Below are 70,685 nucleotides of genomic sequence, written 5' to 3' on the forward strand. Positions count from 1 at the left end.
GATCGTCATCCTGGCATTATAGCTGCTGTCAATGAAACATATTCGGGATGGACTCAGCCAGATGCTTGTCATAGATTTTGCATGCGTCATTTAGTGAGTAATTTCAACACAAAGTTCAAAGATAAGACTTTAAAGGATCTCATGTGTAGGGCTGCTATGGAGAGTAAAGTTAAAAAATTTATTTCTCACATGGATACAATTGGCCGGATAAATGCCGAGGCTAGAAATTGGTTGGAGCAAATTCCTCTTGAAAAATGGGCACTCTCATATGATGGTGGGCGGAGATATGGGATTATGACAACTAATATGCTGAAGTTTTTAATGGTGTCCTTAAGGGTGCTCGTAGCTTACCAATAACAGCTTTAGTCCAGTTAACTTTTTATCGGGTTAACAGTTACTTCACAGTCAGGCGGGAGCATGGTGCCAGTCGGCTCGCTTCAGGTGAAGAATTCACTCCACATATTGACGCCAAGATAAAGGCTAAAGTTGTTAAGGCGGGTGCACATGAGGTTCTTTTGTATGATCATGTGGCGGGACGTTTTCATGTTAAAACTAGACACTCTATTGGAAGCAGTAATAGGAAACCTCGCACATATCATGTTACCCTTCAAACGGGGTCTTGCACATGTAACAAAACACTTTTGTTAGGATTCCCATGTTCGCACATTCTTGCTGCTTGTCATTGTCGAGCAATTGATTTTCGACAATTTGTACAAGGTTATTACACCACACGTGCTTACCTATCAACATGGGCTCCCTTGTTTTATCCCATATTTGATGAGTTGGAGTGGCCTCAATATAATGGACCGATAATTGTGCCTTCAGACTCAATGAAACGGCTAACTTCTGGTCGACCAAAATCAAGTCGTTTGCATAATGAGATGGATGCAAGGGAAACTAGGACTCCACAAACATGTGGACTTTGCAAGCAATCGGGTCACAATCGGCGTTCTTGTCCTAATAGAGAAACCAATGATAGGAGGAGTTGATGTACTTCATGAACATCTTATTGTACTTTTTTTTTTTTTTGAATTTACTAGTATTGATCTTAATCGTTTTAAGATATATGTAGAAACTATCTTATTGAACATCTTATTGACGTTTGTTTGTTTGAAATTATTATTTTTTGTCAATTCATTCTTATTTTGCTTATATCAGGTTACATGAAAAAAATATTAATCTCTATTATTTAGGGGAGATGCTGTTCAAATTTTTAAAATTTTAATAATGAAATTAATGTTGTTAGAAATTTTTGTTTTTTTTCAATTCATTCATATTTTGCTTATATCAGGTTACATGAAAAAAATATTAATCTCTATTATTTAGGGGAGATGTTGTTCAAATTTTTAAAATTTTAATAATGAAATTAATGTTGTTAGAAATTTTTGTTTTTTTTCAATTCATTCATATTTTACTTATATCAGGTTACATTGAAAATTTTGAATCTCTACTGTTTAGGGGAAATGCTGTTCAAATTTTTACAATTTATTTGGGGTGAAATTCATGTTGTTAGATATTATTGTTTCTTGTCAATTCATTCATATTTTGTTTATATCATGTATTGATGTACATGCAGACATGGATACTCCGTTGTTTCGTGCTCGTCCTGACCCTGAGGATACATCTGTGCTTACTCTTCAGCATCGACATCGATCATCCACCATTCGTGTTGATCCAGATATGGGTAGTGTTTTGACTTGCCGACATAGGATGCTTCGAGAGTGGGTTTTGGATGATCGTGTTCGGCCATACATTATACAGTCAGGATTTTATGTCTTTCATCGAGTGGGTCATGTTAAGGTTGATTGGCCTTTGATTACTGCACTGGTAGAGAGATGGCGCCCAGAGACGCACACATTCCACATGCCAGTTGGTGAGATGACCATCACATTGCAGGACGTAGCCATCTTATTCGGATTACGTGTACATGGCCATCCTGTCACTGGTTCTACAGATATTGATTGGCATGCACTTTGTGAGGAGTTATTGGGTGTTCGACCGGCAGAGACTGATATTCGTGGAGCATCCCTTACAGTTCGTTTTATTACTACCCATTTCTCCCGCTTACCACCAGGGGTTGTAGATGAGGTTACGTTACAGCGCCATGCTAGAGCTTATCTTTTATTGTTAGTCAGTGGTTCATTATTTACAGATAAGAAGGGGGTTTACATCCAATTAGCAATTCTACCCATGTTAAGAGATTTTGGTGAGACTGCACAGTATAGTTGGGGGAGTGCGACACTAGCACATCTTTATCGGGAGTTATGTCGAGCTAGCTTAGATAGTGCAGAATCTATTGCAGGACCATTACATTTGTTGCAGGTATAACTACTAATCTTATTAATTATGTAATTTTGTCATAATTATGTGCACTTAAACATAATTTTATTTCATTTTTAGCTATGGTCATGGGAGCGATTACATGTGGGTCGTCCTAGTAGATCACTTCCCCATGCACCAGTGCCTATAGATGAGAGATTCCCACCAGATGCACTAGGGAGTAGGTGGAGAGTTCCCTTATCTCATACAGACACTCCTCATCATGTGTTGGTCACATACAGAGATGAGTTTGATAGACAGCGATCTGATCAGGTTTGGGCTAAATATTAGTATTCTTTAACATGAACATCTTAATATTAATAATATAATTTATACTTTATTAAATACATACTCATCTATGAATATATCAGGTATTATGGCAGCCTTACACAGATGATATACTAGCGTTGCTTCCAGACATTTGTTTAGCCGATCAGGATATTTGGCGGACGATGTCACCACTTATTTTTTTTTATATTGTTGAGTGGCATCGTCCTGAGCGTGTGTTGCGACAGTTTGGACTCATACAGGGTATTCCTTCGACACCCCCTATAGATTCTGACCTTCACTCCATAGATCGACGTGGTCGACCTCAGTTTGATTGGAGGTTGTATCATGAGCGCTACGTGGCATTATGGGAGGCTAGGGGGGACCACATTGTCACTGCGGCGCCTATAGGGCCTCATATGGACTACCATGCTCCGTACATGACATGGTATCGTCGTATTACACGTCGTTTTATTACACCTATGAGTGATTTTGGACCTATGCGGTACCAGGCTACTGCTTTATCTGCCCACTTATTGGTTCGTATCACTTTAATATTATGTACATATTCTGTATAATATTTATTCCAACAAATAATTATATATCATTTTATGTGACAGATTGAGACTATGACATCTATCATATCTCGAGGAGGTCATGCATTGGAGGACTCTGATACTGATGCTTGCCGCACTGGTATTGTTGATATTATTCGTATGGCCACTGATGTTATGTGCATTATTCGAGAGGATTATCGTCTCCCACATGTAGAGCATGGAGGAGATAGGTCACCAGCTCAGTCGACAGTTGCTCGACCACCACTTGTTCGAGGTCGGTCGACATCTCGAGGGAGAGGTAGATATAGTAGTTGTCAGCCCATCACATCGTCAGTATCAGCATCATTACAGCCCCCTACCTTTTTATCCTCACGATTAGTACAGTCATCCATCTCTTCAGACGTACCATCAGTGCAGCACCCTACTTCTTCAGACCCACCATCAGCCCAACCCCTTACCTCCTCAGACCCACCATCAGTACAACCCCCTACCTCTTTAGACCTACCTCCATCACAACCTCCTACCTCTTCAGACCCACCATTAGTGCAGATTGACACATCTACTCAGCTAGATTTACCGCCAGTCATTCCGAGGGGTAGGCGGGGCTTACGTCGACCTAGATTGCTACCTCCACCACCACCTCTATTTCCAGCTCTAGCCCCATCACAGACAGATGTTCTTCATGTGTCACATGCAGTACCTGCTACAGTTAGAGAGGGGCGTCCAAAAAGGAAGAGAGTACCAGTTACACATAGGTTCTCTCCTTGTGGAGGCATGTGAGATTATATATGTTTTTTATTTTCCACTATATTAATGTTTAGTGGATATTTTTTGTGACTTTAATTAAACTATTAAAAATTACATTTTGTAGTAGACTTTTTGTAATTAATTTCATTAACTAATTTTGTAAAAAAATCTATATATGACAACTACGGCTTAAGAGTATGTTATTATTTTGTTAAAGATAAATTTGTCATAATACAAATAAATTAATATCTTAAAAATTAACAAATTAAATATCTTAAATTAATAAATTATACAATTTATATATTATTTATATGTTATATAAATTTATTATTTTAAGATTATTAATTTATTAATAAATCAAATATTCATTTATAATATCTTCTATTTATCAATTTATGTTTGTTGAAATAATACTAGATTTTTAAGTTTAAATATAAATAATTTTTTAGTTAAGTATATTTTTAAAATTTCAATAATAAATTGTCATTTAATAGTTTTTAATTAAATTTGAAAGTAAAAAAAGTATTATAATTGAAATCTCAGTTATTAACTACTATACTATTATTTCGATAAAGATAAATTTATCATAATATAAATAAATTAATATCTTAAAAATTAACAAATTAAATATCTTAAATTAATAAATTATACAATTTATATATTATTTATATGTTATATAAATTTATTATTTTAAGATTATTAATTTATTAATAAATAAAACATTCATTTATAATATCTTCTATTTATTAATTTATGTTTGTTGAAGTAATACTAGATTTTTAAGTTTAAATATAAATAATTTTTTATTTAAGTATATTTTTTAAATTTCAATCATAAATTGTGATTTAATAGTTTTTAATTAAATTGGAAAGTAAAAAAAAATATTATAATTGAAATCTCAGTTATTAACTACTATACTATTATTTCGATAAAGATAAATTTATCATAATATAAATAAATTAATATCTTAAAAATTAACAAATTAAATATCTTAAATTAATAAATTATACAATTTATATATTATTTATATGTTATATAAATTTATTATTTTAAGATTATTAATTTATTAATAAATAAAACATTCATTTATAATATCTTCTATTTATTAATTTATGTTTGTTGAAGTAATACTAGATTTTTAAGTTTAAATATAAATAATTTTTTATTTAAGTATATTTTTTAAATTTCAATCATAAATTGTGATTTAATAGTTTTTAATTAAATTGGAAAGTAAAAAAAAATATTATAATTGAAATCTCAGTTATTAACTACTATACTATTATTTCGATAAAGATAAATTTATCATAATATAAATAAATTAATATCTTAAAAATTAACAAATTAAATATCTTAAATTAATAAATTATACAATTTATATATTATTTATATGTTATATAAATTTATTATTTTAAGATTATTAATTTATTAATAAATAAAACATTCATTTATAATATCTTCTATTTATTAATTTATGTTTGTTGAAGTAATACTAGATTTTTAAGTTTAAATATAAATAATTTTTTATTTAAGTATATTTTTAAATTTCAATCATAAATTGTGATTTAATAGTTTTTAATTAAATTGGAAAGTAAAAAAAAATATTATAATTGAAATCTCAGTTATTAACTACTATACTATTATTTCGATAAAGATAAATTTATCATAATATAAATAAATTAATATCTTAAAAATTAACAAATTAAATATCTTAAATTAATAAATTATACAATTTTATATATTATTTATATGTTATATAAATTTATTATTTTAAGATTATTAATTTATTAATAAATAAAACATTCATTTATAATATCTTCTATTTATCAATTTATGTTTGTTGAAGTAATACTAGAATTTTAAATTTAAATATAAATAATTTATTATTTAAGTATATTTTTAAATTTCATTCATAAATCATAATTTAATAATTTTTTAATTAAATTTTAAATTTAAATAAAAATGAACTAAAGCCGCAGTTGCCAACCGCGGCTTTAGTTAAAAAATGAAGCCGCGTTTGGCAAATGCGGCTTTAGTGCAAAAATGAAGCCGCATTTGGCAAATGCGGCTTTAGTGCAAAAACGAAGCCGCATTTGGCAAATGTGGCTTTAGTGCAAAAATGAAGCCGCATTTCCCAACTGCGGCTTTAGTGCAAAAATGAAGCCGCGTTTCCCAACTGCGGCTTTAATGCAAAAGACGAAAAAAAAAATATTTTTTAATGATGTGGCGCCTATGTGGCATCAAAGAGGCCATTTTGAACAATAGTTTCAAAATGTGCCCATTTTCAACATTAAGTTTCAAAAATGGGTCATTTTGACCCAAAACACATTTAAATAAAACATGCATGTTGTCTGTAACGATCTTTCACGTACAGGCTCAACCCAAATATTTGGGATTCGGCTTATGGCCCCTCCCGGATCGTCGTGGTTTATCAAAAACACATAGAAAATTTAGTATTTATACACATTATGATAATTAGCATTATAATTCAAACAAACTAATATAAATTCCCACAAAATTTGTACTCAATTCCAATCTTAACCCCAACCCACACATTTCAATAATAATAATAATATTTTTCCTAAATTTTATTTAACCAAGAAAGCTTCTATACTTCCTACAAGATCTCATTTTCCTATAAACGTGTTTATCTTACATCTTATAAGTGTGTTGCAACGTTAACCCAACCAAGACATTGTAGGTAAATAGCATTGATTAAAACTCAAGCTCTGATGGTTGCCCTAAAGTTGAGTTGAAGATGAATTGAAGAAAGAACATGTTGAAGGTCTATTTGAGTTTTTATTAACCCTAAATGGTTTAGGTACCATTGTAGCCTTACAAAGCAATCTAGATGTTTTATTAAATTTTTGGTTTCTAGTACACAACATTTTTCTATTTTAAAATAAAAATAGGCTTGTAGAATCTCCTACTTACCCCCTCGAAGCTTAACCCTACTTTCCTTTCTTCTCCCTCTTCTTTCCTGTACTCTTCTCCTCTCCCAATATTTTCTTCCCATCTTTCCTAATTCAAATAAATAAATAAATAAAAAGATCATACTTGGTCGCAAACATATAGGATTTACTCCATTTTTTTCAAGTAAATCATGTCATATTTTATTCCATTTTTTTTTCTAAAATTAAAAATATGATTTACTCCATCATGTTTGAGAAAAAGCATTACTCTCCATGGTTCTTTAAAATGCAAACAAAATGTTAGAAAATATGGGGCTTGGCTTATACTTCAGATTTTATCCAAACACCATAGGTTAGGTATATAAGCCACAACTAAAGGCTCTTGTCCTTCTCCTTTACAAAAAGGACATAATGGTATGGGGATACATTAGACAATATTTAGGAAAGAGATTAATGTAATATTCACAAAAGGTTAGTGTAATTTACCTAAAAAGAAAATGTAATTTAGGTGAAAATATATATACTTGATTTCCCTCATGTATCATTTTCTAATACATTAAAAGGAATGGAAGTGAAAAAAAAATGGGGGAAATTATGAAGTACCCCATTAGAGCTATCCCTAATGTAATGGTAGCATGTGCAACCCACCATTCCAAGGCCATCATTCATTTTGATTGATCAACCTCTCCTTGTATAGAAAGAAATTGTAGAGTAAAGAAATGGTAAATTGTAGTCTTAAATGGAAGAAACAAATTTGAAGTTGTTATAAGAGGTAATTGAATGCCAAAGTTACAAATAATTATAATGATATTTTTTTTAAATAAAAATCAAATCGATGTATGATCAAATTTTAAGGGTATTTAAAAAAAATTCTATTTTAAGATTGTCACATCAAAATGATTCTATTCAAGTACAAATCTATAACGGCCCGCTCTCAACCGTGTAAATATTGTCCGCTTTGAACTCAAAGGAATCCTCATGACTTTAAAACACGTCTATAGGGTTATGAAGAGTCCATACTTATATAACGTCAAGAATTTTCCCTTTATCGAATGTGGGAGTTACTCTTTTTCTCACATTCATTTGTACTTGAATAGAATCATTTTGATGTGACAATCTTAAAATAGAATTTTTTTAAAGTCAACAAATGATGTTGAAGTGAGTTTAGTGAAAAAAATAATCGTTTAAAAAAAATGTCACATCTAAGTTGTCTTTAAGAATATTCACTTATCAGGTCTTTCAACCATGTAAACTTTCATTTTCTTATTTTTTAAAATATTTTTTTTGTTTTAAAACCACAATTACTAACTATAGTTTTAGCTTTAAGTTTAAAACTATAATCACTAACAAGTAATTTTTAAAATCATAATTGATGATTGTAGTTTTAATCTTAAAGCTAAAACCACAATCATTGAGCTCGACTTTAAAACAAAAAAAATTAAAAAAAAAAAAAAACAAAATAGTACATATGTATTACTTAGACAAATATTTTCAACACAAATTTAGATTTAGAGTTTTTTTTTTTTCAAAAAACAAAGTGTTACTTCTACCGAAAACTCTGTTAAAGTGCTATTATTTAATAAATGTAAAATGTTAAAAGGTTTGGGTCTAAATTGTATTTAAGTAATAAAAATAAAAAACAAAAATAAAAAGGGGGAAAGGGCAAAAAAGAAAAAAAAAAGTTCATGGAGTATCCCATAAGAGTTAAAGCTATGAAGACTGAAATGAAATAGCATTTGAGTAGCATGAGAAAACCTCACCAGTCATTGTGACAGATACCCATCAATGTTATGTATGGAAAGAAATGGTGAAAATTAAAGCTAAGATTTTGGAAGGTAGCAAATGGAATCGGAATGCACGGAATGGAAGGACCAACAACATGCGTTTGCACTTCGCACCGGCCCAATTTCCTTTTAAAAAACGTTAAGCTACGAGGCAGTGGCGGACTATCTAACAGTGGGAATATATTCGCACCTGCACCTCTAGCGCCACCGGGAGACATGCAGCTCCACTACTCTCCACTGCCTATCTCCACCTCCCTCCCCTTCATTTTTCACTTTCTGCAACCCTACATGCTTTGATCAGCTTCTTTCACCAGTCATATGTAATTGGCTTTCTCTTCTTGTTCCTTTTTTTTCTTTTGTTTTCGATTTAGCATGCCTCTTCTCCAGGGAGAAACGCCGGATTTTTCTGCTTCCAAATCCATGGAGTATCGAATGGAGAAGTTGTTTCCTGTTTATGCCATGGGTCTCTCCAAGGCCAACGTGGGGGGAGATGTTTCGCTTGAAATTTTGGATTCTATTGTGGGTGACCCGATTTGGGACGCTGTGAGGGAGGAGGCCAAGTTGGAGGTACTCTTCTTCGTCTTTTGTCGATTCTTTGGAGTTGTTCAGGTGGTTCTGATGATGGGGTTTTGATATTTCAAGATTTTTTTTTTCGATTTTTCAGTTGTTTCGAAGGTTTGTTTATGTCAATTTCGTCTTCAGATTACATTTTTGGTTTAATTTAGTTTCGCTATTTGATAATCATATACTAGTCGAATAAATCACTGGCCGCCGTATTCCTCACCAAATATAGTGGAGACTCATTTCATGGTATCAGAGTAGGAGTGTGGAACCCATTTCCATCACCATCTGATTGCATTTGTGTCGCACAAAAAGGCTGAATTCTTGAATGGGTTCTATAGTACTGTAGAAATTTTGATTAGTATATAAAAGTAGCTGATTTGAATACAATCTTTTTCTTTCTTCTTCAGGGAGCTTAAAATTTTGTGTGCTTTCTGGTGTTCTGTATAAATTGCTTACAGTGTCTTTTGTTGTTTTGTGGTTCCATGAGCATGGGCACATTGGCTACAGGGGGCATTTTGTTGCTTATTTTATTGGTTTTGGGTACTTAGAACATCAGGTGGTGGTGTCGGGGTGTTGGGCTGGAGGAGAATTTCGTTTGGAAGAATAATTTGTTATCTGATCTTGACATATTTGTTGCTACCATGCAATGTTTCAGGCGGAGAAGGAGCCAATTCTAAGTAGCTTCTTGTATGCCAGTATTTTGTCCCATGACTGTTTAGAGCAAGCATTGGCGTTTGTTCTTGCAAATCGACTTCATAACCTGACACTCTTGGCAACACAATTGATGGATATAATTGGTAAGGTGATACTGAATGATAGGGATATTCAACGTGCAATACGCCTAGATATGCAGGTAATTTCATTGACATCCAAAACTATGAGCACCATCTTGGCAGTAGAATCTGTGCTTGGTATCATGGGAAGAATTTTAAATGTATGAAAATGTTCCTTTCACAGGCATTTAAAGATAGAGATCCTTCTTGTTTGTCACATTGCTCGGTTTTGTTGTATCTTAAGGTACTATTTATTTTATTTTTCTTTCTGTACTAATTAATTTATAGCATTATGATTGATCTTCTCGGAGAATATACTTTTTATTTTACTCAGTTTCTTATTGTTTAGGGCCAATGCTGTATTGCTATACCTGAAGGTAGTCAGTTACCCACCCAAAAGAAAAAGAACATTAAAACATCAATACAGTTTCTAAATTCATTGGTTGGGCAGATTTGGGCCATTAAGACTTTGGCCTATGCTATAATGCCTCCTGAATGTTGGAGTCAGGCATGTGGGAAATTACCATCATTATTAGTAACAATATTATCTGATTTATACAATTGGTTATTATGGTGTTTTGCTACAACAGGCTCGATATGTTTTTTTTTTTGATGAGTAACAGGCTCTATATGTTATTGTCTGCAACTTGTGTTTGGTCATGTGTATGCCTAAGCATTGATACAAATGATGCAGTGAAAAGAAGCACGATAGTTGCTCCTATTTATTCAATTTATCATTATCAGTAGCTATAAGTTGTTTGAATTTATCATCGTACTACTGGAGGTCTACCTTTTGTGGATCTAATACATGCAATTTATTTAATCTTTTTCAGGGTTATCATTCTCTGCAATCATATCGAGTAGCACATGCCTTATGGAACCATGGGCGTAAAGAGTTGGCATTAGCATTACAAAGTCGGATCAGTGAGGTAGTCTCTTATTTGAAAATCTTTGAATCTGGAGCAGCATTATGACCATATTATATGGATTTGTGCCTTTCCTATTTCTCCTTTTAATCTGGTAACCTTTATTTATTTATTTTTGTCTAGGTTTTTGGAGTTGACATCCATCCAGGTATGTATTTGCTCAAATTTGTTTTATTGCATAGATATCCCATTTACAATTTGTAGCATATTTTTCATTAAGTTTATTGTAGGAGCGAGAAGCAACATTCCTTGTAAAAGGGATGTAACTTTTGAGAAACCTATGGTGAAATCAACTTAAATGTGTTTACAGCTTACCTGGTACTTAGATATGATTCTTGTTTCAATGAACAGTTGCTGCCATTGCAAGTCTGGAACGATCTTTTTTAACTTGTTGGTTTGTAGCTATGCGAGATGACAATGGTTTCCTGGATGATATCCACTATGAGATGAAATTTTTCCTTTTTAATTAAATTTGGTGATTCTGTACAGCTGCACAAATTGGAGAGGAAATACTTCTGGATCATGCAACAGGCGTGGTTATAGGTGAAACTGCTGTTGTAGGAAATAGAGTTTCATTAATGCAGGTAATTTGGCTTCTATCTTCCTGCCCTTGGGGCCTGGCTCAAGTGGTAACAGTTAGGGAGGGTTTATAGGAGGTTCCATGTTCAAAATGTCAATGGGGACAAAAATTCACACATTCAAAAAAAGAAAAATGTGGCTTCTGTCTTCCTATCTTTCACCGTTATCTGATTGGTCTCATGTCAACTACCAAGTAGTTATCTGGAAACACATTAATAAACTTCCCCTGCACACCTCTCTCTTTTTCTAACAAATAAACTCTTTAAGTATCCTATAGAAGCCGTGGACAAAGAATCACTAATCAAAGTTCAAATTCTGGTTTTTAGGAACATCTTGATTCATGACTTCTGTATATACATACATGCCAACCATGGGGTTGATTACCAAACCATTTAGGTTATTATTCTGATTAAGTTATAAATTGTGGAGTTTTTTCCTATGAAACACAGGCTTTCAAACTTGGGATCTTATGGTCAGTCTTAGATATAGTCCTGGGTTGAGCACATTTTCATCAAAGAATTCATGTGGATGATCCTGGACATGTGGGATACAAGGCTTGATGTAGTTCAGTTGGTGCTAACAATTATGGACTCATTCTTTTGTCATTTTTTTTCCCATTATGTTTCTTATTCTTATTTTTATTTTTTCCTTTTGTTTTTATTAATTATAAATCCAAACTCAATTCTTCACCAAAAATTAAATATTTCTGAATGCATTTTGATGTGTTCTGGATGGCTATAGATAGGACTTTAGCCCAATAAAGCTTGATATACATTGTTTGGCTACTACTACTTAACAACTTGAGTTTTTTAATTAATTAGTAGCTTAACACCCATATACACTTCAAGTTTCCAATGCAATGAATTAATTGAAGCAGTTACACATGCTATGGAACATTTCCTATGAAGAATTGCATTTTGTTTGACAGGGAGTAACTTTAGGAGGAAGTGGAAAAGAAATCGGTGATCGTCATCCAAAAGTTGCTCAAGGAGCACTAATTGGAGCTAGTGCGACTATACTTGGGAATATAAAAATAGGTGAAGGTGCCATGATAGCTGCTGGTTCCCTTGTATTAAAAGATGTTCCACCTCATAGGTAAAAAAGGATATATTCTGAATTACTGATGGAATAATGTGTTTGCTATCATCAAATGTTTATGGAACCAATGGGCAAAATGATATAAGTGCGACATTTCTTTTTTTTGGTTCCCAAGCATGGTGGCAGGAATACCGGCAAGGTTGATTGGACATGTACATGAGCAAGATCCATCTCTAACTATGAAGCATGGTACGTCTAAATATCAACATGCACATCATGCATTTTTGCAAAATCATTTCATCCACATCTAAGTGGAAATTTTGCATTTGTTTCCTGCTGATTGAACAGTAAATATTTATTGTGTTTGCATCTGGGAATTAAGAAGTGTAAGAAGGCACTTGTCATTATATGACCCTAAACCATATGGACTAGTCAAAACCATCCAAGCATGTTGTGCCACTTATCTAGGGCAAGCATTCCAATGTGTAGAATCTGAAGAACCCATCCCTTGGGAATCAGTTGCCTTTATGCCAAGCACATCTAAGTGAATCATTTGTTGGATGATTATATTGGGCTTTTCTAGAATATCTCCTGAGCACAAAATCAAAACTTATTAAGTGAGCACTGTACTTGGGACATAAGAATTATGTTAGAATTCATAGTTGGCACAACAAAGTGGCTAGTGGGAAATAAATTTTCTAGGTGAACTAATATGGGTTTGATGTCCTGACACCCTACATTTACAGCATGGGTTTGTATCTTATGTTTTCTGAAGTGTTATTTCAAAGTTCTACAAGTGACCATTTTAGGATTGGGCTTACTTCTTGGAGTCTTCCATAGCATTCTGATGCTTGTTACTTGAATGTGCAGATGCCACCAAAGACTACTTTGAACATGCTATGGATGGACAATCTACTGGTAAGTTTTCTTAAGGACAAACCAGAATAACTTTATACTCTATAAAGACTTTTTTTTCCCCTCCTTAGACCTTATTTTTCTTATGCTGATATTTCTAGTTGTCAATTTTCTTTGCCTAAAAGCCTATTCAAAACATTAAAAAAGTGGGATTAGATGCATTCATTTTTCCCAATTTAACTGTGGTTTTAATTGATTCTTGCATCAGACAGGCAAGAACAGACATCGTTTCTAAGATTCAATATCTGTTGGTACTAGTTCTATCCTATACAATTGACCAAATAATGCCCACAACCAAACTCTTGCTTCTTGAGCAGCATATCCTGTCTCATACAGGATTCCGATATTACATCAAAATGTGTTTCATTTGTAAAAATTTCTTGGTTGGAAAGGGGAAAATTGCAGCAATGTGAAAATGGTATTTCTTTGGCAGCCCCCAACACCACCTTATTTGCTGTGTTTTGGTGATTAACTAGATATATATAACCAGACTTTCATTTCACAACACTCCTGCTGATTTTTTTTTCCCTACCAATATTTTTCCTCAATTAAACCAGTGTGGATTATTTGCAGGGGCTATGGATGCGACAAGAAATGACAAAGAAACTTAAAAGAGTCATGCAGCAGGGGAATCTGGTGTCTTGTGACCTGCATGTCAAATGCAATCACTCTCTTCAGTAGCTAGGAACCTGTTTTTTTCCCTTTTTTTTTGTGGTTGTTGGCTTTTTCATGTTCTTGTAATCTTCATATCAACTAAAAGAACCCGCAGAAAAATGTAGTGAATGTGGGAATGATCAATCGTGTAGTCGTTGCATACGGTTTATGTTGAACTAGCTGTATGAATTTCATTGTAATTTAGTTCTATGTTGAACTAGCTGTATGAATTTCATTGTAATTTAGTTCAATGTTTCACAAATGAATCAGTTTCAGCAAAAGAATATCAAATTAAACTTTGTATTTATTTTTAGTAGAAGCAAGAAAATTACGTAAAAGCAGGCAACCGAAAAGCAGCTAACTTATTAGCGATTAGTCTAGTAGTGATTTTAGAAAACACTTCTAACATTTTTAATACTTGAAAAATTTTATTATTCAAGTATCAAAAATATGAGAAACGCTTCCTAAAATTACTACCAAATGGACTCTTATTAGCTTCCCTAAAAATAATTGAAATAATCTCATTGGCAAAATAGATGGTTTAATATGCAATTGAGAATTTAACCATATGATGAAAGGCAAAACAGGATAATCTCCAGTAGAGAGAAACCAGACTTCCAAACAAAAAGCCAAACAAAAAAGCCAGAAAATTAAGGACAGTTCAGAGGAATTGGGCTCTTAACTAATGGGCTGGCTCCGGCCACACTAAAGGATTGGAGAATGAGCAAAGTTTAAAATATCCAAATGTATATATACCTATATACTTTCGATATATCCAATATGAAGATATACCCAATGTGGTGGACGAGAAGATATATCCAAAAGTCGATATTTCTAAATATTTTCCATATTTAATCAATTTTTGAATTTTTTTTGTATTTCAACTTATATTTCACCGATATTTTTCGATATTTATCAATATTTCACTGATTTTTTTTTAATTTTTTTATTATAAAATAAATTTATTCTAATTATTTTATTTTTATATTTGATTTAATTTATTAAAAAAATATAAAAACATAGATGATCATTTTTATATAATCCATATATTTATTAAAAATTATATATATTTATATATTATTTATGTGATATCATTAAATATATTTAAATTAAAATGTTTCATAATTTTAATATAAAATATATTTTAAAATTAGACATGTTATCATAATATTATTATAAAATAATATATGATTCAACTTAATAATAAATATATACTTATAAAATTTATATTTTTTATTTATATAGAGAATATTATTATTAAATATGATAAATTATTTATATAATTTTTTATGAAAAAAATAACTCTAAAATATATATTTTTACTTTTTATATAATTTTTAAAGTTTTTTATAATATTTTTATAATTTTCATTTATTTTTAAGTTACCAAAAAATTGAATTCACGATGTATTCGTGATTTTCATATAATAAAAAATGTTGTTCACATATCGAAACGACGTCGTGTTGGTGTTGGTTGATGAATATACTCTATGGGGAGCATGGAAGGCCTGAGGAATTGAGACCAGAGCTGGCATCTCCATAGCCTGCCATCTCAGGTCTAGAGTTTCAGTTTCTTCCCATAAGAATTCATTGTATTTTATTAGAAATTAGGGTTTTTCTTGGATCCATTAGATTTAGTGGGAGTTATTCATCTTCAGGTGCCGTGTATAATCTCCAATTTGAGAGAGGCATCCACTTTGTTGATCCGTTAATAAAAGGTCAGTCATTGCCAAACCCCAATTCTCTCTGTTCAGATTCGATTTCTTCGAAAATGTAGTCCTTCTTTTCGTCTCCCTCTACTATTTCCAAGAATTTTCAACATTGCGGCTGAATGAATTGTGATCTGATTGATTTTAATCACGTACACGGAGATCTATGGGGTTTCTTGTTTGTCCGGATTTGAATTCCAGTTTCGCATGGAACATTTGCATGAAAAATTGGGGAATCGAATATTTATAGAACTTACCGACTAAAATTATTGCTGAAGAATGAATTCTTCTGTGAGTGATACGCGATTTTGACTCGTCATTCAAGCCTTGGATTCATTGGGAAACTATAGTTGGCAGCACATTAATAATTAGGCTTTTGGAGGGTTACAATTGAATGATGACATTTTTGAAGTAAAATGATAAAACTAGCGAAACCTTATGTGCTGTTTATTTGCTTAAAACGTGGGAAAAGTATTGTAGACATATGCCAAATTCTCCCTTTTTTTTTTCCCTTGTGATCTCTCATCAGGAAAAAACAGCCCTACTATAGGGCAAGTTGGAAGTTCAATGCTTCTTGAAATTTTAGCTCACTTCTAACATGCAAAGACCAGGTTATGAAGCTCCTTATTTTTCTTTCATTGTCAGTTTTTTTTTTCTATTATTTTTATTTTCATATTGTTGGTCTGTTTCGGCTGCTTTATTTCATGACCACCTACAAATGTATCATCTTTGGCAACATGTGTTTTCGTACCATTATGTCTGAGTTTGCCCATCTTCAATGTTTGAGAATGTCAACAAATATCTTCTTTTCATGTGATGATCAGTTTTCAGGTGGTGATTCCAAATAGCACAATAATGTCTATGGACGAAGGCAATGTTAATGAAACGCCAGAAAGTCAAACAGCTGATGCTTTGAAGCCCGAGATACAGCTTGTTGATACAAGGCTTGAGAACGATGCCAACCATGCCAAGGAGAATGGGTTGTTTGACGGCAAGCCACATGTTGATGCTACTCATGACCAGCTTGTACTAATGGTTATGGAACTCAATCTTCAGAATGAATACTTAAAGTCTCAGTTTGAGGGCTTGCAGGCTTTTCATTCAGAATCTGATGGGTCTCACCAGCAAACAAGAGAAACAGTGCAGGAAGGTGAAGCATCTGTAGATGTGAAAGAGCTCCATGAAAAGATAGAATCTTTGAGTAGTGAACTTTTTGAAGAAAAACAAACTCGAGTTGCTGCAGAGGAGGCTCTTAAGCATCTTCGAGCAGCTCACTCAGCGGCAGATGCAAAAGCTCAAGAGCTTTCCACCAAGCTTGCTGAAGGTCAGATATTATCAACTTCCTTTTCTATCTTTTGTTATTTTGTTCAATGACCTATTTAATAGTGATTTCATGTGGACATGATGGAGTTCATGTTAAATTAATATCCTGGATCATGCTTAGAATTATGAATCCTTTCTGAAATATTCAGAATTAATGAAACTTATTTACACATCTATATAACCAAATTCTGCTTCTGACAGGTGGCCACCTCTAGTAGCCAACTAGAGGTTGAAAACTAGTTTCTGTAGAGGACATCTTCCCACAAAAAAAAAAAAGAAAAGACCACTAGAATTACATGTTCACTGTAGTGTTGTAGTGTTAGATGAAATGGACCTTTTTTAATTTCTTAGTCTGAATTTGTTGCATGGTTATTCACGTAGCTCAACAGAAGATGGAACAAGAAATAAAAGAGCGTGATGAGAAGTACTCTGAACTTGACTCCAAGTTTAGCAGGCTTCACAAACGAGCAAAACAACGAATCCAAGATGTTCAAAAGGTATGTTCTATCACTAGATTGCTTCCATCTTAGATTGCTTCTTTCGGGTAATGCTTCATGCCATCACATTTGTTAGTTCCTGGTTGAAATTTAGTCAGTTATGTGCCCTCTGTTCTTGTTTATGTTCTGAAGCATGTTAGCTTTGAGAGGCATGTTTACTGCATTATGTGCTCCCAATATGAAAATGCTGTTTGTCATGCACTTCATCATGGAACACATGGATCCTCTTTTTTCCTGTACACTTTTCCATGAATTATCACAATTATCCCACCTAAAATTAGGTTAAACCTGTAATTTTTTAATTTGAAGTTGAAGTAGTTCCATCAAGATGTTTATCTTTGAAATTTGACCCAGATGTATCCATTTGGAAACTATGGTTATTAAAATATCAAATTGAGATTAAGCCCTTACTATTTCCACACAAAGGTCAAAAAGGAGAATGAAACAAAGAGATTTTCTGATTGAGTCAAACCGATGAAAAAAAAAGGGGGAAGAACCATGCCCACATGTAAAAATAGAAACAAAGAATCCAAACCACCATATAATCTAATGTGAAAAGAAATCCAAAATTTATCTCAAATGTACCTAAGTTTTGGTTTAGTCGACTTTCTTTCTCCATGTTTGAATCAACTTTGGTGCTTGCGTAGTTCTACTTTTATGGCCACAATAGTGTGACAAAACACAATTTAGTGTTTACAACCTGAGTTATTCTTTCATATTCTTCCTATTAAACTCAAGAAGAGACAAAAACAGACATATTTATATGTAGATAAATTTTGTAGGATAGAATGTTATTTTGTTCAAAATCTCAACATAAGGTAGAATAGCTATAAGGTCTTGAAGTGTTCTATAGGCTTGTGCCTTTTTATGCTGTAGTTTTTATAAGATAATGTTTGTAATTCTCTCATATTAACTTGTAACCACATTTTTTTTCTTCATGTTGAACTTACATTTTTTTCAAATAAAAAGGAAAAATGAAACTCCAATGTGCACAAAAAATGAATTCATTCGTTGTTTGGAGATTGCCATTTTCAGGAAAAAGATGATCTTGAAGCCCGTCTTCGTGACATGAATGAAACAGCTGAACGAGCATCATCCCAACAGTCTTCTTTGCAGCAGGAGCTCGAGCGCACACGACAACAAGCAAATGAAGCATTGAGAGCCATAGATGCAGAGAGGCAACAATTACGAAGTGAAAACAATAAGTATAATCTCATTGTTCCTAAACTGAGAACTATATCCATTATTCCCTTGCATAATTAATATTTATAGATACTTTTACATACTAATTTTCACTTTTTGTTCATAAAGACCAAAAGCATGATATTGTAGAGTTGAACTCTGCTAGTTTTTGTATGTGTTTATGTGTATGAGTTCAGGGGGTGAGGGAGGTATGTGAGGTGCTTCTCTCAATTGTTTATTGATTTAGTCCATCAATGGAGCTCCAAGAGGTTTTCTCGATGAGGAACCTCTAGGACCTATGATAACCGAACTCTTCAACTTCACCCACATGCCTATGTTGATAGGGGATATAATTTGGGTACGGATGTGAGATCCTTGTTAGATACTCCTAATTTGCCTTAGATATTATTGTTTGATTTTATTTGAGTTCCCTTTTTAATTTTTATTTTTTTAACTTCCTTAGCATATAGAAAGAGATTTATATAAAAATATCCGGACATGATAAAAAATAAAGACAAGGATAAAAGCGAAAAGAGAAGAAATTTCTATGAAGAATATCTTTACTTTTGATTGATTTTCAATAAATTTTCTTTTTTCTCTCTTTTATTATGGCCTTGTTCAAGTGTGTGTCCCCATCATAGGGATCCTTTTTACCTAAGTCCTCATATCCTAAATTTGGAGGTGTGAAGGATCAAACACCTAGATACATGCTGGCAGTGATACTTGCACCCAAATCCATGCAACATATATTAGGATTTAAGTCCAGGTCATCTTGATGTACATTTTTAGCCATTACTAACAATTTAAACTTTTAAGTTAATTTGGTAGCTTAACATAGTTTTTTTTTTTTTTTTTTTTTTTGACGGGCAGTTTAACATGGTAGGTTTACAGAAGATCATAAGTTTAAACCTCCCAACTGTTTGTTTCCCTCATTTAATTAAACCCACAAGCAAACCAAAAGAGGAGTGGACGCTAGGGCTTTAGTTTAAGTTAGCTTGAAATACATTGTTGGTCAATTACCTAACACCTTAAGCTTCTGTTTTTATTTGGTAGCTTAACAGGAACCTTCTTCCTCACCTGCAACAATAACCAATAGATATTTCATTTTTATTTTTGTTCAAATATCTTCCAGCAGAATAATCTATGTTCTTCCTTGATAAGCAAATAGTAGCATTGTGAAGGTGATTAAACTGATTTCTTGGAAAATACACTTTAATTATGCTTTCCTTGAAGATCATGTTTGTTACTTGTTTTCACATTTTAAAGTTTCTAACAATGTCATTGACTTCCAGACTTCGAGACAAAATTGATGAATTGCGCCGTTCATTTGAACCCAAAGAGAATGCCATTGAGACCTTGCAACAGTCACTTATGGAGAAAGATCAGGTATTGAAACTCCTAAACCAGTTTTAAATAATCGTGTTCTCCTGAGGTTCAATTGCTCTACCATACTGCATAACTGAAAATTCAGCTTCTCAGTGCATCTTGTTATTTAATGCAACTAGAAAAACTTGCATACAAATAAACATGTGAATGAATTTGTGCAGAAACCTTAACATAGGTGTGCTCACACATACACTCAGTACATATATTCGTTTCTTAGTATTCCAAATGAAGAGAACTGAAGATCCCTTCCATATCTGTTTGTCAAATTGATTATTTTTCAGATGTTGGAAGACATGAAAGGGTTATTACAAGCTGCAGAAGAAAAAAGGCAAGCTTCAATAGCTGAGCTTTCTGCTAAGCACCAGAAGGTAAATTTGCATGCAGATGCCTAAAATATGGTTCTTTTGTTAACCATTAAGATTGTCCATGTTTCTTTCTCTCTGGTTACTTTTGGTGCTACCAAATGTATCTTAGCTTCCCTTCTCTATCTTATCTTCCATAGACAGTAGAGAGTTTGGAAGCTCAACTTGCTGATGCAGTATCTGAAAGAACCAAAGCAACTGAAACGATTTCTTCTCTACAGGTGAGTAAATGTTATAAGGTTTTGTTATGCTTGCTGCTTTTCAGGAATAGAAAAGAAGCAGCAGTATAAGGAATTATAATTCTGTGTTCATGATCTTCTTGCTCAAATCATCAAAATGCGACACAATGATTAATTAATATGTCATGGCTTTTCAGCACGGAAAGAGTGAATTATTATTAGTTATGTCAGGCACACTGATATTCAATAGGGTATAATGAAACAGTAGTGATGGACTTCTAGCCGTTGTCTTCATATTTTTTCTTCTTTTGGCTTGTCCATCTCATAGGTTTATAGCTAACTGTTGCTGGATACTCCAGAAATTGTTTAGTTGATGATGGAACTCAACATTTCACTGAATATGTTATTTCAGGTGCTAATTGCTGAGAAAGAGTCAAAGATTGCAGAGATGGATGCAGCTTCAAGCGGTGAAGCAGCACGACTTAGAGCTGCCATGGAAACCGTAAAAGGGGAGCTTGTTCACCTGAAGCATGAGCATGTATGAGTCAAACTTTTTAGTAAGAGTAAATGTCACTTTCTCATTTACATTAAGGGGCCTTATGTGAATTTTCTTTTCTAAATATTTTACAAATGATTTTGGTCATGAGCTTGTGGATGGGTGATTAATCATTGAGTATGGTCATAACTTTGATAAATTGGATTGGCAGAATGATGAAGTTCCATCCATTTAGAAGAAGGTTATCTTGTGTTGGCTATAATCAATTTCACCATCTCCCTTCCAAAATTAGCTTAATTTGTTGTTTTCAGACCTTAGCCAGTTATATAACTTAGATATGATATTTCCTTGAGAATCTGCTCCCCATAAGTTTAAAAATATGGACTGTAGTTGCTGTCTAGCACATTGATTGCATTCAATTCTTCTGCCAAAATGAAATTGAAATCAAAGTCAATACTTCCCTTTTAAAACAGGTTTCTTTTAAAAATTAAATGCCAGTTATAGCTTTTCAATGTGCTTAATGTGTTGGCCATTTACCAAAAAGGATTCTGCCTAAGCTATTAGGTTAAAAATTTGCCATATGGATAGTTTTCTGTACTGTCCAGACTATAATCCCTTCACTCCAGTGTAGACAATCTTCCTAGTTCTAACATTGATTATTCAGACTATCTTAATATTGATCAGGAATTAGATAGTAATTCCTTTTCCTCACCGTGCTCGGTGTGTACACTTTGACATAGTTTTGATATTGCCTTTTGACCTGTGTCCATAACTATTTTGTCAAGATAATAATTGAACTTTGGAGCTCCAAATTTTGACAGTTTTTCATTCTAGAAACTAGACTGATGTCAGAAGCATGCTCTTTAAATAAACAGGATTCTTCCCTTCTCTTTGATGGCTAAACTTGACCTAAACATGTGGCCTTTACATTTAAAGGTGGAGTTGTTTAGACTCAAGCTAAATCATATTGCAGTCACTCTCCAAAAGGTTCCCCCATTTAATCTAGCAGCCACCCATCTGCTTCCTCCCTGAAGAGGAAATGCCTTACCAACCTGCTGGGAGGAGCTGAGCATCCTAATATCTATGATGTTTTTTCTGTTTATTTTTCATTCCAATTTGTGTGTTTAAGTTTGGTAATTTAAATTTTTATAATGTTTTATATTTGATGCCAAATACAATACTTTGTATTTGATGTCAAACCATATTGTTGACCATTAATTTCCAAATGACATTAGCACCAACCATGTAAATCTTATTGAAGTTTCCTCAGCCATTGGATACTTTGTTAGCCTGCATGCATAACATTTTTTAGTGTGATGCATTTAGGAGAAAGAAAAAGAGAGTTGGGAAGCTGCCTCCCAGGCACTGAAAACAAAACTGGAGTTTGCTGAAAGTAACTGCATACGAGCTGAAATTGAAGCAGCAAAGATCAGAAGTATTTTCTGTTTTTGTTTACCTCACTGTGATTTTCATTTGATTAGTTATATTTGAGAAAACATAGTTTTCATGCTTTCTTACTGGCAGGTCAGCTGGAATTAGAATTGTCTGTTCAAACCCAGCTGCTAAGTACAAGAGATGCTGAATTAATGGCTTCCAAGGAGGAGGTATTCAGTTTTTTTTCACATCTAATCTTTCATCCATGCCAAGAAAGGAGGCGTGAGAATCTAACTTACTAATTGTTGACTGTGATAAGGCAAAAATAATCATTCTTATTCCTTGAGAAAGCAACTAGGTTTCCATTTTTCTCTGGGTTGAGATTAAGCTTATATCTTGGTGGATTAATTTTTACTTCTGTATCTCAGAATGATATGATTAGATAGTTATTGAAAATGAAATGGTTTGAAGAGGATGCTCTCATTTGGGGCATGAACTCTCCCTCTTGATCATTGAGATTTGCCTCATTAGATCAGAATGTTTCCTTGAGACTTAAGGGCATGTACCATTTGAGAGTTGCTGGAAATGGGTTGCCCCCTGTGACCTACTTCTATTGAAACCACTGAAGTAAGAAGATAGCAATTGCCTATTAACATTATGTTTGAAGATGGATCTGCAAGTTCCACAGAAGTAGAGAGCTGCCATTTCCTTGCAAATGTCACTTCTACCACCTGTTTCTGGATACTACAGTTTAATCTTTTAGGTAGCATAGCTATACAATATTGAAAATTGAATTAAACTGTTGAAGTGTTCTTCTTTGGACAGGGTAAAAAAGCTTTCAAGTTTCATTATCAGGGTTTCTATTTGAAGGAAATATAGCTGAATGCTTTTATCTGCAAATGGCTGTGCTCTTTCTTTCTGTCTCTACAAACAAATGAGTGTTACAATATAGTTGATCAGACTTTGCAGTTATTTCTTCTGCAGTACCTCAATGTGACATGAGCACGAAATGGTTCAGGAATTAGTTTTCTTTTTATAAGGGCTAAAATCTTTTATTTTGGACTCAAGTGGGGATGTTTGAGATTCCAAGTGCTCATCCAAAAGTGAGGGGAAAAAGGGTTATCTACATTTTTTGTGTTGGCCAATGAAGAATATATCTAAATTAGTTTCATTCAATAGACTTTTGAATGAGGATGGTCTTGGCTCTGTGCTTTAATTTGATGGACATACTGATTGTTTGCTTTAATTGATGGTTTTGCTAGTGGTATCTAATGAGAGTCCAAGTGTTCCACTCTTAGGGAAGGTGAAGGGCCTAGAGTATCAGCTAAGTTAAGGTTGAAAGGGCTTGGCTTTGCTTGTGGAAGGGGTTGAGACCTATTGAATTATTAAGGATGGGGAACCCTTTAGAAAGGTTTGGGTGGAAGGGGGTAAACGTTACTTGGAGTTGCGTAGTAATAGAGCAAGACGGTTTTTGTTTTGCACTATTTGGTCAGTGGAAGAGAAGAGGTTCTCCTTAGTGTTTCCTGAAGCAAGGGGATTTTTAGGGGGTGGAAGATTTTGTCTGACAAGCTAAGAAACCTTGGTGTCTCCCTGGCCCTATGGAAGGTGGAGGAGTCCTTTGCTTCTTATAGGAAGATGTTGGCCCATAGTGAGGGTGGCGAAAGGAAAGAGAATTTGATAGCAGATGCGGTGTCCTTTGGTTCAACTGAGCAATGGAATGTTGTGTGGATTGAAATCAAGAAAGAGTTGTTTGACAAAAATGAGGAAGATCTGAAAAGGATCCTTGTGAGAAGATTGAAGGGAGGGTGGGGAGAGGGGGGGAGCTTTCTGATCAGACCCCAAACCTCCTTGCTTTGAGAAATTGGGCTCAGATTAGATGGTAGTTGAAAGGGAAGCTCCACTTGACTTTGTTAGGAGGGTCCCTCATCCTTTTTGAATTCAAAGTTGTTGGTGAAGCTGAGAGGGTGCTTCACTCGAGTGTAAAATGTTTCAATGGAAAAAGCTTTTTTTTTTTAGTGGTGGAACCCTTATGTTAGGTGCCTTAAGGAGGAAAAGGACGATCATGAAGTTTAGGTAAGGATTTTGAGACTCCCCTTGCATCTTTGGGGAAAAGGTTTGTTTAAAAGAATAAGGGAAGCTAGTGGAAGATTTGTGGCCATCGATGAGGACATGATGGAGCATAGGAACTTGCAGTAGGCTAGAGTTTTGGTTGGGATTAGTAGGTGGAAAGTTCCCAGTTCTTTGTTGGTGGTGGGAACCTCTTGCTTTGCGGTTCAACTATGGTGGGAGATCCCACCCTGGTAGAGTAAGGTGCCTTCTCTAGGTTATAATGAAAGGGTGGATGGAGAAGGAGTGGTTAGGTTATGCACCAGAGAGAGAGTGGAAGGAGGGTGCTCTGAAAAGGTGGTAGCCCAGGTGTCGAAGGAAAACCCATTGTGCTCTGTAAAGTGGGGGGAGGTACTATTGCTAAAAGAATGGGGATTGATAGGTCTTCAACGTCACATCCTTATACTTGTAGTGTAGCTTGTGGGCCTAGTGGGGCGGTCGTTGAGGTTGCTAGCCTTTCTAATGGGCCTCAACTTTATTTAGGCCCCTTGGAGAAAAGGGGGACTAGAAGGCCCGCCCTATTATGCTAGTGAGGCCCTTGGTTTCTTCTTAGGCTAGCCCAAAGCCCCTTTAAGTTTAACTAAAAGGAGTCAAGTTGGGCTTCCTAAGTTTAGGTTGTCAGATATCCAACCTTTATATTTTGGAACCCTAGTTATAAGTTCCCAAGAAGGGCATTAGAGGAACCTTAATGTTGGTGATCTTGCTTCCTCTTTGGAGCTCTTCACCAATCCTCTCTTAAAGGCGGTGGTTTAGGGTCTGGTAGGGTAGGTTTTGGGGGTGAATGAAACCCTATTGGCTGAAGTGGTTGGCTTTGAAAGTAGGCGCCCCCCCTTTGCCTTCTTTTTCTCCAGTTGGGCCTCTCGCTCTTGATGTTGGGTTGACAGGTTTGGAAAGGGCGGCGCCTCCCTTTGGGGACTTTTTCTTTCGGATCTTCGACTGCTTCAAATGATGCTCCAAGACGGAAGGTTGTTAGATCTAAAGGGGAATGAAGAGAAGGGTCCTTCAAGTAAAGAGTTAGTGGGTAGGGTTGAGGAGTTGAAGGTCAACTAAGCGTTGGAGGCTTGTTGCATGTTGGAGGGGGAGGAGCTTAGCTCTGTGAGTCTTCCTAGTTAGTTTGCCGATTTTAGTAGTTTTTTTGGGGTTGCCAGTGGTGGGGTTTGAAAAGGAAATTACTTCTATTTTGAGGAAAATGGAGTCAAGAAAAGGATGTGGGGTTAAGGTTTCAAGGTCAAGTAGGAATTTTTCGTCTACTTATCTAGAGAGGAAATCCAAAAGCTTGAATGGTTGGTGAAATACAATTGCTCTCCTCACTCAATAAGGGGAAAGGGGGGAGCAATGGGGTTTTAGTCCTCTCACTTTGAGGTTGTTGTCTTCATTCCCAGCTTGGTTGATGGTTTTTGGTTAGAGAAGGGCTCTCGGGCAGCTTCTTGTCCATCCTAGAATATACAAATTTTCTAGGGTGTTGGGGTTGGATGCTGTTTGGGTGGTTTGTTTTAGCTCTGCCCTTTTTTTCTCTTGCTTCCTTTTAGGTTTTTATATACTACGTATGTACTTGGTTGTGCCTATTGCTCGCACTTTTTAATATATTCTCCTATTTACCTATCAAAAAAAAAAAAAAAAAGTTAATGGGTTCTCTTATAGTAAAATAATTGATGATGTTGATTCATGGTTGTCAATGAAGCCAATAGACAGTTCTAACTAACAGTTTATGATATTCTGCAACCCCTAACCCCCTTTGAATTGGGATCATCACACAGTCAAACTACTCTGCACTGATGACTAGATTTTGCTAACAAATACTAGTTCTCTTATGAAACATTTTATTAGTGTAAATATTTTCTGAATTATAATCCGTCCTAATATGTTGCCCTCTCACTCTATATCTTGCAGATTAAGCGTCTAGAAAGTGACTTCTCTTCATACAAGGTCCGTGCTCATGCACTTCTCCAAAAGAAGGAAGCAGAGCTTGCTGCAGCAAAGGACTCTGAACAACTCAAAGCTCAAGAAGAAGCTCTAAAAGTATGTGTTTATGGTTGCCTATATCTTATAATATGAAGAAACGCTTGAACTGAGGCAAAAATTAATCAAATTACTTGGCTACTTATCATGTTTCTTGTAATTTTAGGAGGCTGAAAAAGAAATACTGTTGGCAACAGAAGAAAGGGACAGGATTCTTCGAGATCTTCAGGATGCTTTGGCTAATCATGATAAAGAACTTGCAACAAGGTAACATGATGCTGAAGCCCATTAAGGGCTTTTGCATTTTTTTTATTTGAATTACTCTGTAGTTATTCCCATATTTATCTCGGATATTTTCTGTTATTTCACTATCACCATTGAATTGATTCCTTGAATAAGCAAAGTAAAGATGGCACCTTTTCCTGAAAAATAACTTGTATGCATTCTATTTAAATGTGCCTGTGATAACCAAAAACTGGACATAGATACTAGCAGCTAGTTTTCAATAGCTGTGCTGCCCTTAAGTACAAGTCATCAAAGGGAGCCAAACAATGAACCAAATCAAATGTCAGAGGGATAAACCAAACAGCTCAAAAGGGCTGCCCAAGCCTATCGAATGGTGAGAAACAACCTATAAGAGGTTTTGTAGGCCAATCAATTGAAAATTCCGTTCTGCAAGCCAAACTTGTGGCTGAACTAAGGCCAACCTTAAGCCAAGCAAGCCACACCTGTTTATACCTACCATGGGCCAAAGGAAAAGGCCAAGATGGGTATCTAAACAAAATGAATTTGAGTATCTCTGACCTAGATGGTTTTTTGAACATGACTAAATGGGCAGCTGTTCTGCCATGTTTGACCTATTGGGATGATTACCTGTGTGTTCACTTTCAATGATACCTTTCCCAGTCTTTTCACACTTTATTGCATCCTACCAATTATGTTGTTTATTGTTTGCCCAAGGCTCTGCTTCATGAAGCCCAGCTAATCTTATTGTTATTTTATAAACAGCAGCATTTTCTAGCTTAAATAAATATCCATGCTGAAAAAAAATTATTTTGGTAAATAACAAGTTCATGTGAGTAGTGCACAAAATTATTGTTGAAACTAAAGATTTAATGACAAATGGAGGACATTGTGAACAATGCGTGATTGTGCATTTGGCTCTTGTATACTACCAATATGGCACAAGCCTTGCAACAAAATTATAGGCAATGGACTGATTTTTTTAAGATAGTCTGATCTATCCTTATCAAGTGCTTCATTTCCTTTTCCTTGATATTTATTTTGATAAAATTCACTTTTCTATTTAAATCTTCTTCTGTACTGAACATTGAATACTTGACCTCATCATGAACTGTCAATTCCACTGAAGCTTTGCTAATTTGATGTTGTACGAATCTAGGTGTCTACTATTTGTTGTATTGCAGCCTCCCATCGCTAAGTAGAATGATGTTCTTTGGATCCACAACCGTGGAAAATGAATTGAACTTTGTGCAGTGTAAATCTATTAGCTTAAGACTTTTTTCAATTCCACATTCATTTCAGAGATGCGGCTCTTAGTAGTGCCAAGCAGCAGATTAAGAGCATAGAAAAGAAGCTTGATTCTGCTAATGCCAGATATCAATCAGAGAAAGAAGCATGGGAGATAAACCTTCAGAATTTGGAAGAAACTTGGCGATGTAATTAATCCATACTAAGCTGAATGATGTTTCTTTTTATTTTTCCTTTTGTTTTCCTGAATGACCCGCATGATTCATTGAGCTTAAAAATAAGATTGTACTTGGAATGATTTACAGTGAGGTGCGAAGCATTGGCTGCTCAAAACGAAGTGTCTTCCGGACAAGAACTACAGAAAGAGTTAGAAGAGCTTAATCTACAGTATAAAAGATTGAAGGTACCTTGCCTCTTTATTGTATGTTGTAGTATGGAATCTGGATAATGAGTATCAGATATCTTGTTCTAGTATTAATTAGATTCATACCTTGTAGGCAGAGCATGAATCATTCCGTGATCTGGCTGAAAGAATGATTGAAGGAAAAGACAACGAGATATCTAAACTTTTAGATGAGAATAAGACTCTTCAACAATCTCTAGAATCAAGACCAGCTGTATGTTTCCCTCTTTTATATTTGTAAACCTTGCTAGTTTAACTTTTTCATGGACCAATTTTCCATATTTATGATCCTTGGACTGACATTGGGGTAAATGATCCCAGGCTTACCACAATGACAATTACAACACAGGTATTAAGACAATTCTGGTCACACTTGCTTATTGCTTTTCTAAATTAGACAAATTTGAAGCTTTTTTTTGTATTGTTGCAAATTAATTCATTGCTTTTATAATGTTCTGAATTTTCAATTGGTATTGACAGCCTTCCACAAACAGGAAGCACCGAACTCAAGCACCTCTGCAGCAGAACAGCAGATTCTGGTGAATATCTTATTCTAAGAATTCCCTTATCAAGTAACTTCTAATTTGTTAAGTTCAATCATAGGTTTTCCCAATGCACAATACAGCAAGTTTCAGCTTCTGTGGGGTGGTGGTGTTGGGGTGGGTGTTTGTTTATGGTTGTTAAGTGAAAGGTAGGAAAGATTAAGCGATCTCTGAAAGAGGAAAATAGCCGATTGAGCCAGCTGATTTGTAGATATTACTTGTGAAACTGGAAATTCATTTTTCTTTTGCTGCAGTTTTTGTGCTCATTACCCTTCCTCATTCTCTTAATGTATCCACTAATAACCTTCTTTCCAAACAAGATTTGCTAGTGTATATGTACATACATTCAGACATATTCTTGTAGATGATCCTCAGAAGCCATAAATGAAGTAGTTACTTAGAAACCTTCATGAGGGCGGACAGTTCCTTGAAAATTCAATGTAACTTAAAAAATTCCCCTAATGGTTTTCTAAATATCTTGTAAGGCAGAAAATATCTAGAAGAAACCCTGAAACATGTGGGAAATAAATTTTTTATTTTACCCTAAGGTTAAAATATTGATGATCACAATAAACATCACCATGACAATAAAGATAACAAAAAGTGGGAATGAACTAATACAAAAAATCCAGGGAAAATGATTGGTATAACAGTTGGATATTGGCAATAGACTCATTGGTTAAACAAGATGTGTTGGTCATCTTGGTGACTTGTATATACTATAATTTACTTTCTATTTAGCTCTTTTCCACTAGCCATTCTCTTTCACTCAATTCCCTGTTAAAAGTGTTTGTATCCTGCTTGTTTTTTGTATTAAGTAAAAAATTTCAGGGACATTTCTATTTCCTTTACTCATTATTACTTGCCACTTTCTTTCATGGCACCTATGGTTCAAGTTAATAATATTATAGGCTCTGGTACCTCTAGGTTCTACATATATCTATATTTAGTGTGGTTTGTGATCCTTAAAAATTAGTTGTACCACTTTTCATACTCAAATAGATATTTTTAGCTGAGAAGCCTCCTAAACATTTTCTTTCCCTTTTGAATTCTAGCTTTTGGCAAGGCAACAGGCTCAGAGAGAGGAAGAGCTAGCACAGTCACAAAGACACATTCTAGCACTTCAAGTAAGCCATCCCCTTTTCTTACTTTAATTAATTTTCTATTATATCGTTTCTGATACGTGTTTTATATCAGGAGGAAATTGAGGAGCTTGAACGTGAAAATCGTCTCCACAGTCAGCAGGTATTAGGAACTTGGATTTCTGAATAGTTCAGTAAGGTTTTCAAATCTTGGGATAATTTGCTGTTATATTGCGTTCTCTCACTGAACTAATTCTATCTGCCCTCCCTCTGAAATTTAGCATCCTGTATGTGAACCATGTGAGGTTAATATATTTTTTATTATAGCTTTTGTCTTTGTGTCTTTTGGTCTTGTGTTCTAGTTAAAGGTTTAACCATACCTCAATTCTCATTATCATTTTATCTTTAATAAATAAAATAAAATAAAAAATTGTTTGAATTTGTTTATCTTGTTAGCTCACTCATTTCTCATATTAACACAATTTTAAATTTCATGAATGAAGGAAGCCATGTTAAAGGAAGAATTCCGGAACATGGAAAGAATGCAGAAGAGGGAAGGTGTAGATATGACATATTTGAAAAATGTTATCTTAAAGCTTCTTGAGACAGGTACCTGTGTAAAAGGACTGAAAATCTCTAAACTAGAAGTTTAGCCGATTTCTTTTCTCCATTAGATTGATGAAGCGCTAATTTTCTAGAGTAGATGATACTGATATTTGTAAAAGAATAATTTAACCCAGATGAACTTTTTTAAACAGGAGAAGTGGAGGCTCTGCTACCTGTGGTTGGAATGCTTCTTCAATTCAGTCCTGAGGAGGTGAAGCTCTCTCTTTCCTCTTGTTACTCCATTACCATGGGAAATCTTGAACTAGTCTTACTACTCAGATGTCCTTTGCATGATATTGAGGATGCATTACTAGCCTGCAGAACTTGGAATATAGAGGTTTAGCAATTGCTCTGATCTACTGTGTGATATTTGAGCAATGTGAAACAGTGAGAGCCTTTCAGTTAACTTTACCTTTTGCAGAAAGAGAGCTCTATTGAACTTCTTATAGTATGTGGGTCAGATGGGTAAATACCAAATGGCTTACCTATTCACCTGTCACAGATTATTGCTCTTGTCGCCTGTCTCCTGTGCAATAACACACCAGTGCATTTGCATGCTCAACACTGTTTAAGCTAGGATGCTGTCATGCTGTTTAGCATCCGTCCAGATTTCATGTTTGGCAACCCAATTTTTCATGTCTTCAGCACTGTGGTGTTTAATTTTAAAGTCCCATTTTTTTTTTTGTTTTGAGTAACTTCTTATCAAAGTTTTCTGATGAACCACTCGTTGTTTTATGCAAATGCAGATGCAAAAGTGCCATCAAGCATACCACTCCTCAACGGAAGTTCCTCCCACTCCTGCAAGTGATGCTCCAGGATCTGCCCGTTCTCTCTTCTCAAGATTCTCATTTTCATAACAGCAGGAATGTTGGCAATAGAGAATTCTTCTGATCTGGTTAAAATTATTTGCATCTGCAATCCAGCTGCATTAGTACTGACCACTCTGCCTGCAGACTGAGAAGTGAAGATGCAGCCATGGCAAATCTTGTATTATTTTGTAACACTAAATTGCCAGTTTATTGTAAAAAATGAAGTAGGAGAGAGTGAAAAACATCAGATTTAAAGAGAGGGAGGATAAACATTTCCGGCTATTTGGGTTTTGCTTCTTGGAAGCTACACAAGCAATTTCTTTTACCCTTTTTCCCGATGCTTCGCTTTTTGATGTAAAGCGATTGCAGAAGTAATAGAGCGTGTTTTAGTGAACTACTTAGGCAAGAATTACATGTATCTTTTTACAAAGAGATAGATTTCTTGTCCCCTCTCTATCTTCATCCATCTGCAGAACCAATGTAGGCACTCGATGTTTGGTAGTTCCATCGAATGGATTAGCTGCAATGATGCAAGTCTTCATTCATCTGGAAGGCAAACTCCATTTTACAAGTTAGAAGCTTGCTATTGAAGTTTTAGCTCTGTTTAATTTCCGAAAAATTTTGAGGGAAGGAAAATTTTAATTGGATTGTTTTGCTACAAAATACGCAATATGCTTTTGTTGAAGAGGTGCAAAATTGCGGAAGGTGTGAATTCATAGAAATCATATAGCATTTATGAAGAACCACTCTAATCCCTTTCTTATATTGAAAAAACTACCTTAAACTTTCAAAATCTAGAGGAATATGCTATTGGCTCCTATCTTCTAGATGAAGGACACAATATCCCTTGTATAGTTGAAAATTTGATTCCTTGGATTCCTCCCATTAACGAAAGATTTAAATTAAATTTTAATGGTTCAATAATTGAGAATAAAAGTGCGTCATTATATATTATTAGAGACTAATAGAATTATAAAAATAGTTGCAAGTAATCATACAGGAAATGCTTCAACAGTTATGTGGATGGTGTGCTAACAGTAAAAAAAACAATGGGTTCTTAAATTTATAAATTGAAAATGATTCAAAAATAGTAATAAATTGTTATATTAAAAATAATAATATTTATAATTTTATTATTTTTTTAATAAAGGATATTTGAAAGTTATCTTAAAATCTAAATATTTACAATTGTCATTATATTCATAAGGAGGGAAGTAACTAGAGAGCGGACTATTTAACTAAGAAAAGTATTTGTAATATAGAGTTGATCATTTGAAGGTCAAATTTTCTTTAAAATATTATAAAGTTTGGTTTCAAATATTATTGTAACTCGTCTTTTAATCGAAATAGCAGATATTTTGTTTTGTGCTCTCTTTTCATCTAAAAAATAAAAGAGGTGCAAATATTTATGTAAAATGTTAAGGAAAAAAAACATAAGAGAAGGATGATCCATATCATGGAATGAATTACATGGCAAATGATGATAAAACCCTTGGGCTGAACTGGAGGCTGCTGACCCTGTGGGACATCCCCACATTCAGATCTATTATGTAAGTTGGAAAAAATTCAAACCTTGGATCAATTAGTTCTTACTTCTTAGGCGCTTTCAAAAACCATTGAAATATTAGCAAAACCCACTGTTTTTAAACAATAACTGGTTTCCTGGAAACACAAGATTCTTTTGTTTTATGTAAGATGCCATGTAACGTCTCTATCACAGGGTCCAAGTGGGCAAGTTGGTATTCAAATTCAACAAGGAAGCAAAACTATGACTCTGGTTCTGGAGGATCCTATGGGAGATACTGGGTATCTAGTATCTTTTACAAGTCATCAGTCATTTTCACAATTGCCAGAGCGGGGGTTTGTGGGTTGGTGGTAGTGGGTCAGGGCGGGGGTTGGTCTGTGATGTGTAGGTTGCTGAAATAACTCATATAAGCAACTCCCAATCTCGCCGTGGATTCAACCCACCGACGACAGAGTTGTCCGGTCGAAAGAATATCTCTCAAATAAATGTTTGGAACTTGAAATCACTGAGAACTGGGACAAACTTGTTATTATCCAAAGCAGGTGTAGACAGCAGCAGAAAGATTCAAGTCATAAAAAGTGCTCTACTTTCACAAATAAAGAGGCTTCACAGCCCAATGAACCCATCCAAATTGTGAGAGCTAGAAAAATTAAGGTGAAAAACATTGCTTTCTCAATGATATGGATACGGAAATCTATATCACTGGATTTAGGATACAACGCATAGTGAGTGAATGTGGGTAAATGAATCCCCAGACACCACACCTACCCACATGGATAAAAAAACAAACAAAAGGGACAAAACAAGGACAAAAATCCCTACAAACTCTAGTAGTTTTTGAGTGCATTGATCTCAACTTTTATTTATTATTGTTCCAGGATCAAGCATGCCTTGCCTGGAAATCCTTCATGAAAGCAACCAACTTCTCAACACCGGCCAAAGGCATGGCATTGTATATGGATGCCCGCATTCCTCCCACTGATCTGTGCCCCTTCAGCTGTACCATCTTCTCTTTTGCAGCCTCCTTCACAAACTCGGCTTCCAAATCTGACTTCTCCAATGTAAATGGAACATTCATCAGCGACCTCACTGATTTCTCAACTGGGCATCTGTAGAACCCATTGCTCTCATCTATGGCATCATACAGAATCTGGGCCTTCTTTATGTTCTTCTTCTCAACCTCCTTCAAACCTCCCTGTGCCAACAGATCTTCAAACACCAATCCACACATATAAATCCCGTAACAAGGAGGGGTGTTATACAGTGAATTGTTCTCAACATGGATCTTGTAATCGAACATGATTGGAGTGATTTCTTGTGCATTCCCAATCAAATCTTTCCTGACAATCACAATTGTGACCCCAGATGGACCCACATTCTTCTGAGCTCCGGCATAAATCAACCCAAACTTGGACACATCCACAGGCTTTGAGCAGAAATTTGAAGACATATCCGCAATAAGAAGACGATCGTTGTTTTTGGGGGTCGGGTAGTCCTTGAATTCAACTCCGTGAATCGTTTCATTGGCGCAAATATGCAAGTACTTAGCATCTGGGTTCTGCTCTAACCCATCAAAAGATGGAATCTTCGTATACTTCTCAGACTTCCCAGACCAGATCACGCTGGGCTTGCAGAACTTCTGCGCCTCCTTGAAAGCTTTGTCCCCCCATGACCCAGTAACCACATAATCCACCGGATCATCGGGTTTGCATAGATTCAACGGGATGGCGGCGAATTGGCTGGTGGCACCGCCTTGCAAGAACAAAACGGCGTACTCCTCCGGAATATTCAACAGAGCCCTCAGATCCGATTCCGCCTTTTGGATTATGGACATGAATTCTTTACCCCTGTGGCTCATTTCCATGACGCTCATGCCCGATCCGCGCCAGTTGTAGAGCTCCGACTCGGCCTTCATCAACACGTTCTCCGGCAACGTTGCCGGGCCGGCCGCAAAATTGAAGACCCGATCCAAGGATTGGGCGTTGGAAGGTGGGCGTTCGACTTGGGCTGTGGAGCAGGTGATGGAGATAGACTTATTACGACGACTAGGGCTGAGATTGAAGACATTAACGCGTGCCGGATTAGGGTTTTTGAGGAAATGTATGGTTGTTGAACGATTAGGGTTTTGGAGAAGAAGAGAATTTGGCGAGGTGGCCGTTGCCATGCTTACTGGGAGTGTTGAGCGAGAGAGAAAAAAGAGCTAGGAGGGGTTTTTGGCGTGAAGATGGCCAGACCCAGGGTGTACTATATATAGTGGAGCGCTATGAAGGTAAGGGCTGTTTAGGAATAATTTTTAATATATATTTTTTTTTAGAGCAAAAATCTATTTTTAGAATTCTTTTGAATTTTTTTATATATTTTAAAATATTTATTAAAAATCATTTTTATCTGCCCTTTTATTTCGGATTATTTTCCAAACTCATACTTTTTTTAAATAGTCTATAAAAGAAGAAAAATATTAAAATATATTATCAAAAAATAGTTTTTTATTTTTAAAAATAATTTCAAATATCCAAATTTTCTTGTTTAAAATAGGCAAATTCTAGGTGTCCTAAATATCATTAAAATACAAGTCCTAAGGTATCTTGAGGTTTAAAAAGGTTAAAATTGAGGTCAAAAGTTCAAAGTGGCTTTCCATTTTCCTAGTACTTTTTCCTTCCTCTCTCTTTCTTGGCAACCAAGCCATAGCTTTTATTCAAATAGAATTTTCCCAAGTACAAAAAATTAAAGTTCAATTTTTCCCCTTTGGATTAAATAGAGATCCATCTAGATTCATACAAAATGGAAGCACACCCAAACAGGTGGTATTATTGAGAAAATTGGTATTTATTCATTGAATTATTGTCCAATGGAACTGTTGGAATAAAACATTGAAGGCAACATCTGCTGCACCACATTTTAAATAAAATAAATAAATAAAAATAACATTCCAGGGCAACCCAAGTTGCTGGGTTGTGTTATTTGTTAGCCACCGCCCTTCCCCCCACCATTGAACCCAGTTGTATAAGTCACTGAGAATTAGTAACTATACATACACACACATAGCCCTATTGTTGTTGTGTCCCCAGTAGGAAATGAGCCGGTTCACATTTTGATGTATAACCCAACTTTGATGTACAGTACTTCCTCTGAGCTGCAGTTAGTTTCCCTGATCCCGCATTTTGGTGCAAATTAACAATCAGTCTTGAGCATTCTCTGCACCATCAAGGCAAAAAAACAGCACCCCCATCAGTACTTTTTCCAGGTATTACTGAACAGAAAAGGAGAACAATGGGGGAGAGGAGGAGGGAGGAGGAAAAAGACTTTACAGAAGCTGATCTTCAGTGTAGCTGGTGTAGTGCTCACAAGTCTTGTCCCATTGCTTAAAACCATAGAGAGTACACTGAGCAGTGTAGATGGAAGCAGCAGCTAACAGAGATGGTGGGAACTTCAGCATCTCATACTCCACCAGGCAAACATCCATCAAGAAGAATGATAGTAGCTCCATCTGGGTCATGGTTTAAATTTAAATGCAGAATCTCAGTAAGGCAATCTATGTTGGTTGATTCATTAAATAAACAGAACCAGAACCAGAACCAGAACCAACCTTCTTGTCTGATTGAGCAGCCTTGAGGAACCTCTTCATGAAAACGTACGGCGTCGGGACTGACATGTTGAATTGCAATGTGTTGAGCATCAATCGCTCCTGCAGATTTATTTTAAGAAAAGGGTTTATTCATTTGACAAAAAGAGGAGAATAATGGCAGTAGAGCGCACTAACAGACCACCACCAGCCTAATGGCAGTAGAGTAAAAGAGTACCATTTCAAGAAACTCCTTCCTTGTGTAAGCTTTGTCTGAAATAATTATTAAATCAGCAACAACTGGAACAGAAACCTCCTCATATTTGCACGCTAAGAGCATAGCAACCAGACCAACTAATTGAAGCTTCTTTCTTGCCACCGTCTGCTGAGCTAGAAATCTGTCTACGAGATTGACAGTAAGAAACAATGTCTCTTCCATGAGTTCAAATTTATCATGCACCTGTTTGGTTCAAATACATCAATTAGTGCCCCCTTTGGATCTGACAATATCTCATTTCTCCACTTAGTAAACTTGTATATACCTCGATAAGCCAGTCGATCAGTATAGCCCTCATCTTATGGTTAATGTCAAATTGTTGAGCCATATAGTCCGGAGAGACACAGCTAGAGCTCTGCATAAAATCAGTGTTGTTTAGACATCAAACCCAATGTGAATTGATGCTCAAATTACAATGGCTTATATTCAGAAAATATGGGCATATTTTAAAAAGCATAAGATCTGTGGAGTTCTGAGGAAATTTAACCTGAATGTACTAATGGATCCAAAGTGCAAGTTGCATTAGGGTTTAAATTTTGTAACAAAAGAACTAAAGGTCAAAAAAATCCTTGCCCTACACCCTACTGTCAACCTTGGTCACCCAGAATCAAAGGCTATAATCTGAAACTATAAAATGAGATTGAGTTTTGAGCTACCTCCGTCCTTCTATAGTAGGCATACAGCTCTTCAACGTACTCAGCAACTGCAAGTGGATTCCTGGCATCTGGGCCATCAATATCCATGATAGGCTCCCCATCTATGTCCTCCATTTCCACCTCCTCCTGCAAATATTTCAGCCATTCCTTCATGGGTTTTCTATTTGATGCATTATTGAGTAGTTTCTAGTGGGAGAGAGATATACCACTTGATTCATCTCATCGATCTTGGTTTCTGTTTGTTCCACCAACATGGGTACTGGATGATCTGGAGCTGCCTTGTGCTCCTCCACATCTTCAATTTCGCAATCTTCTGATTCACCAGGAGTCCATATGGATAATAACTCGGGTTTCTTAGGTTCCTGCTAACATCATTATAAGACGAGAAAATGTTAGCCCCATTGTGTAGTAATAAGAGGGAAAATTGACTCTCAGAGAGCTAAAAGCTGTACCACAATGTTAGAGTGCTGCCTGCTCGCCAATTGTGCAGCAAACCTCCTATAAGGTAGCAGCAAAATGAAATCAAAGGAGACCCATTAGAACATAAAATGTCATAAAAAAATACAAATAAATCCACTGAAATCCCATTTGGCTGCCGAGGGAAACCGAGGAAAATGAGAGAAAACAACAAAACAAGACCAAGGGTTTGATGGATTTGTGTTGTATTTGGCTTACAAGTTCGACCTCAACTCATCTAAGCAGTTGCATCAGGCTCAGCTAAGGGGTAGGAATTTTATTTTTTTTTCTTTCTCCATCAAACCATGAACTGTTCAAAATTCAAAATTTTCAAGTTCCTCAGACACCCACTCGGATGCCATGAAAAGTGAAATGGGTTACATTCAAACCTTGTAACTGGTCGACGCTGCACTGGAGCGTGTATCCTCTTTTCACAAATCGCTTGTTTTCTGCGTCAACATCGAACATCCAACAAATTTAATCTCCGAACACAAGAAAACCATACTAAAAGAAAAAAAAACAAGAGAGAGAAAATTTCAAAAAGGTGAAGAGAGAATTATTTACTCTAACAAGCCTCTCTTGCTAACACCACCTCTCACAACATTCTCACTAATCACGCTTAAAGCTCTTCGATTCTGTCTCGTCTCAAGCACAACTTTTTTGTTGCCCATTTCTGTAAGGAAAAAACCAAAACAACCCAAACCTCAAAAACAATCCAAAGCCAGACGAATTCCAACTCTATCAAACCCAGATTCAATTACCTTGAAGGACTGTGGGTTCAACCAAACCAGAAACTGGACTGTTCTCTGGAATGCACATTTTTTCCTTACTCAAAAGAAGAATACCAGCTAAAGAGATGAAGATCAAGGGTGGAAGGAGGGCTTTGAGTCTAGATAATACAATCTAGACTCCCTCTAGAGAACAGAAAGTAAAGGTAGAATGGACAGTGGGTTTGGACAGAGACAATAGGGTTTGTCTTAAAATATATATATTTTCAAATGCAACGGCTAGAAATTTATCTGTTGCCTAAGGTGTGTTGTATGAATGACTTTTGTCTATCCTAACGGTCACATGACTGTCATGCTTCTTGTTTTCTAAGTTATTTGGATTTTCATTTATTTTTTATATCCGGCTTTTTTTACTGTTAAACTTTCTAGGAAAATTCTACAGTTAGATATATCCGTTGTAAAAACAAAAAAATAAAAGATCCATTATTATCAATGTTTTTATCCAACAGATATGATATATAAATATTTTTACCGTTAAAAATAAATATTAAGAAAATGCTAAATTTTGATTTAAATCTTAATTTTATTTTTTATTTTTAAAAAAATATTAATATCCAGTGAATCAGTAAAAGAAAAAAAAGGAGATAGAAATTCAGTATCTATTTGATATCTCTTGCTTGGTTAAAAGATATACATTTCATGAACCTTTTATAAAAATATTTGCATATATTTTCTATTTTTCATTTTAAAATTATTTTTAAATTTTAAAATGTAAAATATAAAAATAAGTTTTCATACCCTTATATAAAAATAATCACAAAATAGGAATCTTTTAAAAAATCAAATTTCATACATTCATCCGTAAAATTCAGGATGGTCAAATATAGTATCTATATTATTAAAAAGTAATATTTCGAAAGTAATACTTTGACAAAAATAAAATTACATAGAATACTAATTATTTTTAGATAATAATTTGAAATTCATATTTAATAAATTTAGATTCCTATTTTATGGTTTTTTTAAAATGTGTATGAAAATAACTTTCCTGCATCCGTGGATGAATTTCTATTTTTGTATGAAAGTTATTATATTTTTGCACTCGAGTTTTACTTTTAAAAACAAAAAATAAAAAAATATATCCAAACAACACTTAATATATTTAATTAAATTTAAATTTTCAGAATTTTTTAGGATTCTAGAAGCATTTTAATTTTTTTTTAAAATTTTATTGTCTCTTTTATTTAATTAATTTTTTGTATTTATTTATCTTTTATTACTGGAGACTTTGGGTTTGGTGCTCTGGCGAAGCGACCAGAAATTCAGGCGCAAGAAAAGATGCTGGGGAAGTCTAGAAAAATAAATAAGCTTTCATTGCTTTCAAACATTTGATTATTTCTAGCTTTAGGACATGCCCATTAATTTGGTGGCTCCAAATCAGTGTATCACTTCAGTTCAATAATTTTACTTCTCAAATTCTACTACCTGGCCAAAGTATTTGTTCTTGGTAGCTAGAATTTGACTGATCAAACAATGAGGTGTACCTTTACCATTTTTTAACTTTGGAAATAATCACAAGTGGGGAGGAGCCAGGCCCTTCCATTATTCATACAGGGGACCACTGACGGGGGCAAGCCTAGTAAGAACAAAAGGGAACTTCTAAATCAGTGACAGCAGAGGCCTTTTAAGGTCACACCAATGGGCCAAGCCCCCCACCCCCTTTTTTTTTGGTTCCGTTGTGATTCCTTTCCTTTCTTTTCCGTTTCCATTTCCTTTCCTAAGAGTTCAATAATAATAGGAAAACAAGAGGCAATGCAATGCTGAAGCCTCCAATCTGAAGGGAATTTTAGAATCAGTATTTAGCATTTGACGGGCTCTGTCATATCTGACATTCACTAACAGACTTTCCAAAACATAACCACAAATCTATTTATTTCAATCTGCTATGGCCTTTGAACTGAAGACTACTACTATTATTACCCGGAACTTTCCATGTGATGGAACCATCAGAATGGGCAGAATGTTCACAGTAATTGAGAGATGAAGTGGGGAAGATGACATGCCCCTTTGTGGTAGACCTGTATGGGAGAAGAAAGAAGATTTGAGTCATGTGGCCTAATTGGGGGAAGAGAGAGCCACACAGAGAGATGAAATTTACCTGTGATTGTCAAAGGTCAGTTTCACTGTGATGCTAACCAAGTAACTGGATAGTAATTTACAGCAGAAAGATACATTCACTTGAAGAGACTGGATAATGACGGTCGACTAGGTTTCTGATTAACTGCTTCTTCTAGCTTGTGCTGCTCATTTTGCTTTCTGGCCAACTTCTGTTGTGGTAAATGACTGTTCTTAGCTACTTTATCCTGCCTTTTAGCTGATTTTTGGAGATTCTCCTTCCCTACCATTTTCAAATGCTTCTTGGCCATTTCCTGGTGCTGCTCATTCTCAGCCATCTCCTGCTTTTTTGCTATCTCCTGGTGTTTGTTATTCTTTTCTTTCTGCTTCTCCTTAGCAATCTCCTGCTCTAAAGGATCAAACTCTATGTCAACCAACTTCTGCTTCTTTCCCCTCTCTTGCTGTAGTTCAGGATTAAATGATGATAGACTGCGTTTTTTATCCTCCTTAGCAACCACCAGATGTTTTACCACCTCATAAAGAATGGGATGGCAATCCTCTTCGAGTGCCTCTGGCTTCTGTTCATTATAAGACATGTACAGCTGATTTTTCTCCTCAAGAACCTCTGTTCCCATCTGGACAAGCCCACTGCTCATTGTGTCCATAATAACTTTGCCAAGAACAAATCTAGTCTCTCTCAGATCTCCCTTTCCAAGCAAGTAATAGTCAATCTCAGGACTCTCCCTTCCCTCCTTATAAGATTCAATACCATTCACCAGCACATTAAAAATATGAGCAACACGTTCTGCCATCCTCTTCTGTACAAATACCTGAAGAACCACATTTTTCAACCATGTCAGCCGCAATCCAAATAGTATGTACTAGCACAGATGTCAACATGTATGTTTTCTTCAACAGCCATGTGGATTATTCACCCACACTGATAGCTAGATCCCCACTAGAAACAGTGATGGTACAAGATTCTATAAATTAACATCCCAGACCCATTTTAATAGAAAAGATTCAGAGCCAGTTGGATATTTGCTCTCCTCTAAGATCATCTCACACTCATGTGCCCTCCCAACATATGCATGAGCATACATTTGTCATATGGCTCTGGGGATGAGAAATAAGCTATTGCTTATACAGCCCAGCAAGTAGGACAAAGTATATGCATGTAAAATAAGTGGACATAAAACTTGGACAAGAGTGTGTTAACATGAACTATATGTTTGCATGCATCTACATGATGACAAATTAACTCTCAATTAAATGCAAACAAGATGCCAGCTTCTCCTAAGTAGTATCTCATGTTTGGCATGTAACCTAGATATAAGGTGGTTGACCACTCTGGATGAGACTGGAGGCATTATAACATGATCCTTAGCATTTTCCTTGTAGGCCTCACTCAAAAGAAAAATAAAGCAGTCAGGACAAAAGAATATCATGTCCGCAGAAAGATAGCAGCATTCAGTGGTCAAATGTCAACTTAGAAGTGCCATACAAATGGCAGGTTCAGACAACTTATAGGTTAACCTAAACTCCAGCTTATCTACTGTTTGGTTCTTAAGCACAGCAAATAGGAGCTTATTAACAATCTAGACTTAACACCAAATCAATACTTACCAAACCAGTGCATGGGTAGTCAGGGTAGTCGGACATTGATGCAGAAAGGTCACCCGTTTTAGTCGAAGAAATTGCACAATCTTGCACAAGTGATGCCAACTCAGAAACTCTTTCTGCTAGTTCTTCATCTGATTTAGAATCACATTCCACTAAAATCTCAGGTGAGAAACTAATTGGTGCTAGAGCATGTTTTCTTGCAAATTTAACACCTTCTGTCCACTTCCCATGATATAGAACAGAAGATAAAGTCCAAACTACAGAAGCATCTTGGGGTTTGTTTACTAATGCCATGTGAAATGCCAACAGTCCAACCCTATTCCATACAAATAGACATAATCAGAAAGCCGCATCTCAAACAGAGAATCAGTATCAGAAGGAGTTAAAAACATATGGATCCATAAACAAACGTTTATATATTCCTTCCCAAACTATTCCAGACTGTTATTAAATTACAAGTGTAATAGAAAATTTAGGATGGACTACCATACCAAGTTGTCTTCCCAGTTACAGAACACAGGTTGTGTTTCCCACACCTAGCAACTAAAAACTGCCGTGGGATATTAAACAAGAAAATATAAGATGTACATAAGTGTAAAAAACAGAGAAGGACGCGGGATGTTGAGAGAGCCCCAGAGGGCAAACAACTATCTTGAACCGGTAGATCTACATAGTATTCATCAAATTGAAAGTCTTCTACAACAAATGAATTTATGCGATATGAATGGGGTGTGAATATTTCTAGGCATGCTAAAAATGATTTGCAAGGCATGGAAACCTTCTGATGCTAGCAGCTAGGGAAAGACTGGAGCGAATTTCAAGAAATGTTTAATGCTTAGACAACTTTGTATAGCTCTGTAGTGTTCTTAAACTTATGCAAGAGAATTCAAGATAATTTTCCAAAAAAACATCAATCAGCATTTCCATTTATTTTGTATCCCTGACAGGAGTTTGGCACGAATTCATGATGGCATTAATATCTCAACAGTGTTTAAGAGCCCCACCATCCTACAATGATGTTTGCAGCCCTTTTAAATAGGAAAAAATTTCATTTCACAATTACACATGTTTGGGAATATGGATACCACCCTCAAGCAATGAAAGAGAGCATCAAAACAAAAAATATATAATCCAGTGGATTTTGAATAATCATAATTTAATAAGCAGCAAACATAATCACTTTTGACACTAATTCACCCAGTAAAATAAAGCCCTCATCAATAATCTAACTGCAAGAAGGCAACTAGCTTCTGAGTAGAGATGTTACTAAAGACCACCTTATTCCAAACTTTGAGATTCCACTTCAAATCTTTAAGCTTAACCACCAAAAATGTGACTAACCAAACCCTATACACTACAACCATCCTACCAGTTTCAGATCAGCTCTTTGAGACCTTTCACTGTCAACCACATGTTTTCAAATCTGAAAGGTATTTTTCCTTTCTTTATCCCTCCACCATCATGCAGAATAGGCACATGGTATAAGACTAATTTTGGTAGAATGCTTTGGAACAAGCCTCTGAACTAATTCTCTCAATCTTTAAAAACAAGAAAACAATCTAACCTAGTAGCTAGCCTATTATTTAACCCACCACACCAAGTAAAAGATCCTCCAGTTAAAGGAAGGTCTTTTAGCTCCAGATCCTCAATAACCTCTTAAAAGCGCCTTATAGAAGTTGAGTTACTTTGGCAATTCCTCCTTTCCCCTGGGAATCTCACACCCATTGAAATCCCCTTCTACACACCATGGATCGCTCTCAAGACATCTAATATCACTCAATTCATTCGAGAAATTTCCCCGCTACTCATTTAAGACTGGACCATAGACCCCTGTGTCATCCAAACCAAGTTATCCTCATAGTTTTTAAATCTACAGGAAACAGAAAATGCTCCTACTTCCATCTCAATAAGCTCCAATGCTTGGTTATCCTAGAAAACCAACCCCCCCTACTTAACCCCTAGCTTCCACTACCCCCCATTCGAAGCACCTGCTCACACCCAACCTTCTCACCAAATGGGCTAACATTGGTTGAACCTTTGGTTCTTGAAGACAAACAAGGTCTGCCAAATATGAGTGAATGAGAGACTTAATAATTCTATGTTTATCCCCCTCATTAGTCCCTTTAGCATTCCACAAAAGAATGTAGAGCTTTATTGACACACTCTGGCTAATTCCCAATTACCCTTTTCCCTCTCTTCTCCCATTAATCGAGTCAGAATTATGGTTAACAAAGCATTCCAACTTACAAAGTTCCCTCTCAGACTTGGATTCAACATAAATATTTTTTTTAACCCCTGCCTCGGAGTCTTCCCTTTCTTTCTAAGCTCCAATCTTCTCAAAAGTACAAAGATTTCCTCTTCAAAACCATCTACTAGAAGCTCCACAAATTTAATAAAAGAGGCCAACTTGCTAAAACTTCCCTTCGGGAAAATGGAATCCCACAATGGACTCTCTAAAGCACACCCCTTGACTAGATCAAGCCTCTCTTCCTCCACCCCTGCCCTAACTCCATTTTCAATATTCACACAATTTGCTAGAAATCCATCGACAAGCCATCCATCAAAATCATTTTAAGGGGGCCACCCCTTACTTCCTCTTTCACAAACAAAGACTCATTGACAGTCCTCTTCATGTCCCCCCAATAAATCAAATCCTCAAATAGTCTTTTGTCATATTCCAAACCCACAAAAGGAGAAAATTGAGAAGGAGATTTGCATCCTAGGAAGGAAGAAGAGGGGTTCATCATACCTTGGAATCGAACCGATTCTGCCACCAAAGATTCGTCATCTAGAGAAAAGACCCCCTATAGATTCCCCCCTCCCCCTGTAATCTCCTCATCCACCCTTAAAAAGCCCCCACATACATCACCCACTTGTTTGAAGAAACATTTGTCCCAAAGGAAAAGCGGGAGACCTAATCTCAACCAAGCATTTTTTGCCTAAACACCTTCCCTGAAGTAACCAACCTTTGGGACCCATCTATCAAGCATCATATTTTTCTACTTAAAAACACACAAATCTTCTTGCAAAACCCTTTTCACTTCCCCGCAACCTCAAATTCAAATAAAATTAAAGAATCTCCCATCAAAGATAGGCGAAAGTTCCCTCTCAGTTTCCAATAATACCTAGTCCACTCCTTTAAAGTAGGTAAAAGAAGGACCTCGTCCAAGAAATCACCTCATGATTACTACTCAAAAGGAACATATTTTATATTATAATTCTCATGAATTTCACATATTTTAAGTAGTAATTATACCTAAAATACCCAATTGACATATTGTAGTTCTTGCAATGATTACTAACCATCTTCTATGAGTTGTGAAATGATTTTAAGGTGTAAATGATGAATTTAATTCATCATGGAAGAAATGAGAATGAAAAGTGATGAAAAAGAAAGAATTGGAAATTTCATAACCATGTGAAATTTCCCACAACCGTGCGAATTGGACCAGAGAAGGAGAATCTGCAATAGCTTCAAAAAAGGAATTCACACCACCATGCAAAATTTCGCATGAAGCTGTGAAATGGTCCAAAAAGCATTTCCACTTGCTGCTGCCACTCACTTTGGAATTTCGCACCACCGTGCGAAATGGCCAAATCTCATGCAAAAATGTGTTTTTGGTGCCAAATTCCAGAGTTTTTCATTTGAAAGATTAAGAAAGACCCCTAAGATGATGTCAAGTGCTATTTATGTAACATTCCTATAAATAGGAATTTGAAACTCTCATTTGAGGTTTTTTTTACTTTTGGACTTTGGAATTTTCTAGAGACTCTTTCTCTCTCAATAGAAATTTTTATTTTCTTTCATTTTCTCACTAACCAAACATGCCTTGTGAGACCAAATCTCCAAGCATGAGTGGCTTGAATCTCATTTTTCTTGGAGGAATGAGGATCTAGAGGCAAGATCTAGGGTGAATTAGAGAAATAAAGCTTGATTTGCAAACCTAATTTGATCTAATTGATTGATTGATTAAATTTTGGGAATTTTTCTCTTCAAATTGTCTTGAATGACTACTACAATGCAAACTAGATAGACTCATTAAATTCTTAAACCTAGATTTAATGAGATTGACTAGTTGCATTATGTGAATCATTGGAAGAAGATTTAAGATGAATTGAATTTATGGTTTAAATTGATCTTTTGGATTAAATCACCTAATTTGAAGAAAAATTAAATCTAAACTTGGATGAGAATTTAGATTTTCAATCTAACTTGATAAAGAATAGATCTCAACACCTATTCACCATAGAGATTGTTTTCTAGAAAATATTAACTCTAAGAGTTTCTTTTCCCTATTAATTTTGTTTCAAAATTTAATTGTTTTACTTTGAATTGTTCTTCCCAATTTGAAATCGTTGTTATTTTTATTTTTATCATAAATTGTCAATTTATTTTCATTTGATCACATTCATTTCTTTTCTTACCATTCAAGCTTTAATTAACAGAAATACTGCATCCTAATGAATGACACCCAAAACCGCTATACTACCGTAACTTTTGCTAAAAACTGTTTTTGATCAAGTAAAAGTTACCTTAACATAATTGAATTAGGTTATAAATTTTGTTTTGATACGACAAACGACCAAAATCCATCAATCAAAAAATGGCACAATTGTCAAGGATGGTGCTAAGGTAATTGAGGCAAAAAAATTTATAAGGATTAGCCCTTGTGATCCACATCACAAGATTGGTGAAATTCTTTTTACCGATTCTCCATTTTTCATTTTACTTTTTTTAATTCCGTTTTTTGCTTTTGTTTCTCTTTTTGTTCTTCTTGGTTTGTTGGCTTGTTTTGTAAGCTCTCTATTGCATGCTACATTAAGAACAAAATTTAAGGGAGAGATTACAAAGGACTTATATTGCTAATCATCTTTGGTTTGTGATCCAATCATTGAGGAAATGGAAAATCAAGGGGAAGACCAATAAAATCAACATGGACCAAACAATGGCACCCCACCCCCCTACCAAACACCAATTGAGGTACTACAATTTGTTGAAAGAGTTTACACCCCCCAAATTGCAGCCACATGGTATCACTCACTGCTCTCCGAGGTGCACCCACCACCTTAGCAAAGAAAACAAGTTCTTTAGGCCCCAAAGACTCATTCCTCTAAAAAGCACCCCAAACCACACCCCCCCCCCCCCCCGGCGGGCAGCCCCTTACCTTTGGGAAAGATCAAATCAAACCTTTTTTGCTTCCACTGAAAATACTGAGCACAAGAGAAACCATCCCACCTCATTACTACAAAGTTTAAACTATAGCTTCTCCCTCCCTCAATCCAAGACTTGATGAAAACCTTCAAGTTCACTTTCTGACATCAAGCCTCCACCCTTTCTAGGTGAAAAGAAAGACCCCTTTCTCTAAGTCTAATCCACATCGAGAATCTTTGTCCCTTCTCAGTGACTACACCAGAGATCTTTCCTTTGAAAGTCTCAACCAAAGTTTTGAAAGATTTCGAGTCAATTACAAACCAACCTCTACCTCCAATCACCCTTTCTCCCTCTGCCTCCATTTCTTTTAATAATTGATCTTTTCCTTATGGTTGTGATCCTGCGTGATGTGGCTAAAAATTCACATCCTATTAGATGGAAGAAGGATGAGGAGGGGTAAAGCACCCTTCAAGTTTGAACATATATGGCTTAAACTAGGGGGAGATTCAAAGACTTAGAAACTAGTGAATAGGTTACGATGATAGGGGCCCCTTAATAAATTAATTATTAGTGCTATAACGAAGAAATTATAAGTTACACAGAAGAAATTAAGCTGTGGAATAATCCATAAACAAATCTCATGCTTCTTTTTTCCCAAATACCAAACAGCAGAATGAGATATATTTTCCATTCTGTGCTTTTATTCCAATTATAGTAAAACATTAGCATAGGATATCATATTTTATATCCCATAGGAGATAAAATATCCTGGATGCATGTATCCTATCCAGACCACTAATTCGGCATAGTGAATGTGGCTTAAGGGTATTTTCAAACCATGAGAAGAGAATAAGATTTTTATTGAAGATAAGGGATAACAAACAGAAAAGGAAAAGAAAATAATACAAGCAATCTTTATGGAGTGAACAATAAGAAAATTCATAATGTTGATGTTACTGAAGGAATAAAGTTAAGAAGGAAAATAGCATCAGGCTCGGTAAAATTTGGCTTACCATAGACTGCAATCACAAGGTCGATCACAAGTAACCAATTTATCCAAATTGAAGAATAATTTCTGCACATGAAAAATAAATAAATGTATTTAGAAGGCAATGGATTGATAAAAAGGGGTTTACTAATAAAAAAATGATATTCAAACTAACATAAATTGACATGTTGGACATATTTACAATTGGATTAAGCATGGAACTAGTAGAAGTCTAGAGACCACATGTAAGTAGTTTGCATACACATACCAAAGGGTCTATATGTCATCATCACAAAATGAAGTTGTATAACATACTTTCAAAAGCTTTTGTTTCATTACAACTCTCGAATTCCTTTAACAAGCCAAATCTGGTAAAACTCTCAGTTACTCCAGAATTCAAAATTATTTCCAAATTTTTACTAGGAAAATTTATCCTATAAGATTAAACATTTTCCAAATCATTCGTGAATTACATGAATACAAAGATTCATACATTTTTTTTTTATTCCAAGACTTTGAAAGACATCATAACTCTCAGCTTTTCATAAGAAACATGGGTTCTCTCAAAATTCAGTACTCAGAGTTGTTAATCACACAAACATTTCTAACTCCTTGATTCAAACTCCAAGGTTAAAAATTACCAAATCCAAATTCGTCACTGCTTATCATGCCTTAGCAGCATGTTAATCATTTATGAAAAAATGATACACTGCAGACTGGAGCTTACCATAAACATCATGGAATGCTGTGCAGATGGTTCAGTGGCCTGTTGAGCAAGGTATGCTCCCTGCAATCAAAAAGACAATTTAAGTATAAGTTTGTGTTATAACTAAACGCATGTGCAGAAACACAGAAAGCAGGAATATGAAAATCTACCTACATGAAATGGAAGCAGAATGTCAAGCAGGTTGAATCTCCAAAGTAAACAGAGAGAAGGCTTAGCGGATCCATAAGACAGCATATAGTTTAACTCCAACATTATCCTGGACTGAACAGACAAATAAATACCATATTGTTAAGAGACCGTACAGAGAATTCCATTTAAATATCAGGTTATCTGCCCTATTGGCCCAATCAAATAGGTCAAACAACCCAATACACCATATGATGCATTGGATATCATACAGCACACCCACTGTGTCATGTATAAGACTAACGATTTTGGTAGTAATGCATGTTCTACAGCAGAAAACAGACAAAGATAACATACAATGAAAAAGCAAAATACTCAAAAATCATTAAATATCCAGGAAGCACAGTAGTCTTACTAGACTCCTGTAGAAGTACCTTGTCCAAACTCTTAACAGATGAAGCAAGGCTTCGTATTGCAGTCTCAGTTTCCCTTGAAAATGACAGGCCTAGACGAGCTGCAATTCTTAAACCCCGCAACATTCTAGCTACATGATAGAGTTAGCATTAAAATGTCCAATTAGGCTTAGTTTGAAAAAATATTGTGCTAACAACTACGAATGTCATGAGTCATGATATTAATGAATTTATATCTAGAGGATGGAGACACCTACCGCAGTCCTCTTTGAATGACAACTGTGCGGGGATTAATGTCCGTAGCTGAGAGCAGACCAAAATAAAGATGTTTGCAACTTCAAATCAGACAAATTGGAGCAAATTATAACAAGCTGAATACAAGATTTTATTAACAAAAGGTAATAAAGAATCACCTTTAAGGACCTCAAATCCTTCATTCCATTAGCGTAATCATAGATTTTATTCACAAAAGGATCAAAGAATAAACTGCTTCCACAATTTAATAGATAGACATCAATGAGTTAGATTGAATCCAACTAAGCTCATAAAATTCAGATAAAAAAGAGAAATACTTAATTTTATTGTTAACTGATAGAAATATGCTACGTTTTATAAACAAAGCACATCATTTATAATATTAACCTCAACCACATGAACCACATATGCATTCACATTTTCCTTTTAAGAAAATAGGACCTGTTAATTGTGAAATCTCGATGCATACAGTTCCTCCAGCGATTGAAGTCACTTTCATCACAACCACTTGGCATTTGGGAGAAACTAACTTTTTCTTTTTCTTCACCATGCGTTGCCACTGTTTCAAAGCTGGATACCTGATACAGAAAATGATACAATTCTGTAAGGAAGACAAGATACAATATTATATGCGAGATGGAAGAGTATTCATACCAGTAGTTTACAGTAAAAATGGAAATCATAGAAGGTTTTAATATGATGAGTAAATGCACCAACCAACCTCAATTACAGAACCTTTAACATGCACTCTGCATATAGGAAACCGCCGTCCAACAATCTGAGCACGGCGAAATCTCTTCTTGATCTGTAAATTATTAATATACAATCAGCATAACTACCTAAACCTTATGGTGCAAACACTAGATTACTGATGAAGTTCTGAAGAACCTAAACAATGCCACAAGACCTGTTTAAGTTTAGCTGTGGTGATCACATCAAAATCTTTAGGTGTTTTATTCAGGATTAAGTCTCTCACACACCCACCTACCAGGTAGGCTTCAAATCCTGCATGGTATAGATTGGTTAAAAAAGGAAACCTTCTCTTATATGAATAACAGAGCATTCAAGTGCAACCAAATAAAAATGATATCGGCACACAGAGATAGTGAAACACGTTTCTATTCATGAGGATGAATCTCCAAAATCTACTCAAGAAAAAAAATGAAATGAAATAAAGAAATCATAAATTAGTTTGACAAGAGTTATTTAGGTAATTTTACAGTCTTAAAGTTCTCTAGTGCCATAATTAATTAGTAGTTGGCATTTGAGTTTTATTCAAAATTTGGAAAGTTTTAGATTTCTCCTTGAAAGAAGTTTTTAAAATTTTGATTCGAGTCTCTTCTCTATTAGAAACTCTTACTACAAGAGGTTTTAAGTTTTTAATTTTACATATTATATATAATTCTAAAAAAAAAAAAAAAAAGTTCCTGCGTTCTTTTAATTTTTTAGAAGATTTAATAGTTTTAAGAAAGGGAAGAAATTCCTAATAAGCTACTAGATAGGTGAGGTTTGGTTTACATTTCTTAGTTTTATTCAATTCCTAAAGTTTTCCAAAACCTATAAATAAGACTTATTGAATTGTATAAGTACACAATCCTCTAAGATGGGAGAGAGAGAGCGAGAGAGAGAGAGCGAGCGCGACAGCGTGCGAACTCGGGAGGCCGGAAAAAGGAAAGATGACGCCGGCGAGGGAGATGAAGATAAGGATGGGTCCCGAAGAAGGCGAAAGGGGAGCAGGTTTGCAGTAGAGTCTAAGGTGTTTGAGCTAGAACTGTTAGAGAGAAGAGGAAAATCCCAAATATTGATAGAGGAAAGCAAAGGGGGAGTCTCGTCTTGGGTTAGAATGGGAGTGGAGAGTTTAGGGTTCTTTTTGGAGGGCTTAAACTTCTGTATAAGGGACGAGAAGGAAGATAAATGGGTGAAGGAATGGAAGGAAAAGGGGAGATCCTTCTCCCTGTTGCGAAGTGCAAACAAAGCGGGTTGTTTCCTCCGGCTAGGGGTAACTGATTCGGAACGAAAACAATATTGTATCTTCATCCCAAAAGGCAGAGGAGGAAAAAAGGGATGGATTGAAATGGCGGAAAATTTACAGACTCTGGGTAGGTCGCTGGATAGGAAGAACAATACGCAAAAAGAAAAGGTAGGGGGAAACATGGATGTGAAGAAAACGTTTGCGGAAGTGGTGAGAAGACCAATGTGCAGAGTTGCAGTGAAGGTGAGAAGGGAGGATACTATAGGACTGTTACAGAAATTGGGTCATTGTGCTGTGGCGTGTTGGGAGGATAGATCAGGGGGAAAAGATGACCTAGCGAAGGCGGGGCAAATCTGGGCAAAGTCGTGGAATCTCAAGGGTAATTTAGGGCTGGCTAAGCTGGATAAGGAAAGTGTGTTGCTGGAATTTGAAAGATTGGAGGAGGCCAGACGCGTCGTTTCCTGTGGGACTCACACGATGGAAGGAAACCAGGTACGACTGGAATACTGGAGTCCAAAGAGCGGATGTCGGACAGAGGAGGAAGAGAGAAATGAAGCTTGGGTGAGGATAGTTGGGCTTCCAATCTCGCTCTGGAATCCAGAAGTTTTGAAGAAAGTGGGGGATGAATGTGGAGGGTTCATTGCAGCCGATGAACAGACGAAGCTAATGGGTGAACTCCAATGGGCCAGAATCTTGGTGCGACTGAGAGGAGATTTTAGACCAAGCATTCTGGAAATTGAAACGGAGGAGGAGATTTATGTGGTGTCGTTATGGTGGGAGTGCCGGCCGGTGATAAAGAGAAAGCGCAGAACCGAAGATAGCTGTCGGAGCAGGGAGGTTAGGGGTGAGGAGATGCCACGCGCGGGATAGCGCGTGATGACGGGGTGGGTGAGCGTGAGGCCCGAGGTGCAGAAACCATCAGTTGATGGGATGGACGTGCAGGGGGAGGGGCCGGGTTGGGTCGTGGTTTGCCCAGATCTAAACCCGATATCAAGGACCTGGGCCTCAAATGGAAAGGTTCATTTTTTAAATTCATGTGTGGGCCCAAAGTTGAGCGGGCCCATGGACTTGAAAAAGAAAGGGGTGGCTGTAAATGAGTTTGGCCCAGATACAGGCCCGCCACTTAGAAAGGAAGCTGTGGGCTGCTTCACTAAAGGCCCAGCTTTGCCTTTAATCAGTCCGTCAGACGCAGGCCCAAGTGGGACAAAGGGTTGCTCCCAACAGCCCGATTCTGATGGTAATCAAAGGGAGAGCCCAAACTCGCCAGTAGCCCAAGAGGAGATGGGCTCCCTGCTGCAGTGCTTCATCCCCAGACACCTTCATGCACCAGAACCATTCGTTGCGATGGAGTCTGAAGATACAAGGAAGATTCAAGGTGGGGTCAGGCTGACAGAGACTGATAGGGCGCTCGAAGAGGAAGTAATGAGGTATGGAATGGGGCTTAGCTCTTGGGGGAAAAGGGACTTAGGGGATTCTCATCTCAATTCTTTTAATTTTGATCGGATTCCGGAGGGGGAGTCTTTCGATCATTCTGGGGATCTGGGTGAGGCAGGTCGGGCTGATAACTCAATGTGGCTTACTGTGTATGAGGCAAGTAATGAAAGGATGAGTGGCTGCAAGGAAGTGGGACTACCCAAAAGCAGTAGTGATAAAGGTAGGGGAATGAATGGGGTTGGGGACATATATGATGTCCAAATTGAAAGAGAGGAATTGGAGGACAAATGGGAAGAGAGTGGCTTGGCGAGATTCAGCCAGTTCCTTGGATTCCCCACGGAGGGGTTGGAGAAGGAAATACTGAATTTTTTGACCAAGATCAGAAAAAGAAGGGAGAAAATTCATAGCAAAGAGCTGCTGGAAAAGTCTAAATTTGAAAGGGAGCTAAGAAGGCTGGAGTGCTCAGTAAATTATGAGGGGGGGATGAAACAGAAAGGCTCGGTTCAGGGCAAAGGGCGCCAAATTGTGATTGTCCAATGAAGGTGAAAATACTGAGTTGGAATGTAAGGGGAGCTAATGATAGCTCCAAAAGAAAAGTGATTAAGACCTTTATAAGAAATCAGAGGGTGGATTTAATTTGTATTCAGGAAACAAAAATGCAAGCTATGACGGATAGTACAGCAAGAAGTCTAGGTTCTGGGAGATTCCTTGATTGGAAAGCTGTGGATGCGGAGGGGGCTTCGGGAGGAATTTTTATATGTTGGGATAAGAGGACTTTGGACATTATAGATTGGGAGGAGGGTCAGTTCACGTTATCTTGCAGATTCCGGAATGTTGAAAATGGGAATGTCTGGGTGTTTACGGGAGTTTATGGCCGTTTGCTAAAGTGGAAAGGGATGCGTTATGGGAAGAATTTGGGGCAATTAGAGGGCTGTGGGAAGAGCCCTGGTGTGTAGGGGGGGATTTTAACATTACTTTGTTTCCAAGGGAAAGGAGTAGCAAAAGGAGAATTAGCTCAGCAATGAGGAAATTTGCTGAAACTGTGAATGAGCTTGGGCTGGTGGATCTTCCTCTTCAGGGGGAGAATGTACTTGGAATGGGGGCCAAAATAATCAGACCTGGGCACGTTTGGACAGATTCCTAGTGACTCCTTGTTGGATAGATCAGTTCAGTGGGATTAATCAATGTAGACTGCCCCGTCCGGTTTCAGATCATTTCCCAATAATGTTAGTGAGGGGTGGGATAAGACGTGGGCCGACTCCATTTAGATTTGAAAACATGTGGCTTAAGGCTGAAGGTTTTAAAGAGTTGGTGCGCAGCTGGTGGCAAGAAATTGATGTAAGGGGCAGTGCTAGTTACAAGTTGGCTACCAAGATGAAGGAAATAAAAAAGAAGCTGAAAGTCTGGAATAGGGAAGTCTTCGGTAAGCTGGAGAGTAATAAATCTGAGGCCTTGCAGCAGGTGGAATTCTGGGATAGGGAGGAGGAGGAGAGAGTTTTGACTGTGGAGGAAACAGAGTTGAAGAAAGCGGCTAAAGAAAATTACAGAAAATGGGTGATAATGGAGGAAACACACTGGAGACAGCTCTCAAGGGAAATATGGCTAAAGGAGGGGGATAGAAACACGGGGTTCTTTCATCGTATGGCAAGTGCTCATCGTAGAAATAATTCTCTGGAGAGAATTAAGATCAATGGGGAATGGTTACTAGAGGAGCAGGATATTAGGGAAGGAATTGCTAATGCGTTTAAAAATTTTCTATCAGAAGATTCGGGGTGGAAGGCGGATATTGGGAGAATTCAGCTTGAGCAGATCAGCCATCAAGAGGCTGAAAACATGGAGAGGCCCTTTTCAGAGGAAGAAATTCATGCGTCTCTGATGGAGATGAATGGGGACAAAGCCCCTGGCCCGGATGGATTTACTCTGGCCTTTTGGCAAAGCTGTTGGGAGTTTGTCAAGGAGGAGATCCTAGAAATGTTCAAGGAATTCTACGAACATGGCTCTTTCCTAAAGAGCCTTAACAATACTTTCTTGGTGTTGATTCCCAAGAAAAGTGGGGCTGAGGACCTAGGTGACTTTAGACCCATTAGTCTCCTGGGGGGACTGTACAAGTTATTGGCTAAAGTTTTAGCTAACAGACTGAAGACAGTGGTTGGAAAGGTGGTATCTACTTCTCAGAATGCCTTTGTGAGGGGAAGACAAATCCTTGACGCCTCCTTAATTGCAAATGAAGTGATAGACTCGTGGCAGAAACGAAAAGAGAAGGGTCTAATATGTAAGCTGGATATAGAAAAAGCCTATGACAGTATCAACTGGAAGTTTCTGTTGAAGGTGTTGCAAAAAATGGGCTTTGGGCCAAAGTGGGTGGGGTGGATGTGGAGTTGTTTATCTTCAGCCAAATTTTCAGTGTTGGTTAATGGCGTGCCGGCAGGATTCTTTCCCAGCACTAAAGGTCTTAGACAAGGAGACCCCCTGTCTCCTTATCTCTTTGTTATGGGGATGGAAGTGTTAGATGTCCTTATTAGGAGAGCTGTGGAAGGGGGCTTCTTATCAGGGTGTAATATAAGGAGTGGCAGGGAACCCTCTCTGATTATCTCTCATTTGTTCTTTGCTGACGATACAATTATTTTCTGTGAGCCAAGAAAGGAACACTTAACTCACTTAAGTTGGATTTTATTCTGGTTTGAAGCGGCGTCAGGCCTAAGGATTAATCTAGCCAAGAGTGAAATCATTCCAGTTGGAGAAGTGGTGGAGATGGAGGAGATGGCTGTTGAGCTAGGCTGCAGGGTGGGGTCCTTACCTTCTCAGTACTTGGGTCTTCCCTTAGGGGTTCCTAATAAAGCGCCCTATATGTGGGATGGGGTGGAAGAGAGAGTCAGGAGGAGACTAGCTCTTTGGAAACGACAATATATCTCTAAAGGGGGGAGAGTTACTCTAATTAAGAGTACTTTGGCTAGCATGCCAATCTACCAAATGTCCATTTTCAGAATGCCCAAGATTGTTGCTAGAAGGCTTGAGAAAGTGCAAAGGGATTTCTTGTGGGGAGGGGGAAATATGGAGGGGAAAATTCACTTGGTCAATTGGGAGGTGGTTTGCACAGACAAGGACAAAGGTGGGCTAGGCCTTAGGAAGCTAGCCATGTTGAACAAAGCTTTGCTTGGTAAGTGGATATGGAGATTTGCTTGTGACAAAGAGAATCTTTGGAAACAAGTGATCAAGGTGAAGTATGGGCAGGAGGAGTTTGGGTGGAGGCCAAAGAAGGTTAATGGGGCAGTGGGTGTAGGGGTTTGGAAAGAGATTTGGAAAGAATCAGATTGGTGCTGGAATAACATGACTTTCAGAGTAGGGAAGGGCAACAAGATCAGATTTTGGACAGATGTGTGGTGTACAGAGACAGCGCTGTCCCATTGTTTCCCTCATCTCTTTGGTATGACGGTGCAAAGGAATGTAACGGTTGAGGAAATGTGGGATCAAAATTCGGGGCAAGGAAACTGGAATCTAAACTTTGTGAGGGATTTCAATGATTGGGAGATGGAGTTGGTTGGGGATTTTCTGCATATTTTGAGGGGTCACAAGCCCTCTCTGGAGGAAGACGCAGTCCTGTGGAGGAAAGGAAAAAGAGGTCAGTTCAGGGTCAAGGAAGCGTATAGCTTGATGGCGAGGTCTGTTGATACAAATTTTCCTTCTAGGAGCATTTGGGTGGCACGGGTGCCTACTAAAGTTGCTTTTTTTGCGTGGGAGGCGACTTGGGGGAAGGTGCTCACTTTGGATAGGCTCCAAAAAAGAGGACTTCAACTTCCAAATCGTTGCTTCCTATGTGGTTGTGAGGAGGAAAGTGTAAATCATATCCTTATTCATTGTACAGTGGTTAGAGCTCTATGGGATACTGTTTTTGGTTTAGTTGATGTGAAATGGGTTTTCCCAGAAAGTGTAAAGGAGGTCTTAGCTAGCTGGAGGGGCTCGTTTGTGGGAAAGAAAAGGAAAAAGATTTGGGACACCATTCCGTTGTGTATTTTTTGGACGGTGTGGAAAGAGAGGAATAGATTAGCTTTTAGGGGAGGTGTGTTGAATGTGCAGAAGTTAAAGAATTTTTTTGTTTGTAATCTTTGGAGTTGGGCCAAATTGTATGTAGGTGAGGAGGCGTTCTCCCTTATAGGTTTCCTGGAGTGGATAGCCTCCAATTAAAGGGAGGTGATTCTTTTGTTTTTGTTGTTGTTTTTTGAGGCCTTAGCTGCCTTGTATACTCCCTGTATACCTTGTGGCTTTGTGCCTTTTGAATGAATATCCTTTACTTATCAAAAAAAAAAAATAAATAAGACTTATTGATATAAAACATGATTAATGATTGATGATCAATAATATTAAGTTTTTTTTTTTCCCACTTTGCAATTTACAATGATGAAACTTCATTGTTTTTCTTCTAACTAATACTCCTAAAAAGACTCTTAAAAGGCCTTAATGAGATTCTAAGGTTTCCTATCTTTCTTATTTGTCTTTTCTTTTCCTACTTATGTTTCCCATTGAAACTCCTTCCTAAGCATACAATAGAAACCCATTGACTATCACCTCTACTAAGGAGTGTTGTAACGACTAGCCCACAATCGTGTATATATTATCCGCTTTAAGTTTAATTAACTTTATAGTCACAACTTTAAAACATGTCTACATGATTAAGAGAAATCTAGTACATATGTAGAGCTAGGAACTTCTCCCCTAATCAATGTGGGATATCACAAACCAATTCCTGACCCCAATGTGGGACACAATTTGTTTGTTTGAGTGACCTTAAAATCTCATGGGACACAATGAAAACGTTTTATCTACACAGGAGGTGATTGTGATGTCTCACATTGGTGAAGGGAAGAAGTAATTGACACTATATATGTATTGGACTCCTTTTAACCATAGAAATGTGTTTTAAAGTTGTCAGGGTTTGTTGGACCCCGAGCAAACAATATCTATATGGGAAGAAGTTGGTTGTTACATTTGCAATGGATTTAGATAGCCTTGCCCCATAAGGAGTACCCCCATGTACCACCAGGCATGGAAGTAATGGCTATTAACAATAAGAGTACTATAGCAGGGAATTAGGTAGGTTAAATGAGCCATTTACAATATTCCCAATTCTCTAGTTTGAGTTGCAAGTCAGTACAAATTAAAGAGGGGTTAGAACAAAACGGGTTGCCTCAAAGCTAAACAGATTGTTAAAAGACAATTTACTAAAATTTGCAAAAATTCATAACTACATAAGGTTGTTTGCATTGACCACCCAACTGAATTATTGCACCAAACAAAAATTCACTACAAAACAATATGCCCTTCCACCACATGTGAAAACATATAGTTAGCAAAATTATAACAGAACATCACCTTCACGCTGAAGAAGTCTCAAGACAACCCATGAGGGCGATGAAATCATCGACCGCGTTATACCGAAGGTCCTTGAGTCCAATTTTTTCCATTTCGACATGTCAATTTGACCTACATCAGCACCCCGTCATCATCAACATCATCCAAATTGAAAGTTCCAATTATTTGTACGTGTAAATATATCATTGTTTCTAAAGACATACATTGTTCTGGGATTGAGTTCGAATCCGAACCCATATCTCGGTGGAATTGAGGTTGTAGTCCTCCGTCGACTATTGCGTGGCTAAATCTCTGGAAGTAGAATATATACATAAGAAGAGAGGGGGGGGAAACAATAAAAGGGACCTTGTTAGTATGTGATGAAGTGTTCGAAGAAATGCCTGAAAGAGAATGGGGAAATAGAAATGAACCTGCAGTTTGAATAGGGCTCTGATGCGAGATACGAAGCCATTACTGGCTTTGAGTGTTAAGGCCATCAGAAGCGTGAAGGAGAGTGTCATGGGCCTCATGGCCGTGAGACTCCAGAGGAGGAAGAGGAGGTGAACATCTCGGTTACGCGCCCTCCCGTTGCGGTCAGGTGCTTTGGAGAATTAAAATGGTTAACCGAGATTCCACCTAGGGCTGCAAAAGCAGCCGAATGGTCTGGCCTGGTCCTAATGACGGCCCAACCAAAGCCCGCCAAAGACTCTGACTCCCGTACAATTGACTAATGACGGCCCAATCGATCATTCTTAAAATTTCCGTTGGCCTCCTCCGAAAATTTTCAAATAATTCCTGACACATAATTTAATATTTTATATTATTTATAAGGTTACACTATTCTATTTAATAATATTTATTTATATGTTTAAAAAAATAATTAAATTGTGATTATGTCATATGATATCTTATTTTGCTAAAAAGATGGATAAATATTCTATTTTTTGTTATTTTAATGTGTTATTTTATTTAAATTATGGGGTATTCAATTTAATAATTACTATTTAATAACTAAAGTTGACTTTAAGTTAAAATATGTTTTAAATTGTTGACTTAAAACTTACTACTTTAAGTATTAAGATTGTTTAACAAAATTAACTTAAAATTTATTTTAAAACATGATATTAATACATTTATCTCCATAAGTTATAACTAAGACAAAAGAAGTCAAGTAATACTGGAGACCGTGAAGTAATAAAAGAGATGGTGAAAGTAACTAGGACAAATAACGATAAAAAGATAAAATAAAATTGTAAACTTAATAATAAGTTAATTATTTTAACATATTATTTAAAATTATTTTTTACTTTAAGTCGTGTCATTAAGTTATTTCACCAAACATACTTAATTTACTTTTTGAGCTATTAAGTCACTCAATTTAAGCTTATTCAATTTGATTTTCACACATTAAAATTTGACCAATACAAACCCAAACCTCACTCAATCCAAATTTGTAAAAATTAAATTAAATTAGTCCTAGGTTGAGTGCTTAGAAATCAAATTAAGTTAGATTTAGGTTGAATGTTTTTTACTTTGATTGAATTCTAGTTGATTATAAATTTAACATAATCCATTCATATTATAACTCTAAGAAATATTATTTGTAAGAGCATAATTGATCTTGTTTGTTAATCTCTATGTTATACAAATAAATTTAACCTAATCCATCCATCTTATAACTTTTAAAAACATTATTTTTAATAGCATAAGTCATCTTGTCATGTTAACAACATCTAAAATTTTGATTAATTCAAGGGTTATTTGATTAAAAAAGACGTTAAAAATGCAAATTCAAAAGAATTTCAAATAAAAGATGTATTTGGTTCCCCAAAAACATGAAGGAAAATGTAAGGGAAAGAGTGAGGAAAAGAAAATAGTAAGAAAAAGTACAAACAAAAAGTGAAAAAAAATATAAAAAATTAAAATCAATAAATTATTTTGTCTACTATTTCAAACTCATTTCATTTATTTTTCTTCCTTTATATAAAGATTAAATAATTAAAAAATGTATAAATTTCTAATTAATTTTAATTATATTTTATTTTTTTCTTATTTTTTGAAACCAAACATAAGAAAATCATTTATTTAATTTTTTTTCTTTCTCTAATAATTTCTAAGAACCAAACATGGTCATTTTGATCATATACACAATATTTAAGTCAATACAACTAGTTGAAAAGGTGAAACAAGCTAAATATGCTAAATCATCAATGCAATTATATTGAAATTTATATTTAACCAAAACCAAATAGCTTGATTTATTTTTAAGTTGTTTAAATATGTACTCCAATTTTCACCATATTTTGTACAAAAATTATTTTTCCCTTTTTTTGTGATATTAGATTTGAGTATATTTCTATTTTGGACCAAGAAAAAATGCATCCTCTATATATTCATCTTTTCTATATATACATGAATCACATTAATATGTTTGGTTTTCATTTGATGACTTAATGCAGTTACCTATCTAAAATATCTAAAAATTATAATTACATGCTTTTATCTTTATAAAAAATAATTATAGTGTTAGTTTTTATTTTATATAATGATTATAAGATATTTGAAATTAATAATTTGACATAAAATAATAATCAACCACATTTTCAAATTTCTCACAATAATTTAAAGATTTATAATTTAAAATTATTATTCTTAGATAAAAATAATCCTTATATTTGTTTTTATTTTATAGAGTTACACATACTTTTCTCCTTTGATCTTGTAAGGTCTTTCACACTCTACACTCTCATATTCAAAATCTAATAATTTTTGTTGTTCTTATTTTATGAAGTTATATACCTTTACTTCTTCGATCCTTGAGTTTTGTTGTGCTTTATCTCCACAAATTCAAAGTCTAATAATTTTTATATTTGTTCTTATTATTCAAATAATTTATAAAAATTATTAAGAATCACACAAATATCACTTAAAGTCCAAATTACCAACCTCCTGTGACATGGTTTGTTTATTAACGAACAAATGAAAAGAGATATGAAAAAAGTTTATCTCCTAAACATAGTCATGGTTTGTTTATTAGCAAAGGAATGAAAAGAGTTAAGAAAAAAGTTTATCTCCTTACCAAGGTATAAGAAGACAACATCATACTTCTTCCAATGGTTTATGTTTAACCCCACTATTAAACATTTTCTTTCATCATCTTATAGGTATTAAATGTCTTGTCTAAATCTAAAACAAAATTGCAGTTGACTCTCTTTAGAGGAGTGTTAAGTCAACTTCATAATTGGGTTTAAGGAAGTTAGTATTTTTTTACAGGTCTAAGTGGTCTTTGCTTGAGCTCATAGTTCATGGTGACACACCTTTTGAAGGTATTTTGGGTATGTAATTCATAAGTGTGCATAAAGCGTTTTGGTAAAAACATAATATTGCACTAGATCTTATAAACTGACCTTTTATATTAAGTTAATTAATTTAATTAGAATCTGTTAAGGTTAATTAATTAATTAGGACTCAAGTTGATTGGATTAGGTGACCCAAGCCGAATTCTGACTTAAGTCACTTAAGCCCACAAAGAAATCTAAACCTCCTTAAGGATTAGGGTTTCATGCTTCTAGTTCAGTTTTTTGAAATTTTAGAGAAAAGAACCTTAGAGGAAAAGATCGGGTGGAAGCAAGGTAGACGAGTTCTATAAAGCTCATAGTATCTTCATTGGATGTGAATCAACTTAGGAACATCTAAATTGTAGGTATGAAATTTTATCCTCTAAATCTCGTATTTTTATGGTTTTTATAGCCATAGGTTTATGCTATATCAAGTCTAGAGATGCCTAGGATAGAAGCATACACCTTATGTGATTCAAGCCAAGGAATAGAGTAACTCGGAGTTTCTAACCTCAATTATGATAACACACTACTACTATTGATAGAGTGAATAACTATTATTATAATAGTAAGTTCATACCTATAAGGAGAAAACATAATACTATTGACAATCTTTTGGATCCATTAATGAAAGTATTTACATGAGAAAAAGGTTGAAGTACAATGAGGAGGATAGGGTTAAAGCTCATACATACAATCATGTGTCATTTACGAGGATACTCAACCCGAAAGTGGAGATCCGAAGAACTTGGCTCAAGGAAAAATAAATCATAAGTAGACCATAAAAATGCAATCTCTATTTTACTCATTACTACGGAATATTTGAAGGTTGAGTTTTCTAAAATTCTTAATAAAATTTTAATAGTTTCAAGAAAACATCGACAAGTTTTTACGCATATGAACGTGAAAGTGGGATCACTTTTTATGAAAATTGGCCTTATTCGTAAATACACTTATGAACACTAGGATCAACACAAGTTGTAGTGTGTTAATTAATAAAGTTCATATTTTGAACACTCGGGTTATCATATGTTAGCTATAATTCTTTATTTCTCTTTAAGGAGTTATAGTTCAGCCTGAGGCCATTACTAACTATAGAGTAAAGATGATTGTCTTGCTAATGAAGGTTCAATGGAGAGTCACCTTCATTATGCATAATGGTCAATTTTTTTTCTTTATTAGAAAATATTAAAATGAGTGAGAGAATGTTACATCATTTTAATGGTTTTATGACTAAAGTTAAACATCCTTTATATTCCTATTAATTCAATTTATGAGAATAGGGATGATATTATTACCTATATAACATGTGAAATTTAAGTCAGGCTTTTGAATTTATAGTTATAAATTAAAATTATAAAAATATGACATGATGTGCTAAGTTAATAGGAAAAATACAAAGATTGAATTGTGTCGAAACTATAGAAGGTTTTAAACTTTGAAGGTGTTTAGAAAATCAACTTAATGACTTAGGTGGTGTTTGTTTTTTTTACTTAATTCTAAATAGAAAATTAATGTTTAATAGTGTTAAATATTAGGTTATTTGTTTTTATAGTATTTTATTTCTATTAAGTATTAAAAAGTAAAGAAAAACCAATATGTTATTTTTTTTTATTTAGAAAAAGTTACATATTTTGGTTTTTTCTATTTAGTAAAAAATTTATAATAAATTATAAAAAAGTAGAAAAACAAACAACCTAAATTCTGAAAACAAATTACTTTTAGCAAAAAGCTAAAAAAACAAATACCGCCTTAATCTATTTAATAACTTAATATAAGTCATTAAATAGATTAATCATGTTTAGTAAAATAACTTAACATCATAACTTAAAGTAAAAAAAATAACTTTAAATATTAAGTTAAAATAATTTATTTATTCTTAATTTCATTTTTTTTTTTTGTCTCATTTACCCATGTTTAGTGGGAGGATATTTTACAATTATGACTTTATATTTACAACTCATTTTTTTTTTGTAGTAAATACTTTTATAGTTATCTTATATATATCTATGATACTTTAAGTATGAATAATTAATAAATAAATTTATTGTTTAATATTAGTGAAAATATAAATATTAATTAAAATTAATAAGGGTAAATATGTCAATATGATGATTTAATGTAAAATAATCTTAATGTTTAAATAAAAAATAAATAATAAGTTTTAAATTAACAACTTAAGATTAATTCAACTTAAAATCAATTTAAGTCATTAAATAATCGGTATTAATTTTTACCAAACACCTACTTTATAATTTTTTTATCTCTTTATTTTATATTCTAAGCCAAAAAAAAAAAAAAGTGTTTTCTTGTGAAGCATTGAGCCTTATCACTTGATTAGATTGGTGTAAAAAAATGAATTCATTTTGTTGTGATTGAGTGTTGTTTTATTTATTATTTAAATTTTAATATAAATATATAATTTTTTTAAAAAAAATATTACAAAATAACTTATCAATTGAAGTAACTCAAGTCTACTTCAATCAATATAAACATAATCCGAATTTGGAAAGAAACTTATCAATCCAACTAATTCAAGTCTACTTCGATCAATACAAAAGATATTTTTGATTTGGAAAGATGAAATTGAATTTAGTTTGAAGTATAATTTGAGTTAGGCATCTAATTGAATTAACTTAAGTTAAATGTTTCTTAATTCAAATTGAATTTATGTTGATCTTTATCAGCGTTCAACTCCAATCCTTCACTTGGTGGGACAATTAAACATTCGTAGTAAAAAAATCAGATAAATAAATAAATTATAAAAAAATAAAAGCATCCACCCTTAAACAAAGACAAATTAACAACCAAAGTAACTTTTGCGGAGCCAAATCGAACCTAATTTCCAACTTTTTACATGGGTATGGGATAAGATTTGTGTTAAAACCAAAGTCAACATAACCACTTCATTCTCCCTTGGCACTCTCACTTTCATTGGGCCCCACTCACAACTGCCCTCACCCATCCATGATTCAACACCATCAATGCAGCCCAAATAAAAGCCCAAACCGACTGTTGATAGAATTGGCCCAATTAGAACCCTGTCTCACGCGCTCTGTTAGAGCGTATTTTTTTTCATTGGCAAATGTGGGGGTGAGTGGCCGTAACTCGCGTCAACAGTCGTGGGATTTGAAATACAGAAAAGACCAACAGCATATACCTTGCCGGTTTAGGTGGGCTAAGTCACCTCTGATTCCACCCTTTCATTTCTCTATTTATTATTTTTCGTAATCTAATTTTTCTCTTTGGGGCTTCATTCTGAATTAATTTACGGAAAAGCTCTCTCCATCTTTATTGTTTTCTACGAATTGTTGATCAGTTTCGACAATTTTCAAGGGTTAGGGTTTCGAACTACTATCTTTACGATCTGTTTTGTTTTTCTACGTTTTTTCTCTTTTTCGATTCTTATATAAGAAATTGAAGGAGCCTCCCGGACTAGGGAGGAGAGACTATGGGCGGCGGTGATGGAGTTGCCGGCGATGCTAGCGAATCGAACGCCGGCGGTGGAGTCACCGTTCACGTCCGATGCTCCAACGGTTCGAAGTTCTCTGTCCAGATTAGCCTCGAATCGACCGTCAGAGCATTCAAAGCCGTTCTCTCGCAGAACTGCGATATTCCCGCGGAGCAGCAGCGATTGATTTACAAGGGACGGATCTTGAAGGACGACCAAACCCTAGAGAGCTACGGTATATTGACATTTCTATCCATTGCTCTCCACGCAGTCTGTTGTTATGGGTAGTTGTAGTATTGAAAGAACTTCGATTTAAGTTTTTGTTTGGTTGCGTCTATTGGCTGGATTTCAGGATCCATTTTTTTTTTTAATGTTTTTTTTTCCTTAGAAGAGATCATGATTGACTTGCTTATTTGTGCATAGGATTATAAATGAGGAACTGAATTGTGCGTTTGCTAGGATATAATTTATTTTTCCGAAATATTCAATTAAATGATTGAATAAATTGAGAGAGATATAAGGAACAATTGCGACTTATATGAAGCCATGAGTAGATCGGTTTTTAGCATTCATAATTTGTCATACTTAGTGATTGTCAGGCATCGTGGAAGAACTTGTTTCAGGCAATGCTCCAAGTAATAGGATAAATTTTTATGTGCATGAGGACTACCTCTTTCGGTTATCATTGTTATCTTTGCTTGTATCCTGACTCCTGCAACATTATGAAGAATGCCCTCTTATTCTTTTGCTACCAAATGAAATCTCAGAGTAAAATATAACTTTCCCAACTGCCATTGCTCTGCATGTAGTGTGTGTCCTTATTTTATTTATTTATTTATTATCAGAAACAACATATGCATTAAAATGCATTAAAAGTACAAGTGAAGAATGAGCAATCCTCCCAAATTTACAAAATCTGACAAAAAGCAGAGGTAGAGAAACCTTCTCCAATATTCATCAAAATGGTACTGCAAGTGACACTACAAAGAAAAGCAAATCATCATTCCTTAGGGGTTCGTGCAACTCCTTCAAAATGATCTTGAAGCATTGTTCTTTGCTTTGCTATTTTAGCATTTTTGATCTACTTGTCAAATTTCGATTTGGTTGAATGACATTGAGAGGAATTCCCTTGAAAGCCGTAGTAGTAGAGGTTCAAAAAGATGAATAGAAGCATATTAGGTCTTGTTATTATCTTTGAAATCCTCCACTATCTTCAAGGATCCCCACATTTATTTTCCACCATACCATCCAAATCAGCGTAAGACAAATAATTTGCCATATAACTTTACTTCTAATAATACTCCTCAAATTCTTAATGAAAGGTCATCATGTCGCTAATACTTCTAGGAGGAATCCAATCCAATCCAATCTTACTAGTCTAAATAGCTTGTGCCATGGTTCTTAAGCCATTGGACAATGTAAAAACAATGATCGATTAATTCTCCACTTCCCATACACAATGTGCAATGATTAAGACTGCGGGTTTTGAAAGGTATTCTCACCTGAAGCAAGTCATTGGTGTTAACCTTCTTGTTGGCTACTAACCCAACAAATGCCTTGGCCTTTGATGGAGCTTTTGATTTCCATATGAATTTTGTTGGAGAGAAAAGAATTGGAGTTGATTGATTGGATAAGCTATGTCCATCCATTAGTCATTATATTATGGTTTAGTAGACATTTTTGTTTTTTATTCTGATGTTTTCTCTGAGCATCCTTTACTTGATTTCAGCTGTTATAAGTGTCTATTGCAATCCTATCAACTTCTAAGCGATCTTTAATAATAGAGTGCTTACCATTTTGTATGGTTCATGCCAAGATCAAGCACAGTTTGGTCAGTCAGGTCAGAAGCTCACTTAGCTTAATGGGCCTATATAGGAAGGATAAGTTTTAGTTTACTTGTCCATTGTACCTATAGTACGTCTAATAGATTTTTTAAGCTAGGTTAGGCTTTAATATTTGTAGGCCATATAAGGTCATATCTTGAAGCTTTGATTTGAGCCAAGCTTGGATGAGCAAGTGCGGACAGTAATTGATCATCCATTCAATTTGTTCAAATTTACAATGGTTATTTTTCCAATAGAGCCAACTGTCTTAACTTTTTTTTAATTACTGTGAAACACAGCTTTAATGAATATATAAAAAAAATGCATTTTAGCTTTTTTTTTCTTTTTTTTTTTCCAATTGTAGGACATAGCTTTAATGAATATTGATTCTTTAGCATTATTTCTTTTTATAATATTTTCAGGCTGTATTTTTGGATGCTGCTGAAATGAATTACGGTTTATTTAATTAATAGGGTAGGTGCATTAAGTTCAACCATAAAAATGAATCTAAGTTTGTGAAGTATTAGTATATTGCCAATTCTGAATTTAAAAATACTATTATGACGTGAATTTGAAATTAATTAGATTCTGTTTTCTGTGACAGTGTATTTGTTGGGTGTTTTAGATGTGTTTTCTCTTTCTACATGCATTTTTCTATTCCTTCTGTTTGCTCCACACTCCTCTCTCCAAAGGAAAGAAACACTTTAATCATTACCAATGGCATATTGTGCACCTAAGTGCAGAAGGACGGTGCAAGCTTTGTTATGCCATGCTGAAACCTAAATCGGTCCTACTATTCCTTCTATGTCGCAGGGTTAAAACCAAAAATATTTGTTGCTTTCCTGATGTTTCCTCACAATTTTGATATAACCTTCCCATAGAAATATTTTAACAATGTTTTCAATGATATTAGTAGATGTTAGTCAAACTGTTACTTTTCTATCCATTTCAGCATTGCATGTGGAGGTAATCATGTCAGCATTTCTTATAGCGGTATTAAGTCAGCAATAGTGTCCCTGCCATGATGAACTAAAATTATTAGTGCCTGCTAATTTTGATATAATCAACATGCTCTTTTTTTCTCTTATTTAGCTATTTATTTATTTATGTATGAATGTATAAAGATATTCATTAGGGCAGGCAAGAGAGAACTGCGTTGTTGTAAGGGCTTCATATGATTTGAATGATCATTACCTTTTTTTGTCTAATATGTTGGGTTTTGAGAGAGGCAGATAATAGGTCACAGAAGGATATCACAAAGTTCATTAAGTCAACTGCCCGCTTGACATTAATCTTTTTCTTGTGACATGGGCTCTTGAAGCAAATTGCTGTTTGATTTTCTAGCATCTAATTTTATCTTTAGCTGGAATAACCAAAGGTGCCTTTTAAGCTATGGAACTTGTTTGGTGTGGTCAGATTTGATGACTTTTGTTGTGGAGATCTTAGGAGGTTAAATGACTTATGAAATGATTATTTTTATATTACTTTGCCTAATGCCTGTACAAAATTGACTAGGGAGTTAACATTGCTGCTGTTGTCACTGCTTTCCTTATTTGGTTGCCGTAGTATAGAACTTTAATCTAAGATTGTTTGATTGGGTTTTGAACATGGAGCTTAGTGATTTGCTTTAGTTAGTAGACATAGTGCCATCAGGTGATGGGACTTATTTTACTGCATGTAGCCCAAAAAAATTAAAATTTTTAAATTTTCTGCCTAGTAAAAGCCCTTGCACACTTCTTGGATTTCCCCTTTTAGGAACCCCCCAAAATAAAAGATGTTGAAGCCATCTGTTTAAAACATTCAATTTTCAAATTAGCTCTCATGAAGCTGACCACTACTTTTCTTTGATGGTTGATAGGCCTGGAGGCGGATCACACTGTCCACTTGGTTCGTGGTTTTGCCCCACCTGCACCAGCTGACAAGGCTGGTCCAGCCGATTCAGGGCGTCCAAATACTACTCCTCCAAGTATTCCTACAGATGCTGGTTTGAATGAAGGTGGGGCATTAGGAGGTTCTGGTTTTGGAGCTTCCCTCTTTCCTGGACTTGGTATCAATGGTTTAGGTGGCACTGGAGGTTTATTTGGGGCTGGACTTCCAGAGTTTGAGCAAATGCAGCAACAGTTGACTCAAAACCCCAGCATGATGAGAGAAATAATGAACATGCCTGTTGTTCAGAACTTAATGAATAATCCCGACATAATGCATAACTTGATTATGAGCAATCCTCAAATGCGTGAAATAATTGATCGAAATCCTGAGCTAGCACACATACTTAATGATCCTAGTACTCTCCGTCAGACCTTAGAAGCTGCAAGAAACCCTGAACTCATGCGTGAGATGATGCGTAATACTGACAGAGCAATGAGCAACATTGAATCATCCCCTGAGGGATTCAACATGCTCAGGCGCATGTATGAAACTGTTCAAGAGCCATTTCTGAATGCAACTACAATGTCTGGGGACAGTGGAAGTGATTTAGGATCAAACCCTTTTGCAGCTCTTTTAGGGACCCAAGGTGGGGTTCAGGCCCATGATCGATCTGCTAATCCTCCAACCGCTGGTTCTGATACAACAAATAATTCTCCTGCTCCAAATACAAACCCTCTTCCCAACCCTTGGACCCCAGGTGGTGGTGGTGGTAAGAAATTTCACTCTCTTAATTTTCTTAAGAATGTTCTGGTTTCAGGGCAGACAGTTCACCTTTCTCTTATTCTTTTTATTCTTTTCAATTCTTCTGTTATACTTTTCAACTTTTAAGGAGTAGATAAAAAGTAAACACCCAACTAACTCATAAAGAAGCAAAAAAAAGGAAGGCTTGTCAGATTTGGATGCAAAATGTGTGTGAATCTTCTGTAGCTTTAATGTTGTGAAAAAATAATGTATTTTGTGGAAATTTCAATCTGTCGAGATTTTGTCCCACCCATTGGAAATCTGCACTTGACCCATGGCTTTGAGAACTTTTAGATGCTTTTGAACTATCTCCTCATTCACTTGAAAAGATAAAACAAATAATTAAAACATATAGGACTGCCTTTGTTACACCCACCAAAATTTTTCAAACAATTGTGAAAATAAAATTTGAATAAAAATGGAAAAAAAAATATTATACTTTACTGTTTATATGATTAATTGTTCTGCAGCTTGATAATTTTTTTTGATAGGCATTTGGCAACATTAAATG

At 35.5% G+C, this 70,685-nt stretch overlaps 6 protein-coding genes across 7 annotated transcripts; 3 read left to right on the forward strand and 3 right to left on the reverse strand.

The window, feature by feature from the left end:
- The first annotated feature begins 8,580 nt into the window (after positions 1-8,580).
- On the forward strand, positions 8,581-14,313 carry LOC117912035 (probable serine acetyltransferase 2). Its single transcript, XM_034826459.1, has 10 exons — positions 8,581-9,150; positions 9,803-10,000; positions 10,105-10,164; positions 10,754-10,849; positions 10,970-10,994; positions 11,336-11,430; positions 12,354-12,520; positions 12,639-12,712; positions 13,334-13,381; positions 13,952-14,313. The coding sequence occupies exons 1-10, from the start codon at positions 8,956-8,958 to the stop codon at positions 13,987-13,989; spliced, it is 996 nt and encodes a 331-aa protein (XP_034682350.1). The 5' UTR covers positions 8,581-8,955; the 3' UTR covers positions 13,990-14,313.
- A 1,232-nt stretch (positions 14,314-15,545) lies between these two features.
- On the forward strand, positions 15,546-32,080 carry LOC117912996 (protein GRIP). 2 transcript variants are annotated; one of them, XM_034827828.1, is made up of 22 exons: positions 15,546-15,749; positions 16,565-17,064; positions 17,445-17,560; positions 18,596-18,765; positions 20,035-20,128; positions 20,410-20,496; positions 20,631-20,711; positions 21,082-21,207; positions 22,492-22,600; positions 22,690-22,769; positions 26,536-26,664; positions 26,771-26,871; positions 28,150-28,283; positions 28,401-28,498; positions 28,593-28,712; positions 28,820-28,847; positions 28,979-29,037; positions 30,096-30,167; positions 30,238-30,285; positions 30,626-30,731; positions 30,881-30,939; positions 31,475-32,080. In XM_034827828.1, exons 2-22 carry the CDS (start codon positions 16,596-16,598, stop codon positions 31,583-31,585), a joined length of 2,397 nt encoding a protein of 798 aa, XP_034683719.1. In that variant the 5' UTR covers positions 15,546-15,749; positions 16,565-16,595; the 3' UTR covers positions 31,586-32,080. The 2 variants fall into 2 exon arrangements, with proteins under 2 accessions (XP_034683719.1, XP_034683720.1); XM_034827829.1 differs by lacking the exon at positions 15,546-15,749 and having other exon boundaries at positions 16,938-17,064; positions 17,453-17,560.
- Positions 32,081-33,625: 1,545 nt separating this feature from the next.
- Positions 33,626-35,296, reverse strand: LOC117913155 (phosphoserine aminotransferase 2, chloroplastic-like). Its single transcript, XM_034828098.1, has one exon. The coding sequence runs from the start codon at positions 35,224-35,226 to the stop codon at positions 33,943-33,945; it is 1,284 nt and encodes a 427-aa protein (XP_034683989.1). The 5' UTR covers positions 35,227-35,296; the 3' UTR covers positions 33,626-33,942.
- A 573-nt stretch (positions 35,297-35,869) lies between these two features.
- Positions 35,870-38,979, reverse strand: LOC117912302 (G2/mitotic-specific cyclin-2-like). The gene is made up of 11 exons (XM_034826840.1): positions 38,775-38,979; positions 38,578-38,686; positions 38,403-38,462; positions 38,010-38,055; positions 37,764-37,919; positions 37,558-37,683; positions 37,167-37,256; positions 36,863-37,084; positions 36,649-36,747; positions 36,371-36,549; positions 35,870-36,257 (listed from the first exon to the last, which is right to left on the reverse strand). The coding sequence occupies exons 1-11, from the start codon at positions 38,830-38,832 to the stop codon at positions 36,110-36,112; spliced, it is 1,293 nt and encodes a 430-aa protein (XP_034682731.1). The 5' UTR covers positions 38,833-38,979; the 3' UTR covers positions 35,870-36,109.
- A 1,575-nt stretch (positions 38,980-40,554) lies between these two features.
- LOC117912771 lies at positions 40,555-59,499 on the reverse strand. Its single transcript, XM_034827473.1, has 15 exons — positions 59,324-59,499; positions 59,117-59,204; positions 58,914-59,024; positions 51,048-51,145; positions 50,862-50,945; positions 50,582-50,718; positions 50,299-50,371; positions 50,143-50,188; positions 49,907-50,016; positions 49,500-49,607; positions 49,347-49,406; positions 48,645-48,706; positions 42,483-42,795; positions 40,900-41,686; positions 40,555-40,819 (listed from the first exon to the last, which is right to left on the reverse strand). The coding sequence occupies exons 1-14, from the start codon at positions 59,420-59,422 to the stop codon at positions 40,976-40,978; spliced, it is 2,100 nt and encodes a 699-aa protein (XP_034683364.1). The 5' UTR covers positions 59,423-59,499; the 3' UTR covers positions 40,555-40,819; positions 40,900-40,975.
- A 5,957-nt stretch (positions 59,500-65,456) lies between these two features.
- Positions 65,457-70,379, forward strand: LOC117913492 (ubiquitin domain-containing protein DSK2b-like). Its single transcript, XM_034828477.1, has 2 exons — positions 65,457-65,916; positions 69,363-70,379. The coding sequence occupies exons 1-2, from the start codon at positions 65,682-65,684 to the stop codon at positions 70,259-70,261; spliced, it is 1,134 nt and encodes a 377-aa protein (XP_034684368.1). The 5' UTR covers positions 65,457-65,681; the 3' UTR covers positions 70,262-70,379.
- The last annotated feature ends 306 nt before the right edge of the window (positions 70,380-70,685 follow it).

This window comes from Vitis riparia, chromosome 4 (genome assembly GCF_004353265.1).
Source record: "Vitis riparia cultivar Riparia Gloire de Montpellier isolate 1030 chromosome 4, EGFV_Vit.rip_1.0, whole genome shotgun sequence".
In the NCBI taxonomy this organism is placed as follows: Eukaryota; Viridiplantae; Streptophyta; class Magnoliopsida; order Vitales; family Vitaceae; genus Vitis; species Vitis riparia.

Coding starts and splice junctions, on each gene's coding strand:
- LOC117912771 (XM_034827473.1), bottom strand. CDS start 59,422: ATGAGGCCCATGACACTCTCCTTCACGCTTCTGATGGCCTTAACACTC. Junction 49,608..49,906: donor CTGTTAAGAGTTTGGACAAG/GTACTTCTACAG, acceptor TTGTCTGTTCAG/TCCAGGATAATGTTGGAGTT. Junction 49,407..49,499: donor ACATTCTGCTTCCATTTCAT/GTAGGTAGATTT, acceptor TTTTGATTGCAG/GGAGCATACCTTGCTCAACA.
- LOC117912035 (XM_034826459.1), top strand. CDS start 8,956: ATGCCTCTTCTCCAGGGAGAAACGCCGGATTTTTCTGCTTCCAAATCC. Junction 9,151..9,802: donor GGGAGGAGGCCAAGTTGGAG/GTACTCTTCTTC, acceptor GCAATGTTTCAG/GCGGAGAAGGAGCCAATTCT. Junction 11,431..12,353: donor ATAGAGTTTCATTAATGCAG/GTAATTTGGCTT, acceptor TTTGTTTGACAG/GGAGTAACTTTAGGAGGAAG.
- LOC117913492 (XM_034828477.1), top strand. CDS start 65,682: ATGGGCGGCGGTGATGGAGTTGCCGGCGATGCTAGCGAATCGAACGCC. Junction 65,917..69,362: donor CCAAACCCTAGAGAGCTACG/GTATATTGACAT, acceptor GATGGTTGATAG/GCCTGGAGGCGGATCACACT.
- LOC117912996 (XM_034827828.1), top strand. CDS start 16,596: ATGTCTATGGACGAAGGCAATGTTAATGAAACGCCAGAAAGTCAAACA. Junction 17,065..17,444: donor TTCCACCAAGCTTGCTGAAG/GTCAGATATTAT, acceptor TTATTCACGTAG/CTCAACAGAAGATGGAACAA. Junction 21,208..22,491: donor TTCACCTGAAGCATGAGCAT/GTATGAGTCAAA, acceptor TGATGCATTTAG/GAGAAAGAAAAAGAGAGTTG.
- LOC117912302 (XM_034826840.1), bottom strand. CDS start 38,832: ATGTGCATTCCAGAGAACAGTCCAGTTTCTGGTTTGGTTGAACCCACA. Junction 38,463..38,577: donor AGCAAGAGAGGCTTGTTAGA/GTAAATAATTCT, acceptor ATGTTGACGCAG/AAAACAAGCGATTTGTGAAA. Junction 38,056..38,402: donor CAGCGTCGACCAGTTACAAG/GTTTGAATGTAA, acceptor GCTACCTTATAG/GAGGTTTGCTGCACAATTGG.
- LOC117913155 (XM_034828098.1), bottom strand. CDS start 35,226: ATGGCAACGGCCACCTCGCCAAATTCTCTTCTTCTCCAAAACCCTAAT.